The sequence below is a fragment of the Arachis hypogaea genome, chromosome 13, assembly GCF_003086295.3.
Source record: "Arachis hypogaea cultivar Tifrunner chromosome 13, arahy.Tifrunner.gnm2.J5K5, whole genome shotgun sequence".
Lineage (NCBI taxonomy): Eukaryota > Viridiplantae > Streptophyta > Magnoliopsida > Fabales > Fabaceae > Arachis > Arachis hypogaea.
The window spans coordinates 914,309-983,971 of NC_092048.1; the positions used below are offsets into that span (position 1 = coordinate 914,309).

Sequence of the window (69,663 nt, forward strand, 5' to 3'; positions counted from 1 at the left end):
AAATTAATTCTAAATTTTTTAAAAATTTAACTGTCAATAATATATTTGATACAAATCAAAAATTTTAAGACAATTGAAATAAAATAAAATTTAAAAATATTTTTAAAATTTTAAATAAACCTTAAAAACAAAAAATACATTTTATCCTATTATTTATTACTGCTCCCAATTACCAAGGACTGAGGGAACTCACGGAGGGTAGAGAGCATTTATTTCCTTTTTCCATCTTGAATCTTGATCATTTTTAGAAAATGTTTCGAAATTCCAATTTATGTTAACTCTCCATGCCATTTCGTAATGTAAAGGAAGTTTGACGAAATTCACCAACAGGAAGCAATTCTTTCTTCCAAGTTCCGTAAATATTTTTCGTATTTCCTTCACCAAGTCATAACAATTAAATAAAGAAAAATAAAAACAAATCATCGACATTCAGAAGGGTATTATAAATCGTATTTTACGATAAAGTTACTTTTATTATCTATGCATAAAAACTAAATCCTAAAACAATAATGTCAGGGACAACACCCCATTTCGTTTACACTAATTCCTGTGAAAAGGATAACTCAATATACAACACCGCTAAGGAGCTAGATTACACTGCATGCACCAGTCTCCAAAGCAATCACAAATTCTATATTTTTCAGAGGCGGTAAGCCATAAAGGCCAAACACTGTATACCTAACAATTTCAGCCTCCTGAGACATCACACAAACTGATGTCGAGTGTCAAACTATGTATGTGTATGGTATGGAATAACGATGCAAATGTTACATACTATTACTATAACGAGTGCTAAATTACAGCATGCTTAAAGTGTAAGCTGATCCATGTTCTTAACATTCCTTGCATTCAACCTTCCTTCATCTTGCTCATCGCACGGGTTTCCTCTGTAATTGGATATTGCCTCTTCATTGTCTGAGCAGCCTGGTCTTTCAGTAAGGAACTGTTCCCAAAACACATCATTTACCCTGTTTGGCTGAGTAACTTGGTTGTTACTTGGAGTTTCCAGTGAAGAAGCCAAATTGGTTGCATCATTAGCTCCGTTCCGGTTTGAGAAAACTCCACCGTCGGATTCTTTACTGTTGGAATGAAACCTAGGCTCTGCCAGCTTGCCAATTTCTTGAGAGTCTATTTGGAGTGCTTTTGCTGAGTATGAATTTCTGTTGACCTTAAACGGGCACGATGCCAAAGTAAGTTGGCAGGATATGTGACTATCACCTTCTTCACTACTTGGCTCCAATGAGCACAGTTTCGGGCTCTCAGCATTCGTCACTCTTTGTGATAAACATGAATCCATCTTGAAAGTAAAAGATGCCCCGGTATCAGCAAGCTCCAATGTTTCTGGTGCAAATGGAACAGATGTTCTTGTCTGGATTCCTGTTTGTTCTCCTTCAGATATTTTCTTCTGTGGACTTTCCCCATGTTCATTTGAACTTTGTGTGCTACGTGACACTAAGTTCATATCTGACACAGCTGGTGACAATTCCAGTCTGAGTTTGTTCGAGAAATCTTGATGAAAAACATTCCCGAATTCCATTCTAAAATTGTTAGGATTGTCCACAAAACTACTTTCTACAACAGGTTGCATGTCATCAACTTGAGGCAATCGTCTTTTCTTGTTATACGCTGATAAATCAATGGACTCAATTTTCTGGGAAAGCTGCTCAACAAAAGTAGGATTCTGAAGAGCCTTCTCGAAAATGTTCAGCAAATGTTTCTGCCTCTTCTCCATACCATCTAATCGCTGCTGAAAATCTTCTAGATGAATCTTCGCTGTTGACTGATGTTGCTTGAAGCTGAAAATATTAGATTCAATAGAAGATTTCTCACGGTTAAGTTTTTCAATTTCTTCCTCAAATGCTGCCCTTTCTGGATCCACAACAGAGCCGGGAGGATGACTATGACTGTGAATAGGTTTCCGGCGGTGGATATTCTTAAGAAGATGCTTTTGGTCTTTTATAAAATCATCATTGGCAAACTCCCACCGTTCAGGATGTATTTTGTGAAATCCCTGGCCAATGAACACACATGAATGAATAAACCAAAACAAAATTAAACAATAAAAAACAAGTTGTCCAGTTTCCCCCTTAAAAACAGAAATCAATGTGAGAGGGGCAACGGGTCAATGAGCAGAGCTTTTAAAAATCAATTCAATTGTATCTTCTCTTCCAATCTGTTTGAAACACTAAGCAGGAAGAGATAACAAATAGCTCGTATTAGAATAAATGGATACCTATTAATGGAACAAATAGATGAGACTTTGACTTTGAGGAGCACATTAAAACTCAGATTCAAAGGTCAAATATGCCTATCATCAATTCATTATTAAATAAATTACCCATAACTATTTATTGAGCTTTGTTGATTCCTAAAACTCAACACACTTGCTTCATTTGTTGAAGACAAGCAAGCTAGTTTTTATTTGTACCCCTGAAGAAAAGTAGAAAACCAAACATTGACAGTATTTTATCGTAGTAATCTTTCTTGGTAGCTGCTGTTTCTAGCTGGTTGCTACTTGTAATACGATGGTTTCTATTATATAAGTCTAGCCATAAAGGATGATAACATCATCATACTCCTAACCTTAAATTCTAACATTCTAACAACTGCAAAGAAATAAGATGCATCCAACATGCATGCTTTGTCAATGGTACAACGTCAAAATAAGGGATTAACATCTGAACACATTTGGTTTCATATCTGTGAAACCAGAAGCAACATTCTTCCTATTTTCCTCTCCCTAATGGGAAAACACTAGTGTACTTTATTAGTGAATGTATTAGACTTGCTGAAGACCGATCCCGATCCTTGACGCGATCCAAACCCTAACCTAACCAAAATCTCATTTCCTTCTGAGCTCTAAAACTGTTAAATTCACGCTCCATACCCAAGGATCAAACCAACACTACCATTGACCAACCGTATCTTCGAACATCATCTGTAGTTTAAACTAACGACCATATTTTATTCTACTTTTTCAACACCATCAATGTATTAAATCTTGACTAAGTCCAAGTTGCAGATAAACTTCATTTTCAGATCCAAACCTAAACTCTCCATTGATTTCACCACAATAATGATCATTGATATCATCATACACAATCAAAATTTCCCTTCAATTTCATGGTACTATCAAAGGTAACATAAAATTGAATTATAGCCAGCAAACAGAACACAATTACAAAATAAGTATAAGCACCAATTCTATATATACTTACAAACCGAATGAACAACAACTCACATAGGTATTAAGCTGGCGGATGAAGCTAGAAAAGTTGTTATGCTTGAAATAGGTAGGTAGAAGAAGGCGCGCGAACTCCGGCGGGTTCCAAACAACGAAGCTGTTGTTGGTGGAGCTGTTCCAAGAAACGATGTCATCGGTGGCGGAATCGTCAACCATGTCATAAGTCTTCAACAAGAACGGCGCCGGTCCACCTCCTGCTCCTCCTCCGGTGGATTGCGGCGCTCCTCCCTCCATTCCAGATCCTTCTAGAAAATCCTCTCCTTCTTGAAGTAATTAGAGAGAGAATCATTGGAAAGAAAGAAGACCTGCAATTTCGGTTCCAAACGTAATAAAATCGGGACTGTAGAGAGAGAGAGAGAGAAATTGACTTCAACGCGGGGTGTGTGGCGTGCTGATGGTCGTTGGCGCTGTTTTGCGAAAGGAAGCTGCCAAAACACACACCAACCAGAGTTTGGAATTTTCGGAAAATAAAATAACTATTTAATTTTCAGGTTTGTAGTTTGTACCATTTCGTACTCTAACGAAAATTATGATAAGAAAATGGGAAGGACCACACTAATTTTGCTAAACTATCAAAATTAAACCTGCTTCAACTAATTCTCTATTTTGTTTTCGATCAACTCATTACGCCCCAAACCAAATGGTATTTAGCTTCTAAGTTTGGCTACTTTGTTTAGCTAGTTTTATTTCCAAGAAAAAAAAAAAAAACCTAATATAGGTGTTTCAAAGAATGAATTTATATTTTTGTTCACTTATTTTTGACTGACTTGTAAATATCTCTACTAATGTGACAGTTCGTCGGTTATGCGATTCAAAACTTTCTTATAGATAAAATGACTATTAAAATTTAACAAAAATATTTTTTACACTAAAATTCAGCTACTTATATTTATATATAGTTATACATATTTAATTACTAGCAGAAGATACGGATAGAATATGTCTGTTTGTTAAATTTTTCTATTCGATTCTACTCGTAAAAAAGATTTTATTGTTATTTTATTAAAATATACATGTAACATGTATTGACTCAAAAAAATATATTTTAATTATATTATTTTCAACAAAAAATACTATAAAATTTGACACTTATTAAAATATCATGATTTGAGTAATTTTTTAAAAAGAAACCTGGCTTGAAGCGAGGATGAAAGAGGTTTTTTTGAAGAGAGGATAAAAGAGGTTTTTCTCACTTTGATCCATATTCTTAATCGTATGTGTGTGTCAGTGTGTGAAAGACGAAAGTCTAAGAAAAAATTTAAAAAAATGAGAAGAAAAAAAAAATATCAATTAATATAAATTTTAAAAAAAGATAAGGATATATAAATAAATTTATAATTTATCAACATTTTTTAAATATTTAACGTTAACATGAATTAAATTAGAAAAAATTATATGGTATAAGAATTTAATTTAATTAAAAAATATATAAAAATTAAATTAAAAATTTAATAAAATTATATAATTAAATCTATTGAAATTACGGAATATGATATCTCTATTATGAACAAGTAGTCTTAGATAATTTTTTTTTTGTGCAGAAATCTAAAGGACAAAACTAACCCTCTTAAGTCTTAAGTCTTAATGAACGTGAAATGTGTTAGATACACAAGCTGCGTTTGTTTACAGAGACAGGATATTAAAATAGGAATATAGAAACATAAAATTGTGTTTGACAGAAGAGATATGGACAAAAACAATGAGTTCATAGATATTGAATTAGTATATTTTATGTCCATTCTGAAAGAAAAATACAGAGACACTAACAAGAGACACAACTTATTTTTCATTTTTTCTTTCATAATTATATTTTTTATTATTATATTTTTTATCTCAAATTTTTTAAATGAAAAAAATAGAATAAATTAAATTTTCATAATTTATTCTAGTTTATCACCAAACAAAATACAAAAATATAAAATTTTGTATCTCTATTTTCATATGTATTTTTTCATATATTTTCATATATATATACCTATATTCGCTATTAAATTATATTTTAACAATTTATATAATTATTTCACGTGAATTTTATCATTATGATATGGATAAAAAGTTGAAAAATAAATATTTTAAAATTTACTAAAAAATATATAATAATAATTTTTATTGGAAAAAATTTAATATATTTATTTATTAAATTATACACATATAACTATAATTATTAAATTAACTCACAATACGATAATTATTATTATTTTTTTTTGGTGACTGATAATTATTATTTATGGTCATAAATCATAATTATCATATATAATATTTGTTAATAATAGAGTATTTTAATGAGAAAATAGTATTTATGATAATTACTTCATGTTATCATGTTTTTGAGAATTATTGTTAAAATAACAATCTTAATTGGCAATTTTAGTATAATTTGTTTATTATCCGTTTAGTGTTAAAACTTATAAGTTCACATACTAACAAGTATTTTAATATTTGCTAAATTATTATTTTGATAATTAAATTATAAAATTTGATTTGATCAAATAAATCATCTAAATAAAATTTAAATTTATTTTGATAATTAAATTATAAATTTTAATTTAAATTTGTTTTAAAGATTACTTAAAAGTTGAAACATGCAAATTCTTTTACTTATATATCAATATTTTGCTATAAATAATTTCAAGTTTTTTAATTTATTTTTCTCACATCAATTAAGCAATCAAAACACAATAATAAAATTTACCTTACTTTATTAAATATTTTTTTTCCTTTTTCTTATTATCTATCTTTAAACAAATCATAATCGTGTGATATTAAAAACTAAAATTTATTAAATATAGCTAGATATCATATTTTTTATTTTAAAATTTTAATTTGAAGGTATTTTTTTATGAAATTATATGTTTTAATCCTTAAGAGGCCAAAATAAATTTAAAATAATATATTCGAAGGTTATCGAATTTATACAAATTTATGTGAATTTACAAAATTTACGAAAAATTCATCCTAATTTATTCAAATCTAAATTATTAATGATTAAATTTATTTATTTTATTAATATAAATTTATTAACTTATAAAAATTTAAAAGTTAACTCGAGAATTTAACAATTTTACTTTCTACAAAATAAAATTCGTAAAAACAAATTATGAATATATCAAATCAAAATTTACAAAAAAAAGATTACAAATTTAACCTCAAAAGATAAAAGATTAACAAAATTATATATAGAAAGAATATTATTTAATTGTTAATATTAAATACATACTTTAATTAAGATAGACTCTCTATTTGTAATGAACAAACTTAAAAGTTAAAAGACTCAAAAACTCAAAAGATAGCGAAAGACCCAGAAAGAAAGAGAGGCCGAGAGGGGGGGGCTTCTGTTTGGAAACCGGATCGGTTAGCGGGTTAGGGGGTCCGGTTTCTTGGGTGTCGGCCAACCTATGGTCCCGACCCAAAAAAAAAAAAAGAATTATAAGAAAAACAAATTATCTATCCTATTAGCGTGATAAATAAATAAATCAGAAACTTCCATAGAACTCAAAAACAAAAACATCGTTGTTGTGGTTTTTGTGAGCGGTGCACGGTGGTGGGTGCGGAGGTGGTTGTGGGCGAGCTCGGTTCTGAAAGTTATCGCTCTACAACAATCTCAATCTTCATATTTGAATCGCTACTCAGTTCCTCAGTGCTCAGGTACGCGCCCTTTCTTTTCTTCTCTATTACTTCTTTTTGCCCAAATTACTCAACCATAACCCTAGCTTCCTCAGGCTAGGGTTCTCATGCCAAAAATAAGATGCTGTTGATGATTTTAGATAGAATAATTTCGAATTGGAAAAGGATAAGGAGCCAATGAAATATTTATACAATGTGTACAATGGAAGTTTAGAGAGTATTAGAGATATAATCATTAGTGTTACCTTTTTCCATCAGCTGAAGCTTTTGGGATGAGTGGTATCATGCATGGTATTAGAGCGCTAGATTCAAAAGGTCAAGAGTTCGAGCCTTAGTGAACACCAAAATCAGTTTAAGCTTGGATGGTTATTCTAGATAGTATGGGAGATGTTCATTTTGTAACTCAATAGCTCATTGTACACATTGTACAAATAGTCCATTGTCTCCTTAGCGGGATCCTTTGGAATTAACCCTTGCATATGATATATTTCTTTTGACAGATACTAAGAAAAGATAAAAAAGGAAAATGCCGAAGGTAAAGACTAACCGTGTTAAGTACCCAGAGGGATGGGAACTCATTGAGCCTACACTCCGTGAACTTCAAGCGAAGATGAGGGAAGGTTCGAACTTGTTACTACGCATTCCTTGCTTGTTGGATTCTGAAATTACATGAAACTGAAAAAAAAAAAAAAAAAACTTTGTGCGTCTATCTTATGTTGCAGCTGAGAACGACCCTCACGACGGCAAAAGAAAATGCGAGACTTTATGGCCTATATTCAAGATTGCTCACCAGAAGAGTCGCTACATATTTGACCTTTACCATCGGAGGAAAGAAATTTCCAAAGAGTTGTACGAATTCTGTTTGGATCAAGGATATGCCGACCGCAATCTGATCGCGAAATGGAAGAAGGTATCTCCCCCTTTTTTGTTTATTCTTGTTATGCAAGTTCTTTCTGTGCAATAGGGCTAGAAATTTCACTGAATAAGAATTATCCAGTTATTGATGAGAAAGATAAAAAGGAATCCTTCAGAAACAAATGTCATTCATTTCAATTTGGATATACACATTTGGCTTATCTCATTTGTGCTTTCTTATCTCTGATCTCTTATGGTTTTTGCTTGAATTGCAGCCTGGTTATGAACGTCTGTGTTGCCTGAGGTGCATGCAGCCTCGTGATCACAATTTTGCCACCACTTGTGTTTGCAGAGTGCCCAAACAACTTAGGGAGGAGAAGGTTATAGAATGTGTTCATTGTGGTTGTAAGGGTTGTGCTAGTGGGGACTGATTTGGGCACAACTCTAGTGTATCACTTATAAGGGTTTCTTATTAGAATTGTGTTGCCAATAGCTTCTGTTTTCTGCAACTCTTATGGTGCTTAGTGCTCACTTCCCAAGGTTGTATTATCAGCTCAATGACTCTTGTACTAATAGACGATATATTATGTACCTTTAGATTCGAGAGCTGATATCATTTGCTACTAAACTAATTTAACACTCGCCTGAGAGTGAATGAAATATTTAATGTTAATCGAACACGTTTATCTTTTTTATTTCAGTTGTATTAATCTTTATACTTCTAGTGCTTAATTTTGTTAGCTAAACAACCCCGATTATTAGAGCATTCTCGTCCAAGATAATTGCTAGTTCTTAGAATAATTTTAGGTCAACTAAATGGACATTGGATAGAGGAAGTTGCACACTAAGGCTTAATTTATAAGCATGTTCCGAAATCTTACATCTTATATAATTTATGAGGAGCAACTATTAAGACGGCTATCATAAGAAACACAAGGATGAGGACATATCATGCAATCTGCTCCAAGTGTTGCTGCAGAACAAAAAAGATGAAGCGACTGAATACATGCGGATACTAGAATTGTACAATAGTACTTTCCACGAGGCAGCTTAGTTTCTATGGTACTTCATGAAATCTACTTTTGTGCTTTGCATAGGATATGATAAAATGTGATGATAGAGTAATATACAACCCAATTTTACACAATCTTTTGCTAAATTTCATGAGTTAATACTCACTTAAAATTTATCTCCTTCATTACTGATTGCAAGGGAAAGGGCAAGTCCTAAGGCCTGCTTATATCTCATATAATTCTTCTAAATTAATGGAATCCATTCAACTAAACTATACATAACATTTACCTAGGCAGAATCTCTGTCAAAGTGTCAATGATTACTTACCAACAATATAACTTTGCTTATCTTTTATAAAGGAATGAATATTGTCACTTTCATTTTTAATACATTCATGTAAAAAATACAATGAAAAGAAAGCATATACAAACCAATGTAACTTGCTTTATCATAAACCTTCTTTATATTTAAGTAAGACAACATAGATATAGGAACACAATGAAAGTACTTTTCTAAATGCCCAACTCCTATATATTCTGATCTAAGCTACTGTTGATCTATTGTACAAAAAAGTGCAAGTAGGGGGCCAAAATACTTGCCATTAGAAGAGTCAATGACCAACTCCTACTTTAACTGTTGGGTAGCTAAAGAATGATTATATTAACAAACATCCCCAACAAGTGACGGGAAAAACCAAATTCTTGAGTATTTTAAGAGGATCTAAGTCAAGGATCAACTTCATAATTGCACAAGTTGTCAGCTGGAAGCTCTTGAATGGTATTAATTTTTTCTAGTATTATTTACATGGATGAATCAAGAGGCCAGACTCAATGTACTTCTAATGAAAATCCTGTAAGATGCTATCTTTTTGGGAACAAAAAATCTCGAAATGCACTGTCTCCTTGATTAGTGGATAAGTAATTGATAATCAATTCTGTGGTGGTAGCATCTACTGAAAAGCCTTTGTCTGTCATTATTTGAAGGTATTTCATGGACCTTGAAGAATCCTTTTTAATTAGTAACCCTTGGACAAAGACATTGTAAGTGGAGTAGTTTGGCGGGCAGCCATTCTCTTCCATGTTAGTAAGTAAGTCTTCAGCTTCATCTATTAAACCTTGTTTACAGAGACCTTTAACCATAATGTTATAAGTATACAAATGAATTTGCAGACCTTTAGCAGGCAAAGAAGAAAAAAGTTTCCACGCCCCGTTTACTTCTCCAGCAGCCCACATTCCATCAAGCATAATATTATAAATCACGATGTTAAGATCCAAACCACTCTTCTCCATTAATTCAAACAACGATGTTGCCTCGGAAAGAAGCTGGGATTTACATAGACCATCCAATATAACAGCACAAGTCTGGAGATTGGGCATCTGGCCATGTTTGTGCATACTAAAAAAGAGTTCTTTTGCAGCCAATGGTCGACCAACTCGACAAAACCCACCGATAAGAGTGGTCCAAGTGACAACATCAGGAACAAATCCAGCATTGACCATTTCATTCAAAAGATGCATAACCTTATTTATGTTTTTCATCATACACCATCCATGTATAAGTGAAGTGTAAGTTACAATGTCAGGTAAACAGCCCCTAGTAACCATTAAGTTAAATACTTTCATGGCCTCATTCATTTCCTTTTGCAAACAATGTCTATCAATCAATGCATTATAGGTAAAGGCATCTGGCCGCTCACCCATCAAAATCATAAATCCAATTGCACTCTTAGCCTGCATAATTTTTCCTTCTTTGCAGAAAGCATCCACTAAAATGTTGAGAGTTTGCAAATCGGGCATCATCCCCACTTTCATCATCTCATCCAGCAGGGAAGCAGCATCTTTCCATCTGCCAAAATTGCAAAGACCTTGAATCAAACAACTGTATGTGACAATATTTGGTTTAATACCTTTGCTGCACATTTCTGAGAACATATTTAAAGCCTCAGACACCAATCCATCCTTGCACAAACTATCAATAATTGTGCTGTGAACTACAACATTGGATCTACAATCTCTTTCTTCCATCTTGTGTAGCCACCCAATAGCCGCATTAGTGTCACCCATCTTACACAATCCATTAATCAACACTCCATAAGTGTAAACATCCAATTGATAACCCATCTTTTTCAAACTTTCAACCATCCCCACTGCCCGAGCCACATCGCCTTGCATGCAAAGCCCATTAATGAGAGCAGTGAAAGTCGACAGAGGCGGCTCCAATCCAAGCTTGAACATGGTCGCAAAGACAGAGAACCCAAAAGGCGTCAACTTTAATCGACAAAGGCAATTAATCACAATATTAAGAGTAAAGCAATCAGGTTTTATGCCCAAAGAAGAATTCATGTATTGAACCAAAGATACCGCAGTTGTGTAATGCTTCATCCTCACAATCACACCCAACAACAAAGTGAAGTCAACCACAGATGGCAAAGGCTTCATCATAGCCATAGAATGAAACAAGTCCAAAGCTTCACCAACATTACTCAGTTTACCAAGCTTACACTTGTCTCTCAAGGAGTTCCTGAAGTCATTTCTTTTGCTATTTCTCTCACAATCATCATCATGATCATCAAGGTTTGTGGCACTAGTTATAGAAGTAGAGTGAAGTATGGGGAAATGGAAAGAAGCAAAAGGAGGAAGATTGAAAATGGAGTGAAAGATAGTACCCATGCGTTGATGAAGGTGAAAACGAGACAGAGAAGCTATTTGGGTTGGCACCATTCCTTCAAACACGCGCGCCACACCGTCTTTGCTTCCTCGTACTGGTAGAGCACTGTGAAAGAAAGAATCAGAATCATAAACAGAATCGGAACAGAGAATACCCTCTCTTTTGAAATGCAATGTGAGGTGAGGGTTTTGGGTTCCATTTTTTCCTGAGAGCTGCTCAGGGTTTATGTTATGTCGGTTTTTGTTGCCACGGACAGGGCCGGAAACCCCAACCCAACCGGAATCAGATCCGAAACCATTACACAGGATTCGGATAGTAAATGGTCCCTCTCATCAATCCAAGGTTTTGAAAATCAAACCAGTTATTGAACCGGTCTAACTACTGATTTACTAATTTATTAGTTCAACTAGTTTAATTAGAATTCAACCGAAATAACTATTTTATAATAAAATAATAAATAAAATATAAATAAACAACTAATTAATAGATAAGTTTATGATAAGTGCCCATGATTATACATAGATACATTCAATTAACACAGTACATAAAACAAGTGACAATAAATTACAATTAAGATTAATGTTAGGAGATAAATATATAATTTTTATAATGTCCTCTCTGAAGAGATATTGGGATGGTTACACACTTAGTAAGAAACGCAGAAAAAAAAGTAGTAGCAGAGAAAAAATAGGGAAAGAGAATAAGCTGCAATTATTCAATAGTGAACAGTAAAATCATATAAAGTAAAAATAGACTTTTATATATATCCTTATACTTTGCACTCACACCTTTTATATACACTGACCAAGACTAACAAACACCAATTCCTAAAATCAGAAACTTAACACCTATTGAGAACTAACAGATTTAACTAATCTTGATTTTCTTAATTAATTGAACTTTGACCAGGTTCTTCTCTTATTTCTACACTCTCCAACATTGACTCCTCCAATTACATGTATAGACTCTAACAACGAGAAAAAATAGGGAAAGAGAATAAGGTGCAGTTATTCAATAGTGAACAGTAAAACCATAGAAGGTGAAAACAGACTTCTATACATATCCTCACACTTTGCACTCACACCTTTTATATACACTGATCAAGACTAGCAAACACCAATTCCTAAAATCAGAAACTTAACACCTAAAATTATTAAGAAGGATCACTCTACTGATACTAAAGGAAAACATAATAACTATTATTGATATGATGAAAGAAGCAGAAGTGAAGCCAAAATCTATAAATATATAATGGTTAACTAGCCAAACAGTAAAATGACACACTATTTGGCACACTGTTATATAGTTTCTGAGAGAGTGACAGGTGTCTCCAAACCTTTTCTTTCTTTCCTCTTCGTGTTACGCTGTTCAAATCCAAGGTGTATTCCACGTGCCATGACATGATAATGAAGAGAGTATTACCCAAAGATCCTGCTATTGCCGAAAGAAGGATGTAGCATTGTTTTGCACAACGATTCTTTACGTAATTCAAGCTCAATGTATCTCTAATTCCGAAATCCCAATTTTGCAACACACAATGGGCAGACGTAGCATTTGATTGGCTGATAATACCATCACGGGGATCGCCTTTCCTTGAAGAAGCAGATGCTTAGATTCCCGGGTAACTTTTGAATTTATTAAGTGAGATTATGTTAATCTATATTTCGCGGTTTTTGGTTGATTTGATGGATACAGATGTGTAATTTGAATAATCAACAGTGTCGTTAACAACTACTATAAATACCTATCAAGAAAATTATTAAGTTGGTATTAGTTCTTCAATATTGATGCTTATTGTTTGTCCATGATTAATACAATTTGTTAGACAGTTGGTCTTTTTGATACATCCTTATGGTCATGCCTGAACCAGTTCCATCTAATATGCGAGATAATGGGGTTGATGCAGTTTCGAAAGTGAATCCAACGAAGCTGTCTTGGTCTCTAGTGGTTGGAGTTGTTAGGCTGTATGAGATGCAAAACCAGTGGAATCCGGCTAAGGTTTACAATGTGGAAATGGTGTTGCAAGATGAACGGGTATGTTACTGATGTCATTATTCTAAATTTTATGGATTGGCTCATTAAATATATATAGCATTAACTCTCTACATTTAAATTTTATTTTCTTTTGTTGCTATGCAAGGGTGATCGAATCCATTACAGCATACCAAAACAAAATATCGCTATATTCAAGACTCTTATTCGAGAACATGGGCTTTATTCTATGAAGAATTTCATTGTGAAGGGTTGGGGGAAAGGAGTTAGGACCTGTGGTCACAAGTACAAGTTAAACTTTTATATCAAGACGTCAGTGTCACAGCTAACAAGTGGGACATTTTCCTTTAATCCCTTCTGTTTTGTATCTTATGTAGAGGTTCAGGCCATGCCTGCTGGAACTGAAAACCATCTCATATCTTGAAAGACATTGTTTTGTTATTTTTTATGGTTTCAACTTAATCTATATAAAAAAATAATTTTTTTATAATTTCTTATGAATGGGATGTTTTTATGTTGTGCAGACTATATTAGCCATGTTGTAGGTAAAGAGGATGTAACAAATATGGAGACAAAATCAGAAAGGGAGTGTAAACCTCTAGCGGTCTATTTGGAGGATCTGCAGTATGTTTGCTACCTAAATTATAATTTTCAACTTCTTATATAAAACTATTTTCATGTTATGTGTAATATATGTGACATAGACTTTTTGTTGACTTCTTTTTAATCACTTCTATGTGGCTATGTGCTGTGTTTAGGAAGAATCGGTTGAAGTGTACCCTGTTTGGTGACTTGGTTGACAAAGTTGAAATTTTTTTAGATAAAGCTGATGGTCAGCCCTTGGTGATGGTGACTCAATTGTTCAAGCCTCATTTGTATTTGAATGAAATCAACATTCAAAATAGTTTTCATGTGTCTCAAATTTATATTAATCCTGACTTTCCTGATATTGTTATATTTAGAGATAGGTACGCAATTCATTCAGGTCATGGACTGTAAATGTTGTTTACTTATTTGATATATGCTTAAATATAATGTCACTGTGGAGTTGTTTTATGGAATATTTGGCATGAGTCAGCCTGATGAAGGAAGGAGATCTATGCTCACAAGGGATCACTCACATTCAAAGTCAGCCACCACATTCTGTGTCCGATGAAATCAACGGGGACCCTATTAAGTCAGTTGAGGAAATTCTGAACATGAGGGAGGTGTGTTGGCAATTTAAAGATGGTTTATATGTAGCTCATTTAAATTATATTTAGATCGATATGTTGTGTTAGTGATAAGTTTCTATAATTTTAGGAATCTACATGTTGGATGGTTGGCACTATAGTTTCTATTGAGCATGGTGTTCGAGATTGGTGTTATGCTTCGTGTGGATCCTGTCCTAGGAAAGTTCAAGTTAATAAAAATAGGTATTAGTGTGAATATTGTAGGAAGGGCGGGTTCAATCCTTCTCTTAGGTAATGAAATCATCTTTTTCAATAATTTGATTTTATAATTTAGGTGAAATAGCTTATGTCTCTGTGTTCTAAAGAAGGAGTTTTAAAAAAGAGTACTTAATCAAAAGAGTACTAAATTCTAATACATAAATTTAAGTTCTTTTGGCTTATAATTTTTTAGTACCCCTTCTCAGTACTATTTGTTTATTTAATTTGCTTTTCGTAATAGAATAAATAATTTATCTTATAATTTATATTATAAAAAAGAATAATAATAAACAAAGAACATACTAATTCACACAGTGAAAATTATACAATTCAATTTATATTAATGAATTTAGAATTCGTTATATTACAGTAAACAAAGTAAATACTAATTTATATTATATTTTATATTAATGAATTTAGAATTCGTAAAGAATATAGTTAACAGTAATTGTAACTTATTAACATTTTTTTATAATTTGATGCTAATTTATGATATACTATAAGTCATAAGTTTATTTTTACAATGTAAATGAGTGTATTATTCATATTGGCTATTAAATATCTGTGACTCATTATTTACTCTGCAACTAATTTTTTAGTGATTATGTATTTGCATGTACGTCTTAATGATATTATAACTGATAGAACTGGGTGTATAAAGATAATCATTTGGAACTATGAGGCTCGGGTCATGGTTGGTAAAACTGCAAATGAAATAATGGATGGGAGTGTAAGTTTTTTATTTTCGTAGTGATGACTTTGTTAACTTTTTCATGTTTGGATTTCTAATTGTTTTCAATTGCGATTTTTTTAATGTTTGTAACAGAAATATGATCATGGTGAATCCTATCCTAAAGCTCTAAATGATATACTTGAGAAAAAGTTCCTTTTCAAATTATCGGTCACATAAAAAAATATTAACTGTGTGGAAACTATCTATACTGTCCTCAAGATAAGCGATGATGAATCTATCACAGGACTTCGTAGCTCTCAGTCATCTTCGATGGATACTTCTGTATGTTTTGGGGTCCTATGAGTTGTTTGCTATATAGTTTAGAAAACATAGTTAGTAGTATTTAATTTGTTGATATTGTATTTATGGTGTTGTAGGGTGTTGATGAATCGATTCTGAGCAGTTTGGCTACAGGTGGTTAAATTGGAACCGATTCTGGTGTCAATAATGCATCTGTTGAATGTTTATCAAAGGTGAATAATGATTTTGTTTCATACTATTTATTAATTTACAGCTACTAATATCCATTGTATAAGATTGTATTAATTATTCTGTTTGTATGCAACCAAAATCTACCAGGATAGTGGTATCAGCAAACTCCTAGAAAGGTTGCAACACATGATGTTGCATCTAATTCTGATCTTTCATACATCTCTCCTCATGAAGTGCAAGGTTCCAGTAACAAAATTTTTAGACGAGGTGGTGCAAAAAGAAAAATGGAGTAATTTATCGTGCTTCCTTTTAAGTTGTATATTTATGTTTGTTTGTTGCGTGATATTTATGTTAGTACCTTGCGTGTTATGCTTTTGCCGTAAACCAAGTAGTGGTGGTGTGTTCACTTATCCTGTAATTTCATTCATGTTTGTTAGCACCGTTATGTCACTTGTGTAGTATGCGGAAGTTGGAATCTATTCCTTTTCCGATATAAACTTTTATCTATGACATGTTCTAAAATTTTTTACTAGCCAGAGTATTATGGGTTGTTAATGAGAATTACGAATTTCAGTATTGTTGGCAATGCTCTGAGATCAAAATCAAGAATACATGCATTATGACGCAATAAAGATGAAAATTGTTTAATCCACCATAGTTAGCATTAAACTTGACTTCACATTAAAGTTGAAGCATATATCTCAAATTCTTGGGCAAAAGAACAAAATCCTAGGATACATAGTGACACATTCCTAACTATGTTACATTTAGCACTATAACAAATATAAAGTCTAATACAGCTTGACAGAAAACCTTATATCATGAATCATATCATGAATCATAGCCCATATCCAAAGTTTAATTTTCTGGTTAATCATAATCATATCAGACGACTTCTTTTCAAAATCCTCCAACATGTATCCTGAAATATGGAACATCGCATGAAACGGTTATGAGTGTTGGCATGGACATAGAAGATAAACTTAGTGATGGTCTTAATCCTATAAAAAGTGAATTCAATTGTAACTCTGGTCCTAAACATACTGATGAGTTCTACCTCAATGCAATTGTCACATTCATCAACTGCATAACAGAGGTTCTGAAAGTCATCTCCACATGTTTTCAAGAACCTTTTTGGGAATTTCCTCTCACGCTAATGAAAGATAAGGAAACTATATAGAGGTATGTGACAAAATCAAATGGCTATTATGGAGTTAAATCTCACATGTCCTTTATATAAGAGAAACTTAAGAATCCTATCCTGGCCTTCTGGCCACTGATTCTCAGTCATTTGAAGTCATTTGAAGTCTCCTACAACATAGACTTTGCAAATAAGGTGGTCAACTTTGCAGTTGTTTAAAGTTTGATTAATGGGTTTTAAATAGTCAAACCTAATTCATTGACAGAATAAACGCATGTGTGCAAATTTGAAAAGACTCGATTAATACACTACATACAATACCAGGTTTAGGGCTAACCAAGCAAAGATGTTTTACCTATTACAGCGCTCCCTTATACGATGGAGATTAATGACGAAAGTTTTCTTCTTCTGCCTCCTGAATTTGGAAAGACGCGAATGTTATCTTCAAAATCAAGCTTTGGAGACTCTCTATCGTATTTCTGTCATTTTATGTTAATGCCTTCTTATTTTCTTTTTCTTTTAGGTCTATGTTTGGATCCAGAAGCTGGCCCAAACCTGAAAATTGAACCCTTATAACTACCCGACCCGGTTTCAACTGCAGACCTCCTCATTCGGTCTCTCCATCATTTTGTATGTATTATAGGTACTCCTCCATGGTTGTGGAAGCAGTCATTCATCGTTGACCGCCGCTACTATCACCGACAAAGTTGCTTCCACAGGCTCTAACTCCTCTGAAGCTGCTGCTGCCGCTGCTGATGGAGAGTTAAAGGATCAATGCACTACCTTCAGTGTAGGCCGACGGTGGCAACTGTTAATTATCGATGGAGGAGTCGACATCGTTGATGAGGAAGACACCGCTACCTTAAGGGCGCTCAGGGAAACGACGCTGATCTGGATACCTCTGAGGAAGACAATGTCAATTGAATTAGGGTGGGGATCCTATTCTTTTCCTGGTGTAGCTTGGGTGACCCGGGACTGTTTGGCCATGTGCCATGACCCAAAAAAAAGATCAATAGAAAAGAACAATTAAAAAGATTAGTATAGGTAGTATGGATGAGGTTTGGGTATCATTTTTTGTGATTAGCCCAATAGAAAAAAAATTCAGAATAAAGTAGTTTGGGTGGGTTTCTGATGCAAACAATGGGATCCGGGACTTCCAATGTATTTTAATAAAAAAAATCATGAATGTGTAGATTATGTAACTTTACAATAAGAAATGATACTATTATTTTTTTTGTTTCATTTTGTATTTTTCAAATTCGATTATTTATTTCTTTTTTGATGTTTTGTATTTAGTTTTAAAAAGACTATATAAAAGGTGTGGGATCAAAACACCCGTTTATAGACTACTACAATTAGAGAGTATTGAAAATACATATACTCATTGTCAAGAATAGTTGTAAAATAAGGCATATAAGTAATGTATCTAAATCTAAGAAATGCATCTACAAGTAAATTATGGAATTTTGTGCATTACTAAAAAACTTTAATAATAAATACCGAATAAAATTATAAGTTAAATAAGATAATGTTAATGATTATGATTATGATAATAAAATATTGTATTCAGGTGAATGGATATATTTTTTTTAAGAGTAAATTACCAATTATGCCCCCGAATTTGTAAAACGCTGACAAAAATAACCCTAATATTTGATAACGACAATAATACCCTCCAAAAATTTTAAAACGGTACAAATCTGACCACCCGTGAGGAGAACCCTTCTCCGTTGAACGGCGCTTGGTGATGTGGCAAACGGAAGTCCAACGTGGCCTCCCTATTAGGCTTCACTATCCGTTTTGTTCCTAAATCCCTAATTTTTGAAACCCTAATTGGACAATTCAAATGAAATTACTAGATTAACCCTTTAGTGAAAGACCATATGTAACTAAGACGAAGTTGGACGCGCGAAACTGAAGAGTTTCTTGGTGGTAGTCTCTGTCTGTGTTCGTCTGCTGTCGCTTTATATCCGTCTCTTGGATTTCGTAACCTCATATGCAGTGACACGTTTGGCGTTGATTCGGAGTGAAGAAATCGTCGTGGAAGAACGAAAATTTTGGTAAGCATTTTATGTTTTTGTTGTTGTTATTATCAGCCAGTTGGGGTTTGAATATGGAGGTATGATGATGGTAGTTTGATGTGTTGTGTTAGCTCATTATAACTTTTGTGATGACTTTTGTCAGCAAAATAACAACAGCAATGCCAACATAAATAGTATGCAACAATAACACATAACAGTCATCAATAAACCCTGTCCTACATGCATTCGTTGTCCTATCTAACCAAACACATCAAACTCAAACTCAAACTCAGTACAAGTCCACCCAGTACGAAACACAGAAGCAATTCAACTCTCTTCGTCTGCTCTATCAACATCTTTCGATCTCTCTGTGTCGTCTCACTCTCAACACTGGTAAACCTCCCTTCCAATACTCCACATGCATTGCATCCTACTGTGCCATTCTTACAGCATTCCTCCACCCCAGCAGATTCCTCACCCGTTTCGTCCATCCATTGAAAATAACAGCACCCACTGTTCTTCGTCTGCCCAACACAATAACCATTCATCAAGCTCAGTTGTCGACGGGGGGAACAAATGAAGCACAAAATTCATACTTACCTTCCACAGAGGACACCTGAAGAACCATCTACCTGGGTTTTTCCTCGTCTTCGACTTCAACGCCACCACCTGAAGACGGCAGAAGCATGTGCCATCATATGGCTTGCTCACATGTTCTTCGAGCCCTTCAGATCCACTATTTTCCATATACTGTGTCCTTCGATTATAACTGGACATGACTGAGCTTCCAGCATGCATGGCAATGGTTAGGGTTTTGCTTTATGCTCAATTTGGGGAAAATGTTCATTCTGATTTCTAAATAAGGGAGTAAAGGGAGTGAAGCCTAATAGGGACGCCACGTTGGACTTCCGTTTGCCACATCACCAAGCGCCGTTCAACGGAGAAGGGTTCTCCTCACGGGTGGTCAGATTTGTACCGTTTTAAAATTTTTGGAGGGTATTATTGTCGTTATCAAATATTAGGGTTATTTTTGTCAGCGTTTTACAAATTCGGGGGCATAATTGGTAATTTACTCTTTTTTTAATTAGTAGAATGAGGTGAGATCTTAAAAGTTTCCTTGAATTACTCATGTTTTAATGAAATACGTTTTTTTATGTTTGTTTCGAACTAAATTGGTAAGTTAAATTAGTTTATTGTGTTGTATGTTAGTAATTCAATTGAATCGATAAAAAAAATGTTTCTACATCAAAGATATTTTATGTTATAACAGGGAATAATTTGTAGTAAAACGTTCGTTTAAAAAAAAAAGGTAAATTCGGATTGGATTAAATGTAAATACAAAATTTTAATCCTTTAATTAATTTTGTTTAACCAAGCAGGTATTAATTTTTATATATTCTGCGACTATATATATGTGTATTATATAAAAAATAATAGTAAATGAATAACAAGTTCATATTTGTTTTCTGGTGATATTTGTCCTCTGATTACAATTGAACCAAACGACACCTTCTATACTTATGGTTACTTTAGTCTTTCTATTTAGTTGTGAAAAAGTCAATAAATGTGGTTCTAAAATCTTAATGCATTAATTAACTCTACAAATCTTTTTCGTAGAAGCTATTTGTCAAATCTAACTTGTCCCTTCAATAATTAATAAGCACTGATGAGAACACAATATTTGGCCTGCCGCATTTTCTTTCTCATCACTACTTATATTAAATTAATATTCCAATTTGTTTCTAATTATCAATTACTTTGATCTCCTCTGTGCTTGAGTGTTTAGTATTATTATACATAGACAATTAACAAAATAAAGTGGTCATTGTACATTCTAATAAGAGATTGTATTTGAAAAAGCCACTGAAATGCTATTAATGACTAACAGCAGTAACTATAAAGTTACTGCAAAAGAAAATATTTTTAATGTGTTTTTCCATGTCCTCTCTAATACCACTTTTGCATTCGTGATCCATGCTGTTTGGGTTGCTGATTCTTATCCAACTAAATCAATTAGTCACTAAATATCACTATTTTAATGTGGAAAAGTGAAACTTTTTTGTCTATAATGATTACAATAATTAAATTGATGATACCATTTTAGACTGCTTTAGTTATTATTTTCCATATGCAAAATTGGTATTGCTGAATAAGATTGCTTTTTTTTTTCCCCAAAAATTACAACAAACAAACTGACAAAACTGGTGTATAAGTTTCCAATATTTATAGCACTACTGCCATATTCGTATTCTTGGAAAAGCAAATATGTAGGTTTTAGGTAAATATGAAAATATCCTATTTATTACAAGTTATCAAATCTGAACCTAAAAGAAATAGTTTTGAATTCATCATTAATGGAAACTAGCTCTATAAATAGACACATAGTTGAACATCTATCTACCCAACCTTACTTAATCCTTCTTTAATCTATATCAGTGAGTCCATTTGTGCCTTATTCGTAATTACCCTTTTCATTTGTTCAACACCATGAGTGACATACCACCAAACATCAATTTTATTCCACAACTTCCTGACGAGGTTATGTATGAAATTATTTTTTGTTGTGATGGTCCAACCATTTTAAATTTGCAGTCCATATGCCGCTACTGGAGGCAGAAGTTGACATCCTATGAGTTCCTTACAGAGCTAACCAAGAGATGGCTTTGCCGCGGTTGCAATCTCTATGCTCATTTTGGTCATTCATTTGCATTGAGCAATTCCGTAGATTAGGTCATGAAAATGGATGCTTCTACAAGTGAGGGCGCACCTTTCACACTTCCTTTCCTCTTATCTTTTGAAGGTTGGTTTCAAATTGTTGGTTTGGATAATGGGATCTTTTGTATCCGATATTGTTTTATGGGGGGTCCAAGTTACTTGCTAACTTGGAATTCTGTTAATCGAATGTCACGAATAATAACGGATCCTTCGAACAACAACGATGGTGATCTTCCTTATCTTTACACATTTACTTACTATCCAAACATCTTTCATTATGCCATCTTAAATGTTTTTAAACAAGAACCCGAAAGTCTTTCATACACTTTAAAATTGTTCCTTTCAATGTATGTTGCACTTTCCTACTTTAAGAATAGAAAATATGAACAAAAACCATATTATGCTCTGACAAATAGATCTTTTTGTTTAGTATATTAAACTCTTTTCAAATCCTATTAACATGATTTCTTTCATTTTATGCTGCCTTCATTGGATTGCTTCCAAATATCTTAAACTTCTATTAAATTATAATCTTTTCTATCCATTTATATTCCAAGTTGATGCAAAAACGGCAAAATGTTAACAAAGCAGTGCATATTCATGGTTACTCATATTTTTCTCCAATTTTTCATTAGAGCATAGATCTAAATTACTGTGTCAATTTCTATCAGGTTCCTATCTTTTATATTTCTTTTGTTTATTGTGTTTCCTTTATTGTTTACACCATTTTTACTAAAAAGGAAGTACATAGTACAACACAACTAAAATATTCAATGGTTCTTTTCTTTGTGTGTTCCCTTTAATATTCACACCTTATTTATATTATGTCTTATTTCCCTACGTTCAAATCGGTCAAAAGACCATTATATATGTTACATACAATACTAGTATTCAATCTAATGTTTTAAGTAAAGCAGTTACAACATCCAAACACTACTATTATCCGCGCGTATGCGCGAGGGCTTCTGCTAGTCTTAATTCTAATAATCAACTCCACTATATCCACCAGTAGCATAAAGTGCACCATTGAGTTTTACAGCAGCAACAACAAATCTTTTGAAATACAACGGATTACAAATGACCATTTAATTGAGTGATACATAATGGAGTTTGAGCAGTGACAGACAGAGTCATCATCAAGCAGTGACAAAGCAAAGCTAATCAACCAAGAACGAATTTGAGCAATGACCAGAGCAACCATTACCTTTGATAAGTGAGGGCAGTGAGCAGAGTTTGAAGAAGAGCAGTTGAATGCGACGGACCACGACAACCTAGCAATGATCACGATGACGGCGACCTTGTGATGACCACGATGACGGACCACGGGCGAAGAGCGGCAGAACAGGACCCGTGGATGTTGGCGATTGGGGAATCAAGGGAGGGGTTGGAGGCTTCGAGAACAATGAGATGAACGGTGAGGGGTTTGAGGCTTCGAGAGACAAGCACGACGGACGACAATGAGGGACGGCGGGCAAAGCGCGACTGAGCAGCACGATGACTCGACGAGCACGACGAAGAAGCTGGCAACTGGTGAAGGAGGAGATGGGATGTAGCAAGACAAACAAACGAAGATCTTGAACACGACGAGCGGCGGCAGTGAGAAGAACGGCGACGGTGGTGGCGGTGGAGGAGGCTAAGGTTTCTTTTGAGGGAGAAGTTCTTCGGTTTTGATAAACTGAGATGACGAGGGAGAACAGTTTGACCAAACCTGTGTTTGATTTTTTTTAAATAACTAAACGGCGTCGTTCACATAAAACCGAACGGGTACCGATTCGATTTAACTAGCCGGTTCTCAGCCGGTTCAATGGTTTTCAAGCGATTTTTAATTTAATGGTTTTGTTAACTAAACTAAATCATAATTGCATCCGGTTCTCGGTCAAACCAGTCCGACCGACTAGTCCAATCCAATTTTCAGAACCATACATCAATCTATTGAACCTAATCCTACCAACAAACCAAAATAACTTTTTAAGATGGAGGCTCTTCTTGTGTAACTTTGGTTGTTGATTGTAATGATTGGGCGAAACTGGAGCGATGGTAAGACGTTTGTTTCGTTGCATTGGGATCGGATCGTCTTCTCCGTGAATGGGAGTTGCGACGCCGTTCTTCAATGCTAATCGTGTGAGAGTGTGGCTTTGCTTAGCTTGGTTGCTCGTGATTGGCACTGAAGCTCTCCCACGAGCATCAACGACGCTTCTTAGGTTGCTGAACGGTGTCTCTTCTACCTCTATGAGTATTATTGATATATGGTTTTGGTTAATTTTCACACTAAATTTCTTTTCTTTTTTATTTTAAATTAGATTACAAATATAGGAAAATTATTTTTTCTTTCTTTGTACAGAACTATTACTCATTGTTTGGAACCAAATTCTTTAAGATCAAGAAAATTATGAGGGTAAAGTGACAATTAAATTTCTAAAATTTTCGACATCGAATTAATTAGTTTCGAAGAAAAAAATAACAATTTGATTTTCTACGATAACAAATAATGAACATGTTATGTCTTTCTATCAATTAATCACGTTAACGGCGATATTTATTTATAAAACAATGGTTAGATTCCTTGACTTGTTTGATAGAATTCGTGGTAAATAGAAAATAGTTGATGAAGGATATATAGAAACTTAAAAGATAATAAATACTTTATATGCTCATATATTTACTGTTTACTATCGTAGAGGACTTAATTAATATTTTTTACAGTTAATTAGTCAGAGATTGAAATCTAATAATAACTTAACTCAAATTAAAATAGCGAAAGCGAAAGTTGTTTAAATTTTATATAATTCATTTCAATAGTTAGTTAATACTTAATACGATATTTATCTTTAAAATAATAAGGTAAATAAGATATTTTGTGATTGATTTATGAGTTTTAAAAAAATAAAATAAACTAAAAAATTATAACATATAAATAATTTGTGTATAATATTATAATTTTGTAAAGACATAAAAGAATATAAAAGAATATAGTATTTTATTTTTTAATTTATTTGGTATTTTTTTTAACATATAACATTTCTTAAAAAAACTTGGTTGATTTTTTTTTTTTTTTTGCAATCGATGAGAGTAGGTTAATAAGGATTTGGAAAAGATAGCAACAGTGGGCGAGATTCTCTCTCTGCCTTGAGGGATCGCATAGGCGAATACCAACTCGAGCATAGTTATCAAATTTGGTTCGATCTAGCTGATATGATTAGAAATTCGGTCATTTGGTCAAATGGAGCCACTCGTTAAACTCAGGAGTGTGCATGGACTAGGTGAAATCGGGTTTGATGTGACCAAAATCCGACCTGAAATATATACCGGGCCTATTTATTAGACCCGAATCCGGTCCTAAATCCGATGAAACCTATACACTTTCGGGCTACGATTATATCGGATAAAAACCGGGCCATTAACACTACATTACCTTGATACCTTCTTATAAGCTAGCATGTGAAAATATCCAAATTTCTAAGATTCCAACCATTATTTGACATGGTAAAATTCACTTAGAAAAAATATAACAAGAACCAACTCTTCCCTAAAATTAAAGCATAACCATAATCAATACTAATATTATCTAATAACACCAAATATTTAAATCAATATAAATAACACAATATTATACATTAGTCTAAAATCTTATGCATTTTAAACATAAAACATTAACTTATAGTCTTATAATAACTAATAACACAAAATATTAAGGTTTACAATACTTACATTTCACATAAGAATAGCCATCACCATCACTAATAACACAATATTAATTGTGTATGATGACCGGGCCACCGGGCCGACTTCGGGTGACCCGAGTTTTGGCCCGGACCCGACCTGAAATAATGACCGGGTATATTTTTGAGACCCTTACCCGACCTTAGACCCAGTGATATCACACCAAAATAGTCCCTAAAGTGTTCAAGGTCAGACCGGATCTTCGAGTCGGGTCGGACCATGTACACCCCTAGTTAGACCGTTTGTACATCAGACCCGTTGGAACCCTGATTGACTCGGCAGGTATGATGAAAATTGGTTACCCGCCCGGTTTATAAAACCCGAACCAGGTCATGTGTGATTTTTTTTTCTTATAATTTGGAATGACCGAATGACCTAGTTTCAGCTCCCCCCATCTCTCTCTCTCTCTCTCTCTCTCTCTCTCTCTCTCACACCTAGATTCACCGTCACCACCGCACGCTCGCCGCCGTCGTCGGGCCTGTTGCTCGAGTCTCGTCTCAGTCACACTGCTGGCATCTCGTGGTTCGTCTGTCTTGTCGCCAGCGTCTCAACGTCTCGCGTCCTTCCCTGTGCGCCTTGTCGCCGGCGGCAGAAGCAACTCGTGGGGTTGTCTCTTGCTTCATCGCCTTCCGTGGGGTGGTCGCCCACTCGCCATCGACCGTTGGTGAGTATCTGCATCATCGCTTCCCCTGTTCTCTCTTTTCCAGATTTTCCTTCTCCCTATATTTTTCTATGTTGCTGAATTGCTAATCAATAAATTTGCCTTGTTGCTGAACTAAATGTTGCTGTAAATCGTAACTGAACTAGGATTTGTTAAATTTGTTGTTAAATTTGTTGCTGAATTTGTTGTAAGTTGAATTTGTGTCTGAAAATATCACTGAGCTAATTTTTTTATGCAAATCATCACTGAGTTGAATTTGTTGCTGATTATCATCACCGAATCTTGAATCTGTTACTGTTTTGCTGAAACAATCACTTAGCCAAATTTTTGTTGTTGCTGAGAATTGTTCATGTCTAATGATGTGTCTTCTGATAATATGTAAGTCTGTTTCAGGTGGTCAATTATTATATGTTTTCTTTCTGTTAATTTTTATTCCCCTCCTCCTCAACCCTCCCGACCAGTTCACCCTTCAAATTTGTTATTTTTGTCCCTGCCTGTAGAAAGCTATTGTAGAAGAGATTCAGCTTGATTCCTTTGTAGGATTTGATGGGTTTCTTTACCAAAAAGTTTTAACAGATTGTATTAGTAACTAATACCATTATTTAATGAAGTGATATATACTTGATCACTACTAAACTGGTCCGGCAAGGGGGATTCTTCTCATATCTTGAAGGTGATTTTTCCATTATCATTATGGGGATTTTTGTGGCATGTATGATTCCCTTACTTGCAAGAAACTGTTACTGTCATATTCCCTTTCAATGCTGTTGCCAAGTCCTGAATGCTCAACATTAGTGGTTGCTGGGAGGAATGGGAATAAGAGTAGCTATTCAGAAGACTGGCTTGCAATAATGATTTGCTAAACTGTGTGACTTTTCTGTGTTAGTCTAGCTACATTGAGAAGCATTATGTTGTACTATAAATTTTTGGATTGGTTTCAACTTTCAAGTTTTCTCCAATAGGATTTACTTGAGTGAATTACATGATGCTACACATCCTGATGTCAATTTTAGCAGTATTTGATGGCTGTAAGTAGTCTAGGATTTTAAAGCACCACTTTGATATTAACTTTTATCTTAATCACTCCTGTTCAGGCTTCTATGTGTAGCAGAATATGATTATCTTATTTATTTATTTATCTTTTGAATATATGGTGTGATTTTGAACTTTTCAAGTTTAATTTGGAATTAAGAGAGCATTGTGTATTCCAGGATTTGTGTTAAGGCAATGTAGTGGGGAACAGTGGAGCTTTTTCTTAAATTTTGATTAGTAACAAACTGAATGACAAATTGATAATCATAAGGGTAAATACTTTTTCAGGTATCAACAGGCCTTGTGGAATAATAGAAAATTATTTTTTTCCTATTTTTATTTTTAGTGTTTATTTATAATTTACCGGTTGAACCACGGTTAAACCGGTTGGACTAATAAACCAGTGAACCAATAACTAAAGCGGTTCGATGATCGGTCTGGTTTTCAGAACCTTGATTTTAAGTTTTAACTTTTGATTTTAATTTTATTTTTATATGTTTACATTTTTATTTAATTATGACCGGTCAACCGGGTGAATTAGTGACCCAACGGTTGAACCAGTGACCCAGTTATATGACCAGGTCAATTACTGGTTCGGTTCTAATAACTATGAATTCGAGGGTTTCTGTAACTCTCCCTTTATTTGCTTCTGCCATAACTGTAAGTCTCTTTCTTCTGCTGCTGCTTATTCTTCTTCCATTAATTAAGTCTTCACTGTTTTGAATCAATTAATTGAATCTTGAATCCTCTTCCCGCTCTATCTCCCCTTGTTACGCTTTAGGGTTTGGCATATCGAGATTTATAATAAAGTTTTCCCTTTTACGTTTTCTTACATCTGAAATTGCTTCTTGCTCTCTAGATGTTATGCTTATTCTTGTCTTTGTGTGTGTGTATTTCTTTTGCATAATAGGGGGTTTTAGAAGGAAGTTAAGCAAAAACCACTTTTGTTTTTGAGTCTTGTGGTGTTAAACTTTGGAAGAGCAATGTCGGTGACAGCGGGTGTTAGTGATACAGTTATAGCCATAAGGGATAAGCTTAGAGGTAAAATTGGCCAAACTAAAGTTAAGCGTTATTGGCCTGGTAAAGTTCCTGAATGGGCTGATGATGAGAATGAAGATGTTGCCGCCGATATTAGGCCCACCAGGGAAGCTGCTTTGGAGAAAGCTTTTCCTCGACACGAAGATGATAAGGGTATTGTTAAGGGAGATGATCGTAGGCTTCGTCGTTTGGCTCAGAGTCGAATTGATAACCGTGAGGAAGTCAGGGCTGATCATCGGCGAATTCGGCAAGCTGAAATTATTTCTACCATTGAAGAGGAGACTAGGATACAGGAAGGGTTGGAATTAGAAGAAGAAGATGTGGAAGCCTTGCAGGAAAAGAGGAGTAGACTTAGGGAGAGGATGCTTCAGTTGCAAAGAGAGCAGGAAGAAGCACTGCCTCAAGAGGAGGAGGAGGAGGAAGAAGAAGAAGAGGAGGAGGAAGAAGAGTCTGAGTATGAGACTGACTCTGAGGAGGAATATACTGGAGTAGCTATGGTGAAGCCTGTGTTTGTTCCCAAGTCAGAGAGAGATACAATTGCTGAGCGTGAGCGTCTTGAAGAAGAAGAACGGGTTGCTGAGGAAGCTAGGAAAAGGAGAATGGAAGAAAGGAGGATTGAGACAAAGCAGCTTATTGTTGAGGAGATCCGGAAGGATGAAGAAATCCAGAAAAATTTGGAGATGGAGGCTAACATTGCTGATGTGGATACTGATGATGAAATTAATGAGGCAGAGGAATATGAGGCTTGGAAAGTTAGGGAGATTGGCAGGATCAAGAGGGATAGGGAGGATCGGGAAGCGATGTTGAAGGAAAAGGAGGAGATTGAGAAGGTAAGAAACATGACAGAGGAAGAGAGGAGAGAATGGGAGAGGAGGAATCCAAAACCTGTACGAGCATCAAAGCAGAAGTGGAAATTTATGCAGAAATACTATCACAAGGGTGCTTTCTTCCAGTCTAATCCTGATGATCGATCTGCCACTAGTGCAAGTGATAATATTTATACTCGTGATTTCTCTGCCCCGACTGGGGAAGATAAAATGGACAAGACAATATTACCCAAGGTTATGCAAGTCAAGCACTTTGGTCGTAGTGGAAGAACTAAATGGACTCATCTTGTCAATGAGGACACCACTGATTGGAACAATCCGTAAGTCAACTTTCCCATTTCTATATATTTGAAGAATAGCATCAGATTATATGTTCTTTTATTTTTATTGTATTTCTGTTAGCATTTCCACATTAACTTCTGAAATTCATGTGCAATGATACTACTGGTTTACTTTCCCATTCATGAGTTCTTCTCTCTTAATGATCTCTTGTTATAAAAGTGCTGCTTGTTGGCCTGTGTAGAATCCCTTGTTCTAATCCTGTTTTAAAGCACTGACAAGGATCTGTATACCAGTGAAATATAGGATTTGTATGAACGAAATGTTTTAATGATGCATATAGTCATTTCTTGCCTCTTGTAATTTAGAACCTCCAAATATGGTTATGTATTTACTTAAGTATGAAAGGGGAGAAGTTTATAGTATATATTTGTAGATTACTTTTGTAATACTGTGTTCTAATGCTCTTCCTATTGTTGAATTGTAATACAGGTGGACTTACAATGATCCACTGCGTGCAAAGTACAACGACAAAATGGCAGCCATGAACGCTCCAATAGCAAAACCTAAAGGAAGCAAGAAGTTGAAGGATTGGGAGTCTCGTTGAGTTTGAAGTTTCAGAATTATTTGCTCTTGTCCTTGCAATTATTTGACTTAACAATGTAGAAATAACAGATTAGATACGCCTTATGGCATAGGCATGTACGATTTTGAATCGTCGTGGATGGGTAGTTCATGCAGATTGTGATTGGATTATATGACCAGTTATGTTTTTCTTACAAGGTTAATTAATCAAAGCTTTAGAAGCTGCTTTAGCCTTTTTCCGGAAATCAGCAACTGCTTTCTTAGCCTCTCTCAGGTGCTAACCCACGGTGCTGTTGCTGTATTTCTGAAAGCAGCTTTCTTTATCTTTAAATTATGCTCAGCTTCTCTTTACCTTGTTTTTATTCTTCTGATGTGTGAGACAGAATTTTGTTTTAGCATTAATCTTTAAATATTAAAAGTCAAATTAAGTAATGAACAGGGAAGGTGTTCGACACAGCAGAATATATATATATCTTATTTTTACTCGTTACTAATTTTTGTATTTTTTATTAATAACTTTATTTTACACGTCCTAAACTAGTAGGAAAGTCTATATTTACGAAATGCTATATATTCTTTTTTGACAGAAGATTAGTGCTATATTTAAGACTACCTTATTATGTAGAATTTAGACATTAAATAGCGCGAAACACAAATCGAATAACATGTAATTTTTTCCTTTCTGTAGTATGAATCATCTAAACAGAATTTAGCAAATTCTAAGATCCTTCATCTTTTCCGGAAGAACAGGGTTATGGATCATGTTATGTCGGAGAATCTGTTGAGATGGATATTCTGGTGTCAGTTATTAGAAAATCTTGTGGGAAATTTTCATAGAATTTCAAAACTATAAAGTAGACAGCACAAAAACCATAGACATGGATCATTCAACAACAACATTTAAGAATCAGACCTACAACGATAATACTTAGAGCAACCTCTATTGTAAGGGTTTGAGGGTGGAGGAAGACACCCTCCTGTTTTACTATAAGCTTCGCCGCTGGCACCACTGTTGCAAACCGGCTTGTCCCTCGTAAGTGCTCCATTGGAGATGATTCTCCTCTGCTCGAGGATCCTCCGGCTTATCTCGGATTCCATAAGCAGCTCGTCGTCTTGGTTGCACTCGGCTATGGATCCGTTACATGTGTGTGAATTACTTGTCCATGATAAAGCAGCGGCTGTGCTGCACAGCATAAGGCAGCAGAAGAACACAATTCTAATGCTGGATTTTGAGGCCATTCTAACTTTCTATGTTCTCTTTCACAAAGAAGCACTATATAGAGAATAATAATAATAATAATAATATATGAGAGCACCTTTTAGAAAAAGAAAAAAAGATGCAAGTGGGGACTGCATTAGTGATAAGTTGATGGAACGCACTTCACCAAACCTTTTGGACAATACGGTACTGATGAATTATCTCTCTCTCTCTCTCTCTCTAGTTTTGATGATTTATTTACCCTTTGTAAATAATTGTTACTCAGTTTGTTATTTTAACTTTGTTATTCCATGCCATTACATATAAGAAAGTATGCATATCCATAATGCAGTGTTAGGTAAATTGGAAGGGGATTATCATGACAAGAAGGAAAAGGAGAAAATTGATGCAAAGATGTGTTCTCATAATCATGAATTCAACTCTTTTGGTACATTTTCCACCTTGATGCCCTACCTACAATGACTATAGCATAGTCTTTATTAGTCAAAGGATCTCAAAACACTGTTGCTGTGTTCTTTACGTCTCATTTGACTAAAATGGAGTGAGGGCATGACTTCACACACATTTTCTTTTTTTCACTAGCCATTAGTCTTTTGATCTTCGTCGACGATACGACAAATTAACGGCTTATTACTAATTCCGTCGGAGTTCCCCTTTAATGGATAAAGAGGCTGGTTACAAAATCTTTTTAAGACAGTCTCCAAAGATTGAATCCCAAACATGATGCTTACAAATTGAAATTTTTGCAAAGGCAAGGATTCTATTCTTTATTTATTTGTTCATGTTAACAATTTAGATGGCATTGCTGGAACCGTTTCTTTTCAATAATACATAACAGTTTGTTTCAACTTTCTAGTTGACATTGGGTTCACTGGGATTCACTCACTGAAATTTGATATGATAAGATCATCTTCCAATAATTAAGTCCAATTCAAGAGTAGCAGTAATTTATTTGGGATTCAGCAATAATTTAATTTTGCACAGATAAGATGATATAAACAAATGGGATTATGAAAGAGAGAACCATGGATTTGGTAAGCAATTGTTTATTTTGTGTGCATGTGTACTATTAAAAAATTCCAATGGCTTATCTTTGAATATGGTACATAGCAACTTTTTGTCTGTTGCTTAGTTTATGTTTATTTTTGTCGGTTCAAAGGTTAATGAGTTGTTTTTATACAGTGGGATACAGTGGTTTGATGGTTGTTTTAATCCATAAAATCAATGCAACATGGACATATAGTCATATACCTACATAGATTTCTCTTGTATCTTCAAAGCATGGTATTTGACTTATTACTCACTTTGTAGTTTGTGCCTGCATATTATTTTGTGTTCACTTCACTCTTTTTCCCTTTCCTTTTAATTGTTTCCGCCATTTTTTGATACAATTTTTTATTCATCCAAAAATATTGACTTAAGAATACACACCAAAACAACAATAGTAAGTAAAAATGATGATTATGTGCTAACAAGAATGTGTTACAATTAGCAACCATATTTGCTTGTGATAATGATATGATACTAAAACTTCAATCTTCCACTTTGTCACACATTATTCTCCAATGTAGTAAAGGGAAAAAACATAAAAAACAAAATTGTAAGTAGAGACATATGATGAAGTGAGGTTACTAAGTTGGTGTGGGCAAGCAATTTTTGCTACATGGTGCTATATCTTTTTGGTGTTTAGTATAACTTTTTAAGTTTAACTAATGCAACTTGCTGAATCACTAACTTGTTCTTTTTTTCCCTCCTCCCATCATTCACATTGTATGGCATCCATGAGAAACATACAATTTTCAAAGCAATAGAAGAAACAGGACAACTCATCAATTCAATTGAGCAAGAGCTCCCAGTATTGGAGGTAATATTAATTTGGATGACATAAATGTAACTAGTATGAAACCTTAAGCTACATGAAAGACACTTCTTTACCATTTAACTGTGAAAGATAACTTTATTACCAAGCAATCATAATAATGTGCAATTAAATCCATATATCTGAAGTGCAGTCGCCACCGGGATATCTCATCTCATGGGCTAGGGAGGGACCATCAGGCTCAGCTCCAAAGTCAACAAAGAAGTTTGGGTTGATTTTCAGGCCACCATGCTCAGTATCAACATCAATCTGTAACATGTGTGATCCTTTCTGTAAAAGCTCAGGGTAAAACTGCTTATCCCATGCACTAAAGAGAGAGTTTGTAACATATAGCCGCTTCCCATCTAAACTCAGCTGAATCATCTGAGGTCCTCCTCTCAACTTGTTTCCCTGAAAGGTAAAATTTCGATCTTATTAGCCAGACAGCGCATTCAGTTACATGGATTAAACGATATTATTAGACTTGTTTCAAGAAAAAACATTTTCAGTAATAGACCATGGTATTCTAGCAGTCCATACTGAAGTGGACTATAATTTTGAAAAAATTAAATAGCACTAGTACCTGAACTTCTGGAACTTCAGATTGCCAAGTGTTACCATCTTCTGCTATTGCGACTATGGAACTTCCTTTCCAAAGTAGTCCCCCTACCCATACTTGGCCTTTGAGTACAGGATTTTTGGGGTCCTCAATGTTATACTGCCTTATATCACCATGAAGCCAGTTCACAAAGTACAGAAACCGGTCGTCAAGAGATATCAGAAAATCAGTTATAAGCCCAGGCATCTCTGGAAGAATCCAGTTTTGCACTTTCAATGGTTCCACTGATATTGCAACCTGAAAAGGTCAGCTTAGTATATAAGTATCATTGTTATTTCTATTTATTAATCAAACATGCCTCAGCTGAAGCACAAAATCTAACCAGAAGATAATACTATAATAGATATATAGATATCTATTTTTTCTAGTTCTAGCATACCTCATGACTCCATGATCCATCATCAGTCTTGAAAAACCGCACCATGTTACTTGACAATGCGCAACCAACAAACCCTGTGTCTTTAGAAGGATCATGCAGAAACCTTATCTGCATTTAGGATAGATTAGTTGTCAAAGACAGCCAAATTTATAGTTAACCATGATTATATTATAAATGGAATGGTAGAAAGTAGAAACAAATCCTTAGATTTATGTAAACCAATCTACCTCCAAGGGTATAAGCCCTGACTGACCAAGGTCTAATGTTTGTCTCAATTCACCCTCAGGCCAGCTATATACATGTAGATGTCTCCCATAAAAGCCATCAGAGACATCCTGTAAGTTAAAACCTTTGGTGAACGCCGCAGGAGCGCCCCACGATGTGCTTATCATAGTCTTATGCCGAGGTTGGTACCAATAGTCATACCCAAATAGAGGACTGTGCCCTGGTTTTTCCCACCTAGCAAATGTGAAGCAATGAACAAACCAATGTAACCAGAAAGAAACTAAGTCATAGTCAATTCATACAATTAGTTCATCATGCATTCTTGTATTTCTCAATTTAATATATGAATTCTGATACCTTCCTTTCACATTAAATTCTGAATCAAGAAGAAGAAATCCATTTCCTGAAGCATTTCCATCTTTATCTCCAAGGCATGAGATCATTATGTCTCCGGAAGCAAGGCAATGGGTTGTGTGTGGATATGCTAATCCAGTCTTACTTATGATATCTTCAGGCTCAACAACTTTGTGCAAAGATGGAGACCTTGAATTTGTTTTTGTATCAAACACGTATATTCGACCGGATCTGAAATAAGCCAACAATTACTTCTTAACAAGGAAATTTCTTTTAGAAAAATTAATGGTGGGCATATTGTGTTCTATTACTATTTTTTTCAGTTTAGTCTCTTACACCAGTGAAGGTAAAATCAGATATCTTCGATCCGCGGAAGGATTACCATGGCAAGAGCTGCATGAATTCCAGCCACTATGGTGAAGTTCATCACCTAAATAAGGAACAGGTAACCTATGAATAACTTCTGAATAAGTTGGAGAGTTTGGATCCACATCCACTGTGGCCAGATAATCAGGCTTCTCCTTTCCAGTTCCTGTATTTCATTGAATCATCAACATCAATCAATAACAACACCTAATCAAACAAAACAAAACAACATTTTCTAGAAAGAAATTGCTATTCATAGTACTACTAAACAGAGATGTCACCTTCACAGTTTCACCTATTACCATATCATATAATTTATGGTACCTGAGTAGAGAGCAGTGACATAAAGAAGAGTCTCTTTGGGACCAGACATGGCATCAAGTGGAGTAGCATAGCCAGGCCCTGATTTGCAGCATCCATGGCCGTTGCTTTGGTTCATCACCTTTTCTGCCACCTCACCATGCTTCAGCACTGCCACATCCGTTGCCATATCTCTCTCTTTCTCTCAAAGACTTAGCCTGAAGAAGAAGAAGGTGATGAAAATAATAATAATGATGAAGTGTGTGTGAAATGGATGAGTACAAAGTTCATGTGCAGGTGTACGTCACTGATTTTCACGTGTGATGCATCAAAGTTGAAGACAAGTACGTGTTCAATACTTCAATCTATTATATAATTAAGTATATCTTTATATATAAAAATAATGAAGATAATATGCTTTAGTAGGTAGTATATTTTAATGTTGTGAGAAATTATACAAACATTATTTTTATTTTTAGCCATTTAAAAAGAAAAAAAAGAAAGCATATTTTAATGTTTGCAATGACACTTATAAGTTATAACTCTTTATTTTTGTCTGTTGAATTTGGATCCTCTAAATTTTAAATTCTCATTTTAGAAAGTAAAATATGATCTTTTACCATTTATTTTATAGGTGGGATTAAGAGTAAATATAAGAGAAAAACTATTTAAGAATAAAAGATCATACTTTAGTCTTTAAAGTGAAATTTAAAATTTAGAAAATCCAAATCCTTGTCTGTTATGTGCTCTGATATAGAGAGTATTGCCTCTTTGGTCTCCAACTTAGGCTGCTACCATTGATATTCGTTTCGTTTTAAACCAAAATTCTTATAAGAAAAAAGAAAAGGAAAGAGAGAGGGTGTTTCCCACAAGCTTCAATGCAGTTAGAACTGCAAAATACTCTTCACTCTTCAGTCTCACTGGGAATGTTTTTCTCTATTCAAAATTTTTATTTTATCTTTTATAAAAGAAATGATATTTTTAACAAATTATACGTTTCTAACTATTCTATTTCTATTAAAATTAAACGTGTTAACAACCTAATTTTTTTTATTAAAAGGGATTCTTTTAGTAGTTTATTTAGCTAGTGTCTTTAAGGATTTTTCTTAGTAAAAAAAAAGATTTTTTTTTGTTTGGTTAAGAAATCATGAGAGAAAATCTTATAATAAGTGCACAATAATAACACGATTTAAAGATTTTTTTTAAAAAAAAGTATCAATACATTCAATACGTTAAAAAATTTAAAAATTTTATTTTAGGAGTTAAAAATTTTTTTAGGACACTTTTAGTAGAATGCTGTGTTATTTTTGAAATTAAAGGATAAAATATATTTTGTCTCTTAAGTTTGGTAAGAATTTTAAAAATATTTTTAAATTTTATTTTATTTTAATTTTGTCTCACAAATTTTTTATTTGCATCAAATATAATCTTGGCAACTAATTTTTAAAAAAAAATTAGGACTCATTCAACAATAATTTCATAAAAATAACTTTTAAGTTTTAACACAAACAAATCGAATATAATTGTTATGCATTGTTGTTCGATTGGAAATTTTTTGAATATTTAATTGTTAAAAATATATTTGATAAAAATTGAAATTTTTTAAAACAAATTAAAATAAAATAAAATTTAAAAATATTTTGAAAACTTTTATTAAATTTTAAGAAGAAAAAATACACTTTATAAAAGAAACGTAGTTCAAAGGAAGAAACTTGAAACAGAACCAAAAGCACTACGGAACTCATCCCACAGTAAACTATTGTTGATATTTATGATTTAGGTCCAGTTTAAGTAACCAACTTAATTAAGTTTTTTTTGATAAAATACTTAAATAATAAATGACTCTGTTAAAAGTAACTTATAAATAAATTATTTTGTGTTTGGATTTTTAGCTCTAAAAGTACTTATTTTATGGAAATGTGATAAAAAGTAGAAGTATTATGAAAGAAGTCATTTTTTTAACTTTTCTATAAGCTCCTAAATAACTTCTTCAAAAATTGCAATTTGATTTTAAAGATTGCACCAAACATTAATATTACTACTTTTCATAAGTCAAAAATAAAAAAAAAAGTTACTTCTACAGTTCCAAACGGACCCTAAAGCTTTATTAATTAAAAATTTACATAATCTATGACTACTAAAGTACTGGCTACTACACAGCCATTTGGGCTCACGGGTTCAGGGTCCCCTCACTCACTCAGTAACTCACTCACCCAGTAATCACTAATCAGTGATTAGTATCCCCTGTTTCAGTTACTCAGCACTAACATTTTCCCTTTACCAACCTCAAAAGCCGCATAACCAAACACTGTCCTATTCTCTCTCTTTCTCTCTGTTTTTGTGTGTGAGGTGCAGCTGCTGCAGCCATAACCATGGCGTCCCTCTCTGCTGCGATCTCTCGCTCCTCCTCCTCCCCCTGCTTCCCCCCTCCCAATCCCAACACCGCTTCACTCTCACACCACCGCAACATCTTCCACTCTCAATGCCGCGCTTTCCCCCTCTCCCGCCCCTCCCTTTTCCTTCGGTACGTTCTCTTCAATGTATTAGGTTTCTTCATCTTCTGCGCTACACTTGCATGACGCAAACCGGTTAACTGCTACTCTCTCTTTGCTTCCATTAAGCTCTAGTGTTACCTTACTATTTATTTATGTGTAGTAACTTCATAGCTGAACGCACAATTTGATGGAATATTCTTTCGCTTGAAGAATAATGCACTCGTTCCTTTATTGTTATCGGCGATTCGCAGAATAATAAGTCTAAATAGCAAAACAAAAAACGAAAATCTGAATAATATGACCATAATAATATAAGATATATATCTGACCCATTATAAAGCTGCAAAAGAATATTTTTTCTGCTGTCATATATTTACTATATTATTGTTTTCATAAAATTTGTATGTTTCTTTATCCTTTTCAAAAGCCACACACTTCTTTTACCTGTGTTTATTTTCTATTGAATGCATTTTTTTTTCCTTTTTTTCTTTTTAAGCTTTGCTACTTGTTATTAATTCGTGAGAATATGGTTTCTATCTCAGAAAGGGTCTCACTTTACCACCGGGAAGAGAGTCACAAAGCACCAGGATATGCGCTTCAGTTGCAGGTTTTGACTGCAAGTTAATTTTATGCTGGAGTTTGTACTTGTAATTTTGAAGATGGTAAATGTAATGGCATTTTTTCCACCGCAGATGTTTCGCTGAATTTATCTGTAGAGGAAAAACAGCTTCCAAAAGGAGACACTTGGTCTGTTCACAAGTTTGGTGGAACTTGTGTGGGAACCTCACAAAGAATAAAGAATGTTGCGGATATCATTATTAAGGATGATTCAGAAAGGAAATTGGTGGTTGTCTCTGCAATGTCAAAGGTTACAGACATGATGTATGACCTTATCAACAAGGCTCAATCACGAGATGAAAATTATGTAGCTGCACTGGATGTTGTTCTGGAGAAGCATAGCCAAACTGCACATGATCTGCTTGATGGCGATCATCTTGCTAGTTTCTTGTCCCAGTTGCATCAAGACATCAATAACCTCAAGGCGATGCTTCGTGCAATATACATAGGTCATAGGCACATCTATTCACTCTCCACCTTTGATATTGTCTATGTTCTCTTTCTATCTTTTTGTCTGGTCAAAAAGCTATTTGTTTTTGTTCATTTATTTATTTCGTTTTCTTGGTTAGGTATATTTGTTCCTTTTAGAGGTTTTCATTTTTATCTAGATTTTATTTATCTGTTTCTTTTTCATAAGAGAAGAATTTTATTAAGATGAAAGAGGAAAAAAATGGAGAAAGAGAGGATAGGAGACCCACTTTACAAAAATCAAGAAAGAAATCATATTGGTCATATGATCTTCACCATCCATGTATTTTCATGTGTTCAGAATATCAAGTAATTTTCATAAGCTGTGAATTTAACCTGTTATCAGGCCCAACATAGATGCTAACGGAAAACTGCTGCTGAGCTATGAATTCTTTTTCAAATGGTTGATATTTTTTGGGTTGGTGACCATGATAGGGACATACAGGGGAAGATTAGGAGTAAAAATGGGAAAGTTGCATTTTCTGACCCAGTTTCTTTCCTTGGAACTCAATTTTGGTTTCCAACTGTATCAATTGCACAGCCTCTATGAGATGATATAATGGTGAAACAACAAAATGTGTTTTCATTTTTGGTTATTTTCATGAGCAAAGACGGGTCTTCTTGAGGTTGATTTTAAAAAGTTGTTATATCAAAGCTATCTAAATTGAATCATTTATCATGAAGAATGTGTTTGTATTGTTCCTTATGTTGAATTCCATAGTTAAGGATTACACTGCAATCCTAACTTATAGTTTAATATCTTGCAGCTGGTCATGCAACGGAGTCCTTTACAGATTTTGTTGTGGGACATGGGGAACTATGGTCTGCTCAGATGTTGTCTTTAGTTATTAGAAAGGTTTGCTATTTTAATTATAAAGATTTGCTCTTTCTCACTTTCTATCTGAATTGAGCTTGTTACATCATGCTTCCCCTCTGGGACTGAGCAGAATGGGGTCGACTGCAAATGGATGGATACAAGGGAAGTCCTTATTGTAAATCCTACTAGCTCTAATCAAGTTGATCCTGACTATTCGTTATCTCAACAAGGACTTGAAAAGTGGTACTCACTGAATCCTGCTAAAGTAATCATTGCTACTGGATTCATTGCAAGTACACCCCAGAATATTCCTACTACACTGAAGAGAGATGGAAGTGACTTTTCCGCAGCAATTATGGGTGCTCTATTCAGGGCTCGGCAGGTCACAATATGGACAGATGTTGATGGTGTGTTTAGTGCAGATCCTAGAAAAGGTTTGTACTGCTCTTGCTTTCGCCAACAGTTGGACTTCCAAGTGGATTAAGAGAAATAGAGAATTATTGAATCTAGTAACTGCTGTAGTTTTGCATCTGACATATTGACTGATTTTATTTTATGCTTGACTATCTTTAACATGAAATTTTGATTCAGTGTAAACAATTACATTTTCTGCAGTTAGTGAGGCTGTGATTTTGAAGACATTGTCTTATCAAGAGGCATGGGAAATGGTGAGATGGAATTTATGAATGCTCAAAGCTCATTGACCCTTCAAAGTTTAATAGATTAACTATTGAATTGCCTGTCTGCAGTCTTATTTCGGTGCAAATGTTTTGCATCCCCGCACGATAATACCAGTGATGCGATATGGAATTCCCATTATAATAAGGAATATTTTCAATCTCTCTGCTCCCGGAACAAAGATCTGTCATCCCTCTGTTATTGAGGATGAAGATAAGCAGGACCTCCAAAATTTTGTCAAAGGCTTTGCGACCATAGACAACTTGGCACTTGTGAATGTGGAGGGGTGAGCCATGAATTTAGTCACGTTATACTATGAATAATTTTCTGCTCAGTTGTTTCAATTTAATTATATGATGTCCTATAACATATATTAATCATCAAAATCATAATTGCTATGTGTTTTTCTTTGTTGTTTTTGCAGAACGGGAATGGCTGGTGTACCTGGTACAGCCAGTGCTATATTTGGTGCTGTGAAAGATGTGGGAGCCAATGTTATTATGATATCTCAGGTGCATTTTTTATACTCAATTTTTCTAGTGTTTCCATCTGGCATATAAGAAATTGTGGTGATCATTAATACTGTTTGTGTAGGCTAGTAGTGAGCATTCTGTTTGCTTTGCTGTTCCTGAGAAGGAAGTAAAAGCTGTTGCTGAGGCATTGCAGTCTAGATTTCGTCAAGCTTTGGATGCTGGACGTCTTTCTCAGGTGCTAAATTCAGTTCATACAAGTTTTTGCTCAATTGAGCAATATCAGTGAAAAGGAAGCATATAACCTTTCTTTTCTTATTTTTTGCTCCTTTTTATATTTTTTATAATGATCACAATGTAAAAACTAATAGCTGAATAATTACTTTTGAGTTAGTATTGCTGAATGATGTTGAAGGTTTTATCTTTTTATTTTGTCACCTTAATTACATTCTAAATCACGTAGCACCTCTCAGGTTGCTGTTGTTCCAAATTGTAGCATTTTGGCCGCAGTTGGCCAAAAAATGGCAAGTACCCCTGGAGTTAGCGCTACCCTCTTCAATGCATTGGCTAAGGTTAGTAGTCTGGCAAGTTATTGCTTAGGATTGAAATTTTGGTTTATTTTATTATTTCTTTTATGTTTTAACTTGTTTGTGATCAAACTGGTAATGACCAACAGGCCAGTATAAATGTCCGTGCTATAGCTCAAGGTTGTTCTGAGTACAATATCACTGTTGTTATTAAGCGAGAGGATTGTATAAAGGCTTTACGGGCTGTCCATTCCAGATTTTATCTCTCAAGAACCACAATAGCAATGGGCATTATTGGACCAGGATTAATCGGGAGCACACTACTTGACCAACTAAGGGATCAGGTGCAGTTTCTGTAGATAACTTTACTTGTTTGAATATATATTCTACTGTCATAGTAAACACAGTAATCCATGATACTGGGATATTTGGTACATTTTGATATGTCAATTTACCTGAATGATTTTTAACCAGAAGACCTTTTAGAGTTTGTGGTGAATTTATGTTATAACTCTTTTAATGCAGGCCTCAGTTTTGAAAGAAGAATTCAACATTGATTTGCGTGTAATGGGCATAATTAGTTCAAAGTCAATGCTTCTTAGTGAGTCGTAAGTCAAATTCATCTGAACTGAATCTCTTTTTTGGATTTTTATGAACTTGGCTCTCTGTCCTCGCTTAATTAAGTCATACTGTAATTTCTATTTGCAGAGGCATTGACTTAGCTAGGTGGAGAGAACTTCGAGATGAGAAGGGAGAAGTGGCTAATTTGGATAAATTTGTTCACCACGTGCATGGAAATCATTTTATACCCAACACTGCGATAGTGGATTGCACATCTGATTCCATCATTGCAGGCCATTACAATGACTGGTTGCGCAAAGGAATACATGTAGTTACCCCCAATAAGAAGGCAAATTCAGGTCCGCTTGATCAGGTGATGTAATCCATATTGTTCATCCTTGCTATTACGTAGTGTAATCAGTAATGTCAGATGTCTAATTTTTCCATGCATTAATATAGGTTCATGGTTAAAGAAAATTAAAAATAAAGAATTAGACATTTAAGGAAAAGGAGAATTTCTTATTTTTATTATTTCATTTGGAAAAAGGGGGCTGGGAAAGAATTATTATATTATACATAGAGAGAGCCTTTACTCTTCTGCCTGTTTTTTACTTCTTGCGCTCTATCTGAAGGTTAATTTGCCTGTTCATAATCTTGAATCTGGTTCCCATCAATAAGTTCCTGTTGCTAGTAGATATGTTACGTCTTTTTTTCTTGTTACTATATATTACTACTAATTTTTGGGCATTCTAACACCTTGACTCTCAACATTCAGTATTTGAGTCTGAGAGCACTGCAAAGGCAATCCTATACACACTACTTTTATGAAGCTACTGTTGGAGCTGGTCTTCCAATTATTAGCACTTTGCGCGGGCTCCTTGAAACTGGAGACAGAATATTGCAAATTGAAGGCATCTTCAGGTTTGCTTTCACATATTATTTCTGTTTGTGTCTCTTAATTTGTGATAATCTTCCAGATTTCCAGTTTCCTTGCTCACCTGAAACTTTTCACCATTCATGAACCATAAATTTTAAAGAACGTTGTTTCAATTATCATGCTTATTATGTTTATATGCATTTTTTGTTGATCTAGTCATTGACCATAAGGCATTGCCTTGCCCCTGTTTCTGCAGTGGAACTTTGAGTTATATCTTTAATAACTTCAAAGATGGCCGAGCTTTTAGTGAGGTAGTAGCTGAGGCAAAGGAAGCTGGTTATACTGAGCCAGATCCAAGGGATGATCTGTCTGGAACAGATGTCGCTAGAAAGGTACAACTTACTGTGATGAACATGCACACAAACTTTGTCAAAATAAACTGTTCTTTGTTTGAGATTTTTTATGACCTGGGATGTGCCTAAAAGTGAATGTATATAATTAATAACAAACATATAAGAAATTGGCTAGGGAAATAAATGTTATTTTCAGGTGGTAGGTATGTTGAATAATATCATGATAACTAATCGCAACATGTAGGCTAATCATGATGTTAGTTTTGCTTCATAATAGCATTCCTATGTCTTGTTTAATCCTCTTTTTTATTGTTGCCTTTAAAATCAACATGCTGAAGCCACCGTGGTTCTACAGGTAATCATTCTTGCAAGGGAATCTGGCTTAAAGCTAGAACTGTCAGATATTCCTGTTGAAAGCCTTGTGCCAGAACCTCTAAGAGTAAGAACCGTTTTCTGTTACATTATGCAGTTTTAGTTTTAGTCTGTGCTTAGCATTATATTAACGTCGATATTTTGATGACTTTGTGAAGGATTGTGCATCGGCTCAGGAATTCATGCAACAGTTACCAAAATTTGATCAGTTGTTGTCAAAGAAACAAGAAGAAGCTGAAAATGCTGGGGAAGTGAGTAATTCTATGATTAGTTGCATAACATGTTCAAAATATGATTAACGTTATATTAACTTGGTGGTTGTTATTGTTTAAGGTTTTGAGATACGTTGGTGTGGTGGATGTGACTAATAAAAAAGGAACGGTAGAACTGAGAAGATACAAGAAGGATCATCCATTTGCTCATTTGTCAGGTTCAGACAACATCATTGCATTCACAACAAGAAGGTATCAGAATCAGCCATTGATAGTTCGTGGGCCAGGAGCTGGAGCTCAGGTCACTGCTGGTGGAATATTCAGTGATATTTTACGCCTTGCCTCATACCTTGGTGCTCCATCATAGGCGTCAATTCTTCTCTACAAAGCATAAATTTTGTATCCAAGTCCCTATCCTCTATATCTGCTTGTTGTAGCACTAGTATCGTTGTAGTGATGTATGCTAGCTTTGCTCTCTTTATTTTATTTTTAAGTAATAAATGACTGAGTTTGATGGAGAAGTTGACTTGATGATCTTGAAATCCTTTGTCAGTTTGTTTAGCTCGCATTAAATAATGTGAATAGGGTTAATGAGTTGATTGGGAAATCTCTCCAGGATAAAATAGCTTCAGTACTAGCAGCAGAAAGTTTGCACTATTTTCTGTCTTTTTGCTCAAAAAATGAATGAGTATTTACTATTTCCCCTTTGATTTTTCAACTATTAATTAAAACTGTCCGAAAAAAAAAGAAGAAAAGAAGAGAGAGAGGACACCGCTAATCTTGTTTTTCATTTTTACCGTATTTAGAACAACTCAGTAAAATAATGCTACACATTTATTTTAAACATTAAATCATGGTTAAAACGACTACATAAATTTGGAGTTCTCTCAAACATAGCATCAATTTTTTATGTGCAACCCAAAGTCAAAGTTGCTGATAAATTGAAGCAAAAAAAAAAAGAAGTTATATATATATATTTATTCTGGGTTGATTACTGATACTAAGCTTGATATTTTGTCTATAGGTTTAGATAAAATCTAAAAATCATACTAATACTTTCATTGCTTAATCTTATTTGTATCTTAAAAAGCCTCCATCAAACACTGGTCTCGCTTGTTTACTAATATAGCATACATTTGCTCTTTGGTGTGTGTCATCAGTTTCAACTTTCAAGCAACCATTTCCTTAAAGAATATGCTGTCATGCTGTGTTATTAAGACTCAAGCAAGAACTTCTGCAATTAGTTGATCAGACTCATTTCAATAAATCCCTCTGTACATAAAATTATGATTCAAACTTTATGGTCCTCACAGCTAGTGGGGTCCTCACAGAATGCTTGCCATCTGTCCAAGTTAGGCTCCCAAATCTGTAATCACCATTATGAACCTTTTGAGTTGAATGAAGCATGACACTAAAGGAAAGTATTGTGGTGTCTGAGTTGAAACTCAGAATTTGAGGTTCAACTCTTACTTCTATGCCATATGGTTCCTTCACTATAGCTCTATAAACTGCAGTTATGTTTCCTACATTTGTCACTGTTCTTGTTACTTTTGCAGCCTTCTTCAAGTTTGGAACTGATATGGAAGGAAGGTTAAGGTTCAGTCCTTGGTAGTTCTGTTTTTCACAACTTCTTGTTGTCTTGGTCACTTTTCTAATGGATGAACTACTATATCCCATGGAACATAGGAACTGGATATAATCCTCAGTGATGATATCATATATGAGCCCTGGATCCATTGCTTTGATGGGGTTTACATGGCCGCCACCAATGTCGAACGGATCAGCTCCCTTAAGTGTGGAACCCTCTTCAGATACAAAGCTTCCATCATTTCCAATTTGAGATGCTGCAATTTTTTAATTCAAACAGCAACTTGTTACTTTGGATTTAAATTGTGTATTTTGATATTAATTTAATATATTTGATTTCCATGTGGTTCTTCACCTGTTGTAACCATAGCTGATCTTATGGCTGCAGGAGACCATGTTGAGTGTTTGGATTTGATGAGAGCTGCTATTCCAGCCACATGAGGACATGACATTGAAGTTCCAGATAAGAATTGAAATGCATTATTCTTTGTGGTGCCTTTTGGTGTAAATGCCGCCAAAATGTCTACACCTGGTGCTGCTATGTCTGGCTACTTCCATGAATCATATCATCATAGTACAAGTTAATGATGAAACCATACAATTGAAAACAAGAAACAAATTAGTATTTTGTTTTAGTACTATAGACAGTGAAAGAGTCCAAAAGTAGTGTAATGGGAACAGAAAAAAATATATAACCAAAAGACAGAAAGAAATGTATGCACAGAAAAAAATATATAACCAAAAGACAGAAAGAAATGTATGAGAATTATGATGTACTTGTATAATGAGTGATTATTTCTAAGTGGTTAATAATATGTACTATGCTGCACTAAATAAATGTCCCCTTCTAATTAATATATTTACCTTTTCCTACAATATACTTTTCCAATGGTGAAACTACAAAAGAAAGTGAATACCTAATAGCTTCCAATGATTGAACTTTAACTACATTCATTATTAGAATATCAACAACTGCTGAAAGTAATGACTCAATGATTATGCATTTGTTTTTAGAGAATATTTTATAGTAACAAAATATATTTTATTACTTTCTGTCTCTAAATTTCAAAGCTAAGTTGGCATGCTTGAATATGAAGTCCTGAATATACCTTTAACACAGAAGGAGACATAGTGCTAGGTCCTCTTGATGAGAATGATGCAACTCTTGGAGAAGTCCATTTTCCAATAACAGTCTTTGGAAAACTTAGGCTTGCAGTTGGAAACCTTGGAAATAAGCTTGATATTAATTTCATGATTACTCAAAGGAACTTTCAGAAACCAATATTCTCAACTTCTGCATATTTCATTTCCTCACCTTGCTCTTCTAATATAGGATACTATCTGTGTCCCTACTTCATAATCTACCTTAACACATGGAAAGGAGCCACATTGGTTGAGTCCATCTTCATGAGATTGTGCAAATATTATTCCAACTCCTCCAGCTTCCCTTACAGCAAGCGATGCAGAGATGATATCCTGTTCCTCGGATAGCGAAAAGCATAGCACAATTTTGCCTGCTGCCATTGTAGCATTCAGACTTCCGGACTGACAATCCTTACTTTCAAGAAACACATGAAATATTGATTAATAACCGAAAAAGAAGAAAGAAAACTACAAAGGAGGAAGAGAGCTCTCACGCTGTATCATCATCAGGATCTAAAGCGACACGTTCGGAGTATGTTAGTCCAACAAATCCATTGCTATGCTTTCCAGCATCTAAGGACTCCCCCTACATTATGTCAATCATTGCACTAAGCTTCATAGCATTCTTAACTAGATGTGTTTTTAATAATAAAATCTTGTAGCATATATACCCAGAGAGTGAGATTATTTCCAAGAATAATCGCAGCCGGAAAGGCCCTATCTATGGTGGTGGCTGCAACTGTGATAATCCATGGAGCAGTATTTGAAACTGTTAGAGAGTTGGGACCAGAATTCCCAGCTGAACATATAACTGTGATTCCCTTAGCAGTTGCATGAAAGGAACCAATTGCTATGGCGTCGCGCTGATCAACATATGAGAACAAAGGAATGTTAAGGCCAAGAGAAACTGTTAAAATGTCTACTCCATCATGTATTGCCTTGTCAAAAGCCTTAAGGATATCTGCACCAGAACAACCTCCAACAGAAATGTCCCAGCATGCCTTGTATATAGCTAAGTGTGCAAGTGGAGCTCCTCCTCTGGCTATGCCAGAAGCAAGTCCTCTGTAGTTTGCATTTTCTACAAAGTACCCTGCTGCTGTGGAAGCTGTGTGAGTGCCATGGCCTATAGCGTCTCGAGCCGAGAGATATTCGCTGCTTTCATTTCCAAGGATCAGCTTCTTAGCATGATGAGATATTCCTTTCAAGAACCATCTAGCACCTATTATCTTTTTGTTGCAGTTTTTGGAACTGAATTGCTCTCCCACTTCACAAACTCCTTTCCACCTTGATGGGATTTTTCCCATCGCTTCGTCGTTAAAACTCACAGACTCTGGCCAGATTCCTTCAAAGAGAAGTCACTGATTTTTTGTTACATTGCCATTTTTCAGTGCTTACTTAGCTATGTGTAAGAGGGGGAAAAGAAAGTACTACCTGTGTCAATGACACCTATTATGGTTCCTTCACCTAAGTTGATTTCATTGGAAAGAGTGTTTGAAGATGAATGATGGATACCAAGGAAGTCCCAACTTCTTGTTGTGTGAAGTTTGTGTATCCGATTCGGAATGACAGAAACTACCCCCGGAAATTCTGTAACACATAGTATGAATGTAGCTTTTAAAATGTGCTTAAAGGGTTAAAAAACAAGAAGATTAATTGATTCAAGGATCATACTTGCTACTTCTTCTGCTTGAGATTTTGTTAACCTTGCAGCAAACCCTGAAAATCCATGCTTATAGCTGTAAAGAATTGAATTCTTTGCAGCTTCTTTGCTTCAGAACAGAAAGTGGACACTTGATATATTATTTTCTTGAATCTCAATGCATTATTACAATACCAGCTCCATTTGAAAGTAACGGATATATGAAGAGTACTACAAAGCCATACCTTCCTAGAAGTGAAGATAATATTTTGTGGTGAACCTTTTTAGTAGTGTCTGGATTATCAAATATCTTATCCCCCATGTATACAATATGCACCTGAAATCATTCATTTAATAATTGATGATGCTTAAGTGTCTCATAATAATACTACTAAATATAATCATAGAAAGTTGAGTTACACTCACAGAGGTTGTGGTCTCAGCAAGTATCTGAGAGAGGAACAGAAAATCTTGCAGTAAAAGAATAGCTGAAATTACAAGCCATTGGTCCATTCTATTCCATCTCATGTTCCTTGCATTAGTAGTACTCATTATCCTAGTAGAGAGAGCTTCAAAGGCTTTTCAAATTCTTGTAACATACTAAATCTTTTAAAGGAAATTCTCTTATAAGGCTGCCTTATCAGTTATCAGCACCTATGATGTGCATGATTACTTTTTTGAAAACAAGAAAAAGTGGGGAATCATTTTCCTTTTGTCCATTGCACTTTTGAGTTTTATGCTCAGTCAGAGAAAAAAAAGTACACATAAGTAAGTACCTTTACGACCAGAATGTATTTGAGGGGAATACATACTGGTATCACTAATATAATCATTTTCCTTTGGTGGGATCAAATGCAACATTTACCACAAAATCAAACCAAAAATCTCCTCCCTAATATCGATAGTAAAATTCGAACACATGACATTATTCTGATACCACTTGTTAGATCAAGCGCTTATCATAAGCTATTATAGTTGTGGCAAAAGTGTAATTTTATTAAGGATTATTTTAGCATGACTATATTACGGTAATTATGGTCTTTTAAAAGATGTTGCTAAAATTAAAGTAACGTTTTTTATTATTAGATAATGCTTTTTAAAAAATATTGCTTAAAAAACGTGATTTTAATTTTAATAACACTTATATAGTTATTATAGTTACCATAACATAGTTATATTAAAATCTACCTTTTATTAAAATCTAAGTGTAAATATGTGAATGAAGAAAAAACATTAAATTTAGAGATGTTTGGTGAGTGTTTGCACTTTTCATTTTTAATATTAGGTTGATAATGTTGTTTTTTTCGGATTATGACCTATTGGAGTATTAATTTCAAATGTGATACCGATTAATTTGGAGTGTCAAAATTTCGATTTCTAAAAAGTACAAAAATCGAATTCTCTGATTTTAGTTTCTTCTAACACCAAAAATTATAATGCTGGAATATATCACTCATCTCACTTCCATAATAGAAAAATAAACCAGTGGATTATATGTGAAATTGAAGTGTAGCTATCAATTGGTATGCAAGTGCTTAGCATAACATGCTGTACCAATGTACATCATCCCACGTTTGTGGCACTCTTTTTTATCTTTCTTTTTTTCTCTCATCTTTAAGTCCTGACTTTTTGCTTTTATTGTTATCATAAAGTGATAAGTGGGGCTGCATTATATTGTGCATGGCCTTTCCCAAAAGAAAAAGAAAAGCCAGTGTTGGTGCTGAGAAAATTCTTAGAGTAGCTATCACTATCACCAACCACCAGAATTGAGGATGCGTAACCCTCAAGAGAGTTAACTGATAGCAAGCTACAATAAAAGAAAGAAACTATAGCTAGAATTTACTTCAAATTAGGGAATTCGAATCTTCTATACTTATTTAAATCGATGAGTGAATTGAATATTCGACCGGATTAATAATATATGCAGTTAGCTATTATAAACTACATTTGCATTGCAAGATGATATTGATTAGCAGCAAAATCCCTTCCTTGAAGCTTTAATATAATCTTAAAAGAAGAATAAGTAACACATTTTTGAGGCCCACTTTCATCCTATCCGTTCGAGGCGGATAATTATCTACCTCACACCGAGACGAGTTTTTGGCAGGGCTGAGTTTTTAGGTAGGACGGGTTGGATTTAGGTTAAACTCGCTCCGGTATATATAATATATGTAATATATATAAAATAATTAGTAAAATTAATAATATTGTTTTATATTTAAATTTTTTATTTTAATTTATGTTATGATAATTATAAAAATTTTAAAATTTAATTTTATTTGTTATATTTTAATAATTATAAAAATAGGTAAGACAGAACAGGTATCCGCAAAACAGGTTAGGATTTAACTTTTTATTATATTACCTACGAATAGAAGCGAGATGAGGGATTATTGTAGGAAGGAGCGAGATCAGGTAGGGCAAAAACCTGCCCCTACTCGTCCCATTGCCACCCCTAACTTTCACTTTGGACATCACCAAATTTTTTTCACCCATGTCATTTTCGCTTCGTTTGGTCCTTTTGGAATCTTTCATTCCAATAATGGAATAGGTGATTCACAGCTGGACACGGTTTACTACATTCTCTTTGATTGGTTTCGTCTTTCTTAAATTCCGTTTTTATATAGTTATTAACTACTAATAGAAACGAGCAAAATCTTTAGGCAGAGTAAGAAAATTAATTAAATTACATTTCCAATCAAACCCATTCTTCAATTCCATAGCAACATATAGTTATTTATTGGTGGTGGTGTTTATGTTAAAACCGATTTAAATTGAATTGCAAACACTCCTACCTATCGTGTATCAAAAAGTGGGGTGTCACTGTGTCGTCGATGCAACAATTTCAGCATTATTTGTCAACTTTAATTAAGGTGATGAGTTTAATGTCCTACAATTGCAGCTCTTCTTACGCATGTTATGCCTCCTTCAATTAATTTTGGCTGCTCATGACGTTGATATTGAGCATTGGCATCAAGAAATAAAAGTAGAGATAAGTCTCAATGTAGTCTCTAAAGTTGCACTCGAATTTCATAGTAGTCCCTGAATTTAAAAGTTACTCATATTTATTCCTGAATTTGCATTTCGGGACTCAGACTTGTCCTTCCGGCACTGTCCATCTGGTGCTACCGGAAAGTTGAGTTGGCATCCTTCATGACACGTGGGCATTACAATGGCTAGCTAATATGGCAGAGTAAATTGTCCCGAATCAATTTGGTCCCTCAATTCAAGTTAAAATCCTAATCCCCAATTTTAAAGCCCACAGTGCTCTCTCTTCTCTTCTCTTCGGTTCTTTGTTCTTGTCTTCTCCATCTTTGAAGTCCGACGGTTATCGCAAACACGAGTAACGCAGCTGGGAGCTCGAACAACCCACGATCATTTGGAAGCATCATGAGGAGAATGAATAGAAACAGAGAATCGTGTTTGCCAGAATGGTGTGGCTGCGGGTCGAGACTAGTGCTGCGGTGGTCAAAGACGGATTCTAATCCAGAGAGACCGTTCCTGGGTTGCCTAAACTACAATGTAAGTATTATTATTGTTGATTGTTGTATTTATGCATATAAAATTTGCTGATTGAATTTTCTTGGCTGTGCAGACTGTGAGTAAGAAATGATGTGGATTGTTTTTGTGGGTTGATAAAGTTTTGGAAGAAGATGTCATAGCATGTGATGATAGAACAAGGTATTTAGTTGATAATGAAGAATGAAAGATGAAGATTGCTTGAAAATTTGATAGATTAGAGGCTGAAATTAGGGTTATAAAAATGAGGAGGGGAGATTTTGATGTATGTGTTCATGCTGTTGATTGTAGTTGGTGTTCTTGTATTAAAGTTGGATAGACAACAGGGTCAACTGTATCTAGCTAAAAACAAATGACATGCATATTATATGCCTATGTTATTCATGTACTTGTTCCTGTCCTTTTATTTGAAAGAAATGCAAATTAAAGTGTTTGATTATATGCATACTTCTGTTCCTGCACTTCTGTTCAATGAAATGGAAATGGACAGGGTCTGAATTACTCTTAATTCTGTAATAGAGGACAAAATATAACAAAAAAGCTGATAAAATTCAATTCAAGAAAGTCATAATTCATATTGGTAATGTTTCATCCAAAAAAGGCATTATAGAGCCAAAACACTAAGTATATCAAGGTTGTTAACATATTGACCTCATAAGTTTCAAATACTAAAATCCCTAACACTAGGACAACGTTTAAGAAAGCATACATTGTAAAAAACTTTAGCAAAATAGATACACAAAGACACCATGTATCCCTAAACATAATCATCATAATCTTCATTTTTTGTGTCTGGGTGCCTTGAATTCAGTGGTGGGTACAAACTTCATAAAGTTTGCAAGCCTTGTAGCATTCTCCTGTGTTGCACCTTGCATAGGGTTAGGTGAGGATTCCTTTCTGGTTGACTGCTTTCTGGTGGATTGCTACTCCCTGAAGTTGTTTTTTCATGATACTTGGAGAACTTTCTTTTTAGAGGGAGCTTTGGTGGCCTAACCGATGAGGGTAAAATCTATCAGCGAAAACATGTAAGATAGTTAGTAAAATAGGTAAGGATATGAATATAATAAATTCAAAGTCATCTAGGTTTGTGAACCTGTTCAGAGTCATCAGCTGTTGACAAGGGTGGTTCACTTAGGTCAAGATTGATTTCAGTTGGGGCTTGTGGGACAGGGGCAGTAAAGTTGGCCTGTCCTTCACCACTATTAGCAACAGTGGGTTGTGCAGCGGCAGCCTCTGCAGCAGCCTCTGCAGCTGCAGCAGCTCTCTTTGAACAATTTCTTTTGGTGTGTCCTGCTTTGCCACAATAATGACATCAACCTTTTTTATAAATTCTTTTCATCTTGGTCTTCTGCTTCTTACTCCCACTTGTCTCCTCATCTGCATCCTTTCTTCTTTTTTTCTTTAAGTGGTCCTAGTTTTTTTCTAAATTTTAGTGCTTGTGGTCTATTATATAATGACTTTTTCCATAGTGCTTGACCTGGAATTAGATTGATATGGAAGGCATATGTGTTATTATATGCTTCCATGGTCAACCACTCATGACAAAACTCCTCCGGTCTCTTACTAGCCCTTGCCAATGCAGCACATGCATGCACACATGGCATCCCTAAACAGCATTCACACAACAACAAAGACAACTACAGTAAGCCAACAACAAAGGCTGATAATGATAATAAGATTAAAACAAAGAATTTAAAAAATATTACCACTCAATTGCCAAAAACCACATGTGCAGAACCTCTTTCCCAAGTCCACAACCATGTTGGTTGGCCAGCCATGAACTTCAAACTTCTCATAGTCTGCGTCACCAAACCACATCAGGACCCAATTTTTTTATTCCTTCCGTATCTTTTAACCTGTTGCGCTATATAGGAGGTAGAATTCCAGTGTTTGAATTAAGCTTGACCTTGTTTCTAGCTATCGACCTTATTGCATACATCCCGACTTCTTCCAAAAGTGTGAATATAGGCTTAGCTCTAGCATCTTTGATCCTGGAATTGAAGACTTCACACGTATTATTGCAGATGTTGTCTATTTTAGGTGCATTACTGAAGAATTCCCGGCTCCAAGAGTCTCTAAGCCACTTGTTCAAATACTCTCAGGCTTCCTTATTAACCCTCTCAATCTTTTTTATGATTTCAAGGAATCCATCTTGGCTAGTACACCTTTCACAATCCCACAGTAGCCTTCTAAGCTGGAGATCCTTCCATTGCTTATTGAAGTTCTTCCACAAATACCAAACACAGAATCTGTGATGGACATATGGAAAAACCTCCTTAACTGTATTTATAAGGCCCTGTGTAAGGTAAAAGAAAGTTGTCAAACACTTGTTTTCGAGCACCAAAATAGTCCTTAAACTTATGTAAGTGACAACAAACTAGCCCCTAAACTTATGTAAGTGACATCAAACTAGTCCCTAAATAGCACTGTTACATACAAACAGGATATTATGCAACATGTATAAACATCAGCCCAGGACATTATTCAGCATGTATAAACAGCAGCCCAGTTTATAAACAACATGTTCAAGCACAACCAATAGGTAACAACTAATAAGTAACAATAGATTCACACTTAATAAGTAACAACCAATAAAGACAAAAAATACTGCATACCTTCTTCATATCAGAGATAAAACACAGCTTGTTCTTCTTATAATCCCCCAAGTCTTGATGAAGTAATTCCAAGAACTACCTCCAGTTCTCAGTGTTCTCAACAGGGACAATTGCATAGACAATCACATATATATAGTTGTTTTCATCTTGGCCAATAGCAGACAGGATCTGACCACCATGCCGTGTCTTTGAACTCCATCTTTGTAGTGAATGTCATTCTAAACTCAAGCCTAAGCTCTCCAAACCTCCCTCCTTCTCTGAATGCAGGGAAGACATCATCTGAATCAACTTCCTCCAACTCATCCTCAGCGTTCGGAGGAGTCTTCATTTCTTCCGAGTGCCATGAGTCTCCACCATCAAAATCATTATAAGCTTCATCCTGCACATCATGATAAGGAGCAACTGATGATCCAAACTTAGAAATCGGTCCAAAAATAATTTCATCATCCTCAGAATCTGAGTCTGCACAAACAGGACCATCATCTTCAACCATAACAGCCTTCTTTAGTTTTGTAAGTTTCTTGTCTGTCCTAGTTCTCAGTTTCACATTAGTCTTTGCTACTGATCTATCCAGAGATAACTCTTCTTCATTGGACACCTTATCACCACCAGGCCTATATGGTTCATCCTCTGCACTATTATCACTGTCATGGTTGTCTGAGGATTCATCTGAGCTAGACAAAGCAACAAATGCTATTTTGGGTTGTTTTCTCTTATGAATTGTTCTTGCAATATTTCCAGTAGCAGCAGCTCTTGTCAGTGGCCTCCTTCCATATGCTGCTGTTATTTTTACATTCTTACAACCTCTCTTTGGTACAGCTTTCTTGGTTTCTTTCACTTTCGACCATGGTTTAGGAATTGCAGTGGGTTGGGCCATTTTTGTTGTGGGATTTTGGGCTTGATTTTACTGGGTTAGGCCATTGTTTTTGGTAGTGGATTGGGCTTAGATCCAAGACTTGCAGTGGGTTGCGGGAAAATTTTTTCTGGTATGTTTCGGTTACTAGCAGAAACTGAAGAAGGTGGCTCATTTGGTTTTGTTGTATTAGTAGGCTTTTTTGGTTCAGAAGTTGGAGTGCATGGTGTTGTGGTGGGAATTGGTTCGGTTGTGGCATTGGTGGTGGGGTTTGGGGTGGGAAAAATGGTTGGTATCACCATCAGCTCCTTGTCTTTAGATGCCATTGGTTTTGCTTCCTCAATATACACAGGTTCAGATACTCCATGTTCGTATTACACATGAATAACCCCCTTATTCTCCTCAACCAGGTAACACATCTCCATGAGCTCCTCATCATCTATTATTGCTCTTAAACCAGTTTGCAAAGGCCTATTAGGCACCAGCCACCAAGTTTGACTAACATTGTCATACCCAATATTCTTGTGATAGTCTCGGAAGAAAAATACATCCAGTGTGTCTGTATCAACATCCGGCAACTCACAAATCTCTCCACCATTGTAAGACATACTTCCATCAGCCTCTGTGATAAACGACCCTCCATGGTGAAATATGATGGTAATCAACAGATCCACATCTGCAATTTAAAGAAAAAAAAATTCATTGATCAGAGTCATTGTCCTGAAACACATTAACGATTTCGAAAATCCACAACTAACTGCAGTAAACCCTAACACATAAAGAACAAGTTTTCATATCAAAAAAACACAAGAAACACTCCCAATCTATAACTTTGTTGGCCAAACCACTAAGAAACCTAGTTCTGATCAAACCCTAGCACAGAGCACAAAATAGACGCGTTCATAACCACAGATTACAATCGAAAAAACGGACTGAACTTTTGTGAATATTAAATTAACAACAATATCAAAAAACAGAGAAACCACATTTTTTTCATTTTTGGCTTACCTGTTTCAGAGAAACCAGCCTTTACAACTCTGTGTATGAAGGAGATGACAAAACCGATGCTCCAGAGCCTCAGTTTTCCACTGAAATCGGTGCGGTTAATGCAATCGCACAGACGCCATTGGTGAGTGTATCGGAGAAGATGAAACCTCATTTTGTGTTGTGTTTGTTTTGTGTTTTGAGAGAGGGGAGACAATACGTTAGTGTAACGTTGAGGGAGGGAGGCTTTCAGCGTGAAACGACGTCGTTTCATGTCATTTTGGCGCCAACGCCAATACGACGTCATTTCTGTAATACCCACGTGTCACGACGGATGCCAACTCAGCTTTCCGGTAACGCCAGGTGGACAGAATGTGCCGGAATGATAAGTCTGAGTCACGGAGTGCAACTTCAGGGATGAATATGGGTAACTTTTAAGTTCAGGGACTACTATGAGACTCGAGTGCAACTTCAGGGACTACATTGAAGCTTAACTCAATAAAAGTATTTATTAGATCATGTTTAGTATAAAGATACGATACAAATATAAAGATAAAAAGACATAGGATAAAACACATTAATAAACCAAACACACACCAATATTACATGAAAGTCTCAAATTAAATAACGTTATGTAGATGTCTTCGTTCCTAATTCTATATAAATCGAATTACATGATGCACTAGGTTTAAGTGTAAATCGAATTCAATGAATTCGAATTAGCCACTATAGTATTAAATCGAATCAATTTGATTCAAATTAGTAGGGAACAACTTAAATCGAATTAGCCACCCCTATCTACAAATCGTTGGTTGCTGCATCAGGTGAATCTTGATTCCTATAATTAGGTTCTGCCATTGATACTCCAAATTAGTGCTAGATATGCACGATTCAAGCACTAAAATATATGAGTTGTAGTGAGAAACAGTGATCAAGTCGTTCTTGTCTCTTAACTCTTTTCTCAAATCGCACGCTACTCTCTTAGAGTCCATGCTCACCGCACCATGATAAATAGTATAGTGTTTGTAGCAAGAGTGGGTGAAGTGTTGTATTGAATGGCAAAACTCAACTACACTATGAGAGCTACTTCCTTATATAAATACATAGATAGGTACCACATTAGTTGGCTTCTAACTAAGTAATAATTACTAACAGAAATTGACTCATACTAACAGCTAACAAAAAGATTCCACTCCTAACTACTAGTAACTCCCTTCTTCCTACAATTAGCAGGTTGTTAGTTCAAGTTGGTTAGCTAGTTTTCTTGTAAGTTAGGTAACTATGTATCCTTTCTATTAAAAGGAACACAAAATACACTAATTCAGTATTTCTAAAAACAACGTTTGTATTTATATCTCATTCGTAAAATATGATTTTGTGTCTCTATGTCTCTATTTTCAGGGATGGAACCTTGTGTATGGGAAGGAGACAATAGTCTCCTAAGTTGATAACTTTTGGGTTTAATTATTCAGTTATATTTTCACAAAATTTACAATTAAGTCTATATACTTTTTTTCTTTTTAATTGAGTCCTGCACTGCTTTTAATTTAGTAATTAGGTTCTTTTATGGCAAAAATATTAAAATTGGCAGAATATTTCTATCAAAAAATATGTAGTCAAAGATCTAGTTAAATTCTTAATTGTGGATATCTTCAATTTGTGAAAAAAATATTCAGTTAGTTTTAACACTTTTTATACTAAAAATGACCAAATTAAAAAATTAAAAACAATGTAAAAATTCAATTGAAAAAAAAATATAAAAAATTAATTATAAATTTAGTAAAATTATAAGGATCAACAAAATAATTAAACCTAACTTTTATATAGAAAATTCTTTATTTTATAGTTTAGCTCCTCTAATTTTTTGTTCCCTCTTCTCAAGCTATATTCTTCATGTTGCTCCCTCCAAATTAAAGCACTAACTCCACCCGTGTTTGTTTGTCCCGTAACCGTAAATAAACGCAACCAACAAACAAGTGTCCTTGTTCTCAAAAGAATGTGCTTCTAAATTGGAAAGATTTAAGAACCACTGCCAACTCTTAGTCTTAGGCACTACCGCACTACTATATATCTTGTTGGTTTAGTGATATGGATACGTAAATCTCTATAAACTATGTTTCTGCTACAATTGAATTGCACTATTTCCGTATCTTGTTGGGCGGTCAATGCTTCTAAATAGAAAAAGAAAAATCAAATGTCTACCCTCTCTTCGGCCACTAATTAAGCAACAAAGCGGCAATCAAGCTAAATATATTCATGTTAATCATCAACACTTTTTGTTCTGTTTTCCTTTCAGCATCAAACTGCATTTCAATTCTCCCTATGATTGGGGGGCGTCGTTATTAATTTAAATTTATATTTAGATCAATCTTGGCATCAGATTCCAATCTCTCTCTCTCTCTCTCTTAATTTGCGTAATACTTAGCCTTGGTTTGATAAAGCTTTTTGAATAGGTGCTTGTACTTTTTAAAAACTCAAGTTCCTCATTTTGTGTTTGGTAAATAAAAAAAGATCATGTGCTTGTGCTTGCAGCTTTTAAAAGATCGGAGTACTTTTGAAAGCACCTAAGATAGAGCTTTTCAAAGTTGGCTTGTGTTTTTCAAAATTTAAAAGTCTAATATAACCTCATATGTTAACTAATTTTTAAATTTAATGCTTGCATTTATGTCTATTATAGTATTTTTAAATTTTAAAAATTATTTTACCAAATGCAATTGTTGTTGCTTGTGATTATTAAAAGCAATTTTTAATTTGATTTATCAAATACAAATGCTACAACTTTTAAAAATTCATCTTATAAAAATTAGCCTTTATAAACTACTTTTGAAAAATAAAAGCTTTACCAAAATTTGCGTAATAATGATAGAATTCTTTGTATCTTTGCTTTCGGTGAAGCCAGCAAAACAAAAAAACAAAAACAAAACAAAACTTAATTAGCACGTCAAGACCATAAATTGTGCGAAAAATGTTTAGGCTAGTCGACCTAGTCTGTCTTCAAGAGTGGGGTGTCATGTTTTTGTTTAACTACTAATAATAATGTATACTGCAATTGCCAATTGGAATTTAGAAGATTGATCCATCAAATATATTTTGGAACATGTCCACATAGATTAATTTAAATTTTGTTTCAAACCTGCCCGGTAGCGTGTACACAAAGAAATGCATATATGGTGTTCACGTTATTGGAAAAATTAGCAGCCATTAATAATAATTAAGTGACCAACTAATTCTAATAATAGGGATTTTGATTTCTTATATTTTGAACTAGTGAATTTGGCCATAATTTGACAAGAGCTAAAGAACACATCTCTAGAATGTGGTTTGCAAGTTGCCTAACCAGTAAGCAGAGAATAAAGAATATAGAAAATAATGAGCAAGACATGTGCATTGTTAGGAAAGTTATCATTATACTAAGATTTTATAGCGGCTCCAGCTTTGATACATACATGCGCTCACGTATCTTATATGCACAACGTGCATGTGAGATCAGATCAACCCATCAACTCTGTATCCTCACTACCAAAAAAGAACATTCAACATTCACAAACTAATGTATTTAAATGCAATAATTGTGCATTTTAGGTTACAAAAGTGTTTTTCATTCTCATACGCACCACACCGACATACTCTTAAGTTGTGTTGAAAACATTTTAAAATGTTGCATGAACCCATGCTGTTACATTACATAGATGTTACAGATTCCCACAAGGTGGTCTTGTTAGACTAGCAGCTAAATTATTCTCCTCATATGAATGACTGATGATTAGATTTTTGTGTAACATACTCAATTATGAAGTAGGTAAAACATCTATATTGTAATAACTTCTACCCAAATAATGATTTCGATGCAGAATTTGAAACGAAAAACTGAACATGCTACTACAACACATTGAACCTCACAAATACTAGCTGACCAATAAATAAATAAATAAATAATAAATAAGACCTTACATATATGGTCAAAGAGAGACCAAGTTTAATGTCTAGTAGATACTCACTGGATACAATTACCTGCGCGAGAGACACACTTCCAATTCAAAATTAGAAGAGAGGGAGAAAGAATATAATACAATTGACATTTCTGACAAACTCGAGGACCTTCCCCTTCCACAGAAACAACATGCTTCCGACCTCTAACCCAAACCGTCATATAATCTTTAGCTCAACAGAATGATACCTTTTAAAGTAAACAAATATGGTGACATGCAACTCATCATGCTGCTAAATCAGACAGCTTAACAGCCTAAGCTTTTTCCGCGGTGTTATTTCCCACAACCGAGATGGTAGCTTATCAATCGTTTTACATCACCGGCAATCCATTGAATCGAAGGAATCTGCAAAGCCAGAAGGTTTAGAGGGAATGCTTGATTGGGTTTGTGAGTATGACATATCAAACATTGTAGAAGTGCCTTCATTGGCTTGCCATCTTTGCAGAGCTTGAGGAAGACTCATCTGAAGGTCAATGCCACCGTTGTCTTCTTCAGCATTCCTAGTTGGTTTCCATTGCTCGACAAGTGGAACCAAGACATTCACTGCATGCCCCATATCCGGCCTTTGGTATGGTTCACGGGCTGTGCAATGGCCCGCCAGCTCGGCCACTTTATATATGCTCTCCATGGTTTCTTCATCGGGTTCAAGAGTTTGATCAATTGCCTTTGGTATGTTTTCCTTGTTAATTAGTACCCTTCGGAACCATGTAACCAAGTGAGACCTTTCATCAGGCAAAGTATCATCCAATGCCCTTCTACCGGTGATAAGTTCCATCAAAACTACTCCAAATGCATAAACATCCACTTTGGTTGTCACTCTTCCAGTAGCTGGCAAGAATCAAGATTGCATTAGTTACAATTGATGCAACAAATCACATTCAATGTAACAGTTATCAAGAACATATATCTCTCTTAAAATTAAACAAACCAAGAACCTAAAAAAAAAAAACGTTTACCACATTTTACAATGCCCATAACAGTCAAATGCATAGAATTCAGTATTTGAAATTGGTGAAATTTTCATCGAAAGAAATATGCAGGGAAGATATCTTGTGCAACAGAGACCTACCACCTAAACCCATGACAATATGGCAATCCAAGATTTACTGCACCTAGAGTATTCATCATATTAGATACTTGTAACCATTTATAAGTGGCCGCACAACATATTACACAATGTGCAACCATCCACCACAAAGAATTTTAGGAAAACACACCACATAAAGCCGATTAATAAAACTAATAGAAAAAGAAAGGAACACCTAAATCCGGACTATTAAACATCTAGGGTGCAGACTACAGTTATTTTCCCTTCTTTCCTACTGCCATTGATGCTACTTAATCTTGTCAACAGCAGAACACAGTATTGAAGTAGTAAAACCACCGGCTATGGCTATAAAATTCTATGCACAAGTTAAACTAAAGGCACTCTATACCTGCATACTCAGGAGCAAGATACCCAAATGTTCCAGCCAGCCGTGTCTCGACAGAGTACTTCCCATCCGGTGCAAGCCGAACCAACCCAAAATCTGCAACCTTTGCTCTCATGTCATCACCTAATAGTATGTTTGAGGGTTTTAAATCTCTGTGAATGAAGCTTTGCTGAGCTAAGCTGTGCAAGTATTCCACACCCCGTGCTACATCCAAAGCTATTGCTACCCTTTGTTTCCATGTCAAGGGAGCACACCCAAGTTCACGCCACTCAAAGAGATGCTGAGTTAATGTTCCTTGAGGCATGTACTCATATACCAAAATCCTCTCATTGCCATTGATACAATATCCCAAAAGAGCGACCAGATGTCTATGCCTAACTTTACTAAGAACTGCAATCTCAGCTTGGAACTCATTCATTCCTTTGTTTCCCATTGCCACAGATTCCATCCTCTTGACAGCAATTTTTGTTCCATCAGGCAACTCCCCTTTATAAACAACACCAAATCCTCCTCTACCTAAAATGTTCTCTTCACTGAAATTATTGGTTACTTGCCGAAGAACATGGATTGAAATCAAGGCATTTCCACCGTCAAAACCATTAAGATCACTCCTATCACCACTGCTCTGGCTTTGCAAATCACTTGGCACACCACCATATCCATTGGAATTGGAAACACTTTCCGTATCAAGTTTAAAGTTTCCTTTTCCATTCTGAGGAATACCAACCCTTCCAAACTTCCGGTGCCGATTTCTGACATAACACTTCCAGGATACAAAGACCACCACAAAAACAAAAAGTAAAACAAAAACCACTATACCAGCAATCCAACCCGGCGGCAAGGAACTACCTTTCCTGGGTTCAACCGGACTTGCACTCGGACCAGACCCCTCAGAAGGACTAGTTCTGCTCCCTCCTCCACCTCCCCCAGGACCAGGATTCTTCCCAAGCATAGCATTACCAGAAGTTAATAACTTCACCCTTGGAGGGAATTTTGGAACCTCCCCAAACAGATTGTTATTAGAAACATCAAGAGTCTCAAGTTGGGGCAATGTGGTCAAGCTCTCGGGTATAGAACCAGTCAAATTGTTCCCGCTGAGGTACAAGCTCCTCAAATCAGTCAAATTCGCAAATGCAGGTGAAATAATCCCCTGCAAACCCAGATTCTTAAAATTCAAAGTAGTAATCTTCTCCCCTGAACAAACCACAAAACTCCAACCACTGCAAGGATCATTCCCTTTCCACGACTCCGCAAACCGACTGGGATACCCAAAACCCTCAGCAACCTTAAGCAAAACCATCACCTTATCATCACAAGGTCCAGGAGTATCTCTACAAAAACTATTGATCCCATCAAGAGTAACCTGCACACCCTTACCGAACACCGGCACAGGACCCTGCAACTCATTGTTGTCCAAAGATACGTTCTTCAAGCTCGGAAGCGCCATCAATGAGCTCGGAACGACCCCGGTTAGCTTGTTATCCCTAAGCTGCAAATCAAAGAGGCTATCGCATTTCGACAAATCAGGGATCCCACCGGTGAACTGGTTCTTGTGGAGCCACAACTGAGCCAACTGCGTCATGTTGGAGAGAACCTCAATTGTCCCCGATAAACCGTTTTGCTGGTTGTTAAGCCACAGGTTGATAATCGAGGAGGAGGCGAGGGACTTGGGCAATGCTCCGGTGAGGTTGTTGTAGGAGAGGCGAAGGTTCTGGAGACTGGGGAAGGAGTCAAAGATGTCCGGAAGGTCGCCGGTGATTCCGGCGGAACCGAAATCGAGGTCGCTGAGGGTTGATGATTGAGTTAAGTCGGTGGGGAAGGGCCAGGGGGAGAGGGAAGGGTTGTTGAAGAGGCTGAGTTTCTGGAGGCTGGTGAGGCCGGAGAATGCGGCGGAGGGGACGGAGGTGAAGTTGTTGCGGCCGAAGTAGGCAGTTTGGAGGTTAGAGAGGTCGGACAGAGAAGGGAGTGGACCGGAGAGGGAGTTTTCTTGAAGATATAGGTCAGTGAGCTGAGAGAGGGAGTTTAGATCGGAGGGGAGAGTTCCGGTGAGGGACTTAGAGGAGAGTGTTATTTTGGTGACGCGGTTGGAGGAGTCGCAGGTAATGCCGGTCCATTGGCAGTAAGGGGTATTGGGGGACCAGTCGGTGGGCGGGGAGGTCAGGGATTTCAGGAGTTTGGACATGACGGCTGAGTCATCGGCGGTAACGGCGGCGATGGTGACAAAAAGAAGGAGGAGGGAAAGTAGGGTTTTGGGGAGAGACATTGGGATTTGGTGAGAGATTAATGAGGTTGGTTGGATGGTTGGTGAGTGTAACTGAGAAGCGAGAAGTGAGAAGGAAGGAGAAGGAAGTAGATGACAGACAGACACTCCCTTCACTGAGAGACAGAGAGGGAAAGCGTTTGCGTCCTCTATGCTACGTGCTACCCACAACTTACGCCCTCGGTTAACTTTTATTTATTTTTGCAAAATTTTCACGGTTTCTTTGTGTTACCTGCATCACATTTTAATTTTAAAGTGGTACATTAATGTAAAATTTCATTCGTAATGTATACATGGACTCAAAGTGTTGCTTTGGATTAACTTTTCGAGTTAAAAAAGTCTTTTTTTTAATAAAATATTTTTATTTAATTTTAAATTTATTTAAATAAATTTTTTTTAAAAAATATTGTTATTTAAAAAAATTATTTGGCTTTTTAGTTAATAGTATTTTGCTTTAAAAAAATATACGTTTTTTTTAAATCTATTAAAATGTAAAAATAACTTTTATCTGTTAAAAAATATTTTTTAGAAAAAGATAAAAAATAATTATTTTTTTAAAAGTAAATCTAAATAGATCCTAATTAATCTTTGTTTGGACGTCATTAAAACAATAAGAAAAGATTTTTTTAGTGTGTTTGACAAATTTTTAGTTATAAAAATAAAAACATTAAAAAAATAAAAAAAATATTGTTCTTGAAAAGTTACAATTTATATTTTTCTAAACGATTTTTTAAAAAAAATATTTTTTCACATAATAAATAAACAAAAAAGTATATTTATCTTGTTGTAACTCAAACATAATTGATCTTTTTATATGAGATGCCAAAATATAAAATTATGTTTATTTTTTCAAAATATATAACTTAAAATTAAATAAATATTTTCTTAAAAACCTACCCAAATAAATTCTTAAGTTAGTTCAAATTCCATCTCTCCATTAACGTGAATATTTGTATCCTGTATTTTTTCTTCTTTTCTCGTCTCTTTTCCTTTTTCTTGGTGTATTTTGCCCTATCATTGTTCTTTTATTATTGTTATTGTTGCCTGCGTTTATTTTTTTTCCTCTTTTTCTTTCTAGTAAATTTACAAAACGGGTGTTCATGGCCTGGTCCGGTATGAACTCAATCACTTTGGGATTAATTTGGTCCAGGTTTCATTGTGTCTTGATAAGACCCGATGTTTCAATAAATGATCCGACTAGTTTATTAAATCAGGTTCGGGTATCAAGATTTGGGTCACCCGAACCCCACCTGTTGAACCTGCATAAAAAAATATATTTTGTTCTCATGAGATTTTAAATATGTATTTTGGTGTGTAATTGATTTAATTATTATTATGAGACTTTAAATTATTATTAGACTCTAATTATTATGTGAATGTTGCAATTTTACGAAATAATTGTTTTAAAAAATTTAGAAGTTTAAAAGATGTAGGATCCAAACTTTGGTGATATCGTGATTCACTATAAAAGGTATATGTTTTTTAAATTAATTCCAGTCTTACTGTTTTATTTTTAATCAAACTTGTTGAATCAGAAATAGATCAAAGAATTATAAAATTAAAATTTATGGACACATTCAAGTTTAAATATAGATATCAATTTCTCAATAACAAGTAATTTTTTTTTATAAATAAATATCATTCTAATTTTTTGGCTTAAAGTTTATCAAGACCCGAATTTTATTGGGTCTAAGGTCGGATAATGGTCTTAAAAATAGACCTGATCATTATTTATGGTCGAATTCGGGTCAATGCGAACCCGGCTTCACCCGGTCCATGCTCACCTCTATTTTGTAGCATTATGTATTTTTTTGTTTGATTTTTTCTTTTATTTTATTTTTATTTTTGTTTGGAGAATAAAATAAAAAGAATTATGAATATGTGAAACAAGAAGGAGAAGATCAACAGAAAAGGAAGAAAAAGATAATGATGACAAAGAAGAAAAGGATGAGAAATTTTGAGTTATGCATAATTTATTAGAAAATACCGAAATTTTTCAACCGTGATACGAGAAATTTTTAAATTTTGACAGCAAAATTTTTTAATCATAACACAAATTCTTGTTAAGAAGAAGAAGAATTGTGAATTGTGTTTAATTTATCCGAAAAATAACACTAAAATTTTTTAATAATAACACATAAATTTTTTAATTTTGACATTGAATATTACAAAATACATAAATATTTTTTTAATGTTGTATTTCTTTTGCTTATTATTCTTCTTTTTTTTCTATTGATCTTACTTTTTTAGAATACTTGTTTCTCATATTAAACTTGAATCTGTAATGTATTACAATCTTATTAGTTGAATGAATGTATGTTTGTACTTATTAAATTGAATTCTTTCCAAAAACAAAATTAGCACCGAAATTTGTTTAAAGTGACAACGAAATTTAAATACAATGATACAGAATGCAAAGAGCAAATTAAATTGCATACTAAAAGATCAATTTGACTCTATAAAATAAAATAAAATATTACCGAAATTACTTAAAATTGATAATAGAAATTCAATAACACGACACTAAAAAATATTGAATCTTTCTAAAAAAATATTACACATTTAATGAATTCAATACTTATCTCGGATACAAAACAATATATAAATTTTTCGAAAATAACAGCAAATTGTCTTTACTACTCTAATATCAAAATTTTTAACTAAATGATGTGATAGAACTAAGAACTTATTTCATAAAGACTTGAGTTGCATATTTACAAATTTTGAAAGAAAAGAGAATAAGTTGAAAAATCTGTAAATATTGCAGCGAAATTAAGTTGAACAAGTGCAAAAATTCGAAAGAAAATGAATAGTGACATTTACATATAAGAAGAAGATGTCGTATCTGACATATATAACATCACATAAATTTTTAAAAAATAATATCGAAATATCTTTACTCTAATACCGAAATTTTCAACTAAATGATGTGATGGAACTAAGTATTTCATGAAGACTTGAGTTGCAAATTTATAAATATTGATAAAAAAAATAAGTGAAAAAATTTGTAGATAATGCAACGAAATTAACTAAAAAGGTGTAAATATTCAAAAGAGGATGAACAGTATTATTTACGTATAAGATGACAATGACGATAATAACGATAACGATAATAATGATGATAGAGAAAAAGGAGGAGGAGGAAGGAGGGGAAAAAATTAAATAAGAAAAGAAGAAGGAGAATGAGGTGGTGATGATAAAAACGACGACAATAATAAAAGAGAAAAAAGAAAAAAAAAGGATGGATTACAAATGTGAAACACATTATAATAATTTAGTTGAACTTAGTTATATATTTTACTTGGTTATAGAATTTCATTGATAAATTATGCATAATTATATTCAGATATGTTGATAAGTATGAATAAATTACCATTTGTACCCATAAAAGATACAGATACTGACAAATGTACCCATATAAGAATAAAACGACAATTATAACCACGGAAGATGGCTTCCGTGTGCCAAGAGTACCCAGACGTTGGTTATACAATTGGTCCGTTAGGTATTCTTGACACACAAAAGCTATCTTCCATGGATACAATTGTCGTTTTATTCTTATATGGGTACATTTGTCAGCATTTATATCTTTTATGGATACAAATGATAATCTATTTTTGATAAGTATATAATGATGCCTTCTAGTCTATTAAAAAATAGTTATTTCATGTTAGTTTATAGTTTTTTTTTAAGGGATATTTACTGGATTAGATACGTGTAGATTTTTTAACCTTTTTTTCTTTAATTTGATAAAACATAATCTTTTATCATCTAATAATTTTTTCACATAAAATTTTTAGTCCCATTTAAAAAATAGGGTAAAGTATTAAATTGGTCCCCTAGGTTTGGGTCTAATTCTGTTTTGGTCCTTAAGGTTTAAATTGTTCTATTTGAATTCAAAAAAGTTTCATTTAGCATCAATTTAGTCACACAGTGAGGTCAAAATTAAATAATTAACAAAATGTCCTACATAACAACAGTACAAGAACAAAATCGATAATCTGGAGAACAAGTACAAGCTCCAGAGGCATAAAATCAACCATTGATACATCAATACATTTATTTATTATTTTTTTTATAATATAAATAAAATATTTTCTATAAAACTAAAGAAAATGATAAATAAATATATTGATGCATCAATGGTTGATTTTGTGTCTCTGGAGCTTGTACTTGTTCTCCAAATTATCGATTTTGTTCTTGAACTGTTATTATGTAGGATATTTTGTTAATTATTTAATTTTGACCTCACTGTGGGACTAAATTGATGCTAAATGAAACTTTTTTGGATTTAAATAGAACACTTTAAACCTTAAAGACCAAAACAGAATTACGCCCAAACCTAGGGACCAATTTAGTACTTTACCCTAAAAAATATAAAATAAAATATTATACTTTATTAAATAATTAAAAAATTTAAAAAAAAAATCTATTCTTTATATTCTCTGTATGTTATAAATTAAAGTAAAGAAACTAAGAAATAAATGTCCATATCTTAGTAAGTATAATAAGTAAGGAGAAATGCAATCACTTGCAACTTGTCTGGTTCTTTAACTTTTAAACAACTCAAATGGACAATTACCATTACCCCACAAACAATAAAGTAATAAACAAATAGGAATTGAGTAAGTTGCGTCAAAAATTCCTACCGCTACTTAAAAGCAACCTTACCATTATCTGCTCTAAGCCAACTCATTGAGTAATGAGTAATCGTTTTCTCTTACTTGTTCAACTAAGCTTTTAAGATTTATACATCTTAGATGACTCAGCGCGGTACATTTTTATTATTACAATGTGAATATACAACTGTTCTATTACGTTATGCGCACCATGTAAATCAAAACCCATTACTATTACCAACACGTAAATTTTAGTAGGATATTATTATCGGCAAATGGCAGGGCCAAGTGGGTTCTGTATGTTTTTGCACTTTTAAGTTTTTTGCTAGAATATTCTGTTGCTTGCCAGTTGCCACTTCCATCTCAGAGTGTCTCCTGGCTAAGCAGCTTCTGGAGAGAAGCTCAAGTCTATCACTTCACAGCGGCATCTTTCTCTTTGGAACTTTCCTCACTTCCAAATCGTAACTTATTTTAGTGTATTTGAATGAAAAAAGAAAATATATTTATATTATTATTTATGTATGTTTTTTATTTTTATTAATTACTTTTAACATAAAAAATAAAAGAAAAAAAAATGTGTATGCAGAAGTGGTGTATTTAATATTTATCTTTTAAATATATTAATATTCTTACGTTGAAATAACTAGGATAATTTGTTAATTAAGGTATCTTCGTTTTAGTATTTGTTAATTAAGGTATTATCAATTCACATTGTTATTGTTACTTTGTTTGTAAATTTAATTATTCCGCATCTCCTTATAGTTTTATTGAATAATTTTTAATTAAATTTTTATACTTTTTTTTAATTAAGTTCTTATACCATAAATTTTTTTTAATTTAGTCTCTATCGTGATAAAAACATTTGAAATAATAGAATATTCAATTAAACAAATGAATATTCTCACCATTAGAGTAAATCAAAAGATCTAATTGAAGACATCTCTATATTTTTAAAATACCAAAAAAATCCTTAACATTTTGTCCCAAAATCAAAGAGTTCTGGTCCTAATTTTTCTCGGAGTTCCCGTTGTCCCAATAACTGTGTTTCCTGTGCTCGTCGTCCCTTGCGTGCGCCATTACGATCACTGCTTGCATGTCTCGTCCATAGATCGTCTACCATCGCATGGTATAGCGAAGTTCTTAACCAAGTAATGTAACCTATGCCTCTTTGAGTAGCCTTATGAAAATAAATCAATTTCATATGTGGTTTAGTTAGGTCAGACAACAATCGGAACCCAATTAAT

At 34.4% G+C, this 69,663-nt stretch overlaps 9 protein-coding genes and 1 long non-coding RNA gene across 10 annotated transcripts; 5 read left to right on the plus strand and 5 right to left on the minus strand.

Annotated features, from left to right (window-relative positions):
* Nucleotides 1–438: 438 nt before the first annotated feature.
* Nucleotides 439–3,952, minus strand: LOC112736248 (heat stress transcription factor A-5). Its single transcript, XM_025785621.3, has 2 exons — nt 3,242–3,952; nt 439–2,011 (listed from the first exon to the last, which is right to left on the minus strand). Exons 1-2 carry the CDS (start codon nt 3,476–3,478, stop codon nt 809–811), a joined length of 1,440 nt encoding a protein of 479 aa, XP_025641406.1. The 5' UTR covers nt 3,479–3,952; the 3' UTR covers nt 439–808.
* Nucleotides 3,953–6,491: 2,539 nt separating this feature from the next.
* On the plus strand, nt 6,492–8,418 carry LOC112736249 (protein BUD31 homolog 2). The gene is made up of 4 exons (XM_025785622.3): nt 6,492–6,889; nt 7,369–7,488; nt 7,591–7,778; nt 7,999–8,418. The coding sequence occupies exons 2-4, from the start codon at nt 7,395–7,397 to the stop codon at nt 8,152–8,154; spliced, it is 438 nt and encodes a 145-aa protein (XP_025641407.1). The 5' UTR covers nt 6,492–6,889; nt 7,369–7,394; the 3' UTR covers nt 8,155–8,418.
* A 743-nt stretch (nt 8,419–9,161) lies between these two features.
* On the minus strand, nt 9,162–11,612 carry LOC112736251 (uncharacterized). The gene has a single exon (XM_025785623.3). It carries the CDS (start codon nt 11,455–11,457, stop codon nt 9,598–9,600), a length of 1,860 nt encoding a protein of 619 aa, XP_025641408.1. The 5' UTR covers nt 11,458–11,612; the 3' UTR covers nt 9,162–9,597.
* A 1,649-nt stretch (nt 11,613–13,261) lies between these two features.
* On the plus strand, nt 13,262–15,981 carry LOC140178090 (uncharacterized). The gene is made up of 10 exons (XM_072213349.1): nt 13,262–13,438; nt 13,545–13,728; nt 13,921–14,020; nt 14,155–14,364; nt 14,475–14,604; nt 14,699–14,811; nt 15,472–15,556; nt 15,653–15,727; nt 15,779–15,841; nt 15,937–15,981. Exons 1-10 carry the CDS (start codon nt 13,262–13,264, stop codon nt 15,979–15,981), a joined length of 1,182 nt encoding a protein of 393 aa, XP_072069450.1.
* Nucleotides 15,982–25,928: 9,947 nt separating this feature from the next.
* Nucleotides 25,929–30,341, plus strand: LOC112736255 (uncharacterized). The gene is made up of 3 exons (XM_025785629.3): nt 25,929–26,252; nt 28,192–29,466; nt 29,918–30,341. Exons 2-3 carry the CDS (start codon nt 28,265–28,267, stop codon nt 30,030–30,032), a joined length of 1,317 nt encoding a protein of 438 aa, XP_025641414.1. The 5' UTR covers nt 25,929–26,252; nt 28,192–28,264; the 3' UTR covers nt 30,033–30,341.
* Nucleotides 30,342–30,609: 268 nt separating this feature from the next.
* On the plus strand, nt 30,610–32,073 carry LOC140178053 (uncharacterized). Its single transcript, XR_011870143.1, has 2 exons — nt 30,610–31,415; nt 31,561–32,073. It is a non-coding gene; the product is annotated as an uncharacterized lncRNA (long non-coding RNA).
* A 964-nt stretch (nt 32,074–33,037) lies between these two features.
* On the minus strand, nt 33,038–35,693 carry LOC112736254 (selenium-binding protein 3). The gene is made up of 7 exons (XM_025785628.3): nt 35,355–35,693; nt 35,001–35,196; nt 34,668–34,895; nt 34,313–34,544; nt 34,086–34,193; nt 33,671–33,943; nt 33,038–33,498 (listed from the first exon to the last, which is right to left on the minus strand). The coding sequence occupies exons 1-7, from the start codon at nt 35,518–35,520 to the stop codon at nt 33,217–33,219; spliced, it is 1,485 nt and encodes a 494-aa protein (XP_025641413.1). The 5' UTR covers nt 35,521–35,693; the 3' UTR covers nt 33,038–33,216.
* Nucleotides 35,694–37,481: 1,788 nt separating this feature from the next.
* On the plus strand, nt 37,482–44,483 carry LOC112736252 (bifunctional aspartokinase/homoserine dehydrogenase 1, chloroplastic). Its single transcript, XM_025785624.3, has 18 exons — nt 37,482–37,854; nt 38,368–38,432; nt 38,518–38,892; nt 39,679–39,767; nt 39,859–40,162; nt 40,344–40,396; nt 40,478–40,692; nt 40,831–40,918; nt 41,001–41,114; nt 41,350–41,448; nt 41,553–41,747; nt 41,929–42,011; nt 42,112–42,337; nt 42,740–42,885; nt 43,098–43,233; nt 43,550–43,633; nt 43,725–43,817; nt 43,900–44,483. The coding sequence occupies exons 1-18, from the start codon at nt 37,703–37,705 to the stop codon at nt 44,143–44,145; spliced, it is 2,763 nt and encodes a 920-aa protein (XP_025641409.1). The 5' UTR covers nt 37,482–37,702; the 3' UTR covers nt 44,146–44,483.
* A 333-nt stretch (nt 44,484–44,816) lies between these two features.
* Nucleotides 44,817–48,944, minus strand: LOC112736253 (subtilisin-like protease SBT3.9). Its single transcript, XM_025785625.3, has 10 exons — nt 48,574–48,944; nt 48,393–48,484; nt 48,180–48,277; nt 47,940–48,095; nt 47,180–47,850; nt 47,003–47,094; nt 46,681–46,923; nt 46,475–46,589; nt 45,721–45,913; nt 44,817–45,622 (listed from the first exon to the last, which is right to left on the minus strand). Exons 1-10 carry the CDS (start codon nt 48,697–48,699, stop codon nt 45,063–45,065), a joined length of 2,346 nt encoding a protein of 781 aa, XP_025641410.1. The 5' UTR covers nt 48,700–48,944; the 3' UTR covers nt 44,817–45,062.
* Nucleotides 48,945–60,007: 11,063 nt separating this feature from the next.
* Nucleotides 60,008–64,006, minus strand: LOC112736257 (receptor-like kinase TMK4). The gene is made up of 2 exons (XM_025785631.3): nt 61,544–64,006; nt 60,008–60,935 (listed from the first exon to the last, which is right to left on the minus strand). Exons 1-2 carry the CDS (start codon nt 63,801–63,803, stop codon nt 60,424–60,426), a joined length of 2,772 nt encoding a protein of 923 aa, XP_025641416.1. The 5' UTR covers nt 63,804–64,006; the 3' UTR covers nt 60,008–60,423.
* Nucleotides 64,007–69,663: the final 5,657 nt, after the last annotated feature.

What these genes read in the sequence shown, in the direction of transcription:
- LOC112736252 (XM_025785624.3), top strand. Translation starts at nt 37,703, where the DNA reads ATGGCGTCCCTCTCTGCTGCGATCTCTCGCTCCTCCTCCTCCCCCTGC. An exon ending in TTGACCAACTAAGGGATCAG is followed by an intron (nt 41,748 to 41,928) that starts GTGCAGTTTCTG and finishes CTTTTAATGCAG; the next exon opens with GCCTCAGTTTTGAAAGAAGA. An exon ending in GAACAGATGTCGCTAGAAAG is followed by an intron (nt 43,234 to 43,549) that starts GTACAACTTACT and finishes GTGGTTCTACAG; the next exon opens with GTAATCATTCTTGCAAGGGA.
- LOC112736257 (XM_025785631.3), bottom strand. Translation starts at nt 63,803, where the DNA reads ATGTCTCTCCCCAAAACCCTACTTTCCCTCCTCCTTCTTTTTGTCACC. An exon ending in TCTTGCTCCTGAGTATGCAG is followed by an intron (nt 60,936 to 61,543) that starts GTATAGAGTGCC and finishes GATTCTTGCCAG; the next exon opens with CTACTGGAAGAGTGACAACC.
- LOC112736248 (XM_025785621.3), bottom strand. Translation starts at nt 3,478, where the DNA reads ATGGAGGGAGGAGCGCCGCAATCCACCGGAGGAGGAGCAGGAGGTGGA. An exon ending in TCCGCCAGCTTAATACCTAT is followed by an intron (nt 2,012 to 3,241) that starts GTGAGTTGTTGT and finishes TTCATTGGCCAG; the next exon opens with GGATTTCACAAAATACATCC.
- LOC112736253 (XM_025785625.3), bottom strand. Translation starts at nt 48,699, where the DNA reads ATGAGTACTACTAATGCAAGGAACATGAGATGGAATAGAATGGACCAA. An exon ending in TTGCTGAGACCACAACCTCT is followed by an intron (nt 48,485 to 48,573) that starts GTGAGTGTAACT and finishes GAATGATTTCAG; the next exon opens with GTGCATATTGTATACATGGG. An exon ending in GATCCTGATGATGATACAGC is followed by an intron (nt 46,924 to 47,002) that starts GTGAGAGCTCTC and finishes GTTTCTTGAAAG; the next exon opens with TAAGGATTGTCAGTCCGGAA.
- LOC112736251 (XM_025785623.3), bottom strand. Translation starts at nt 11,457, where the DNA reads ATGGTGCCAACCCAAATAGCTTCTCTGTCTCGTTTTCACCTTCATCAA.
- LOC140178090 (XM_072213349.1), top strand. Translation starts at nt 13,262, where the DNA reads ATGCCTGAACCAGTTCCATCTAATATGCGAGATAATGGGGTTGATGCA. An exon ending in GTCAGTGTCACAGCTAACAA is followed by an intron (nt 13,729 to 13,920) that starts GTGGGACATTTT and finishes TATGTTGTGCAG; the next exon opens with ACTATATTAGCCATGTTGTA. An exon ending in GTCTATTTGGAGGATCTGCA is followed by an intron (nt 14,021 to 14,154) that starts GTATGTTTGCTA and finishes TGCTGTGTTTAG; the next exon opens with GAAGAATCGGTTGAAGTGTA.
- LOC112736254 (XM_025785628.3), bottom strand. Translation starts at nt 35,520, where the DNA reads ATGGCAACGGATGTGGCAGTGCTGAAGCATGGTGAGGTGGCAGAAAAG. An exon ending in TGTCACTGCTCTCTACTCAG is followed by an intron (nt 35,197 to 35,354) that starts GTACCATAAATT and finishes AATGAAATACAG; the next exon opens with GAACTGGAAAGGAGAAGCCT. An exon ending in GAATTTAATGTGAAAGGAAG is followed by an intron (nt 34,545 to 34,667) that starts GTATCAGAATTC and finishes CACATTTGCTAG; the next exon opens with GTGGGAAAAACCAGGGCACA.
- LOC112736255 (XM_025785629.3), top strand. Translation starts at nt 28,265, where the DNA reads ATGTCGGTGACAGCGGGTGTTAGTGATACAGTTATAGCCATAAGGGAT. An exon ending in ACCACTGATTGGAACAATCC is followed by an intron (nt 29,467 to 29,917) that starts GTAAGTCAACTT and finishes ATTGTAATACAG; the next exon opens with GTGGACTTACAATGATCCAC.
- LOC112736249 (XM_025785622.3), top strand. Translation starts at nt 7,395, where the DNA reads ATGCCGAAGGTAAAGACTAACCGTGTTAAGTACCCAGAGGGATGGGAA. An exon ending in TCAAGCGAAGATGAGGGAAG is followed by an intron (nt 7,489 to 7,590) that starts GTTCGAACTTGT and finishes CTTATGTTGCAG; the next exon opens with CTGAGAACGACCCTCACGAC. An exon ending in TGATCGCGAAATGGAAGAAG is followed by an intron (nt 7,779 to 7,998) that starts GTATCTCCCCCT and finishes CTTGAATTGCAG; the next exon opens with CCTGGTTATGAACGTCTGTG.